Source organism: Sphaeramia orbicularis, chromosome 11, assembly GCF_902148855.1.
Source record: "Sphaeramia orbicularis chromosome 11, fSphaOr1.1, whole genome shotgun sequence".
Taxonomy (NCBI): Eukaryota; Metazoa; Chordata; class Actinopteri; order Kurtiformes; family Apogonidae; genus Sphaeramia; species Sphaeramia orbicularis.
In genome coordinates, this window is record NC_043967.1 from 47,122,950 (window position 1) to 47,181,993 (window position 59,044).

Sequence of the window (59,044 nt, forward strand, 5' to 3'; positions counted from 1 at the left end):
AACATTAAACATGGCTGAAATCCGGATGTTAATAACATATATACTGACTTAAACATCAGTCAGATGTTCACCTCTATGCGTCGACATTTTTCCTGTGGACGAGGCTGTGGAAACAGCGTCTGTCCGTGTGCATCTTTGTCCCTGAGACCCTTAACCTGTGATGATATGAAAGGTCACAGGTGAGGTCCTTGGGAACAAAGTCGCATGCAGCTGCATCTGGACGCTGACAGGAAACGTCTTCCAGCGCCGCAGCGTCGCAGTGACTCTGCAGAGTTCAATGAGCAAGAGGACGAACTCATGTGGAGAGAATTCACCGAACTTTCCAGACGCCTCGGTGAGTCCAGACAGAGACTGCAGTTCTCTGAAGGGGGCAGTGCCTTTTGGCCGGCTTTGTGACTGCAACACGGTTCATTAAAAAGACAGCCAAGGGTCGTGACCCCGATAAACAATTCACTCGGGACTTTTAAATGTGTTCACAGACACTGAAAATTACAACATTCAAAAGATTTAGTCAAGAGGTAGGGAGTACTTTGATGGTTAAATTTTTAAGAAGACGTGACCCTGTTATATCACACAGGAAGAGATGTGGATCCACTGTGATGTGGAGCAAATAAATAATTAAACAGAAACATTTTTACTTCTTTTATGTATTTAGGAACATCTGGCTTAAGTTGCACTTCACTCAGGATGTCATTGTACCTTCTGTTTTAAATGTATGTTCATGATGAAGCAAAAACATAAAATATCACAACAAAAAAATCAGTTTTTAAGGAAATGGTGAAAACATGAATCATGGTTTTGTGTTTTAAATCTTTCATCTCTCTGCTATGAAAGTCTGGATTACTGTAACTTTTAATCATTTTATTCTCTTTCATTCTGATTTTATGTACCTCTGCTCTGTCTTAGTTATATTTTTTTAATGTTTTGATCCGTTGTTTTTCCTCTGGATGCTCATTGTATTTATCTTCAGCACTTTGTGTAGGAAATGTGATTTATAAATAAACTCACCTTGTAAAACATGGAAATCGGTATCAGTTAAACACTGTTAAGGGTTTGTGATATAACCAACTGTATATGTCATTTTATATCATGATACAGGAAAGGTAATGGTTTAAAATAGCAACATTACATTTCATGACGTTTTAGGTCCTTATTTTATTTGAACCCTGAGAACCCCTGTTGAAACTAATGCTTCCGCCCCTGGTGAAACTCCTCATTTCTCACACTCTGGTTCTGTCTCCTCTGTGTTTGTTTTTCGCTCTTGATAATTTCCTGCCGAGTGGAAGAACGCAGACTGTCATCAAAATGAGGAGTATGATTTGTGACACAATGTATAAACAGTAGGACGTAATATGAGATGATATACGCCGCCATATCACACAGCCTTAAACAACGCTAAAACACAGCAGGATGTTTTCATTTAAAGCACCGTAGGGTCGGTTTGTTGCACTGAATCAGTGTAAAATATAGTTAAACTCATTGTGTCAGGATTTCATATGAGATGGATCAAATTAATGTCAAATCAACAAGTTACATGTTATTAAACTCCCACTGAATATTTCTATTTCTTTGTCATTGTGGGTTATCATCATGAAGGCGTCCTACACAGTGTTTCTGAAAATGATTCACTTTTTTAACTCAGCGTACACAGTGGACTCATCATGTAGTAGCCAAATACTATTGTATATGTTATAGAAGTCAGTGATTTGTTACTATAATGCACCCAGAGGAATATTTAAGGACTTTCTTTTAATTTAGCTTTAGAAATATTAATTTTAGTATATGAAAATAAATATTAGATAGTTTGAAGCAGACAGATTGTATTAAATCAGAGGCAATGCAGCTTTCACTTCTGTTTCTCCAATGCAGTTCTTTAATAACTGATTGAACTGTTTCCATTTTAAAGTGATGATGCGATAGATAGATAGATAGATAGATAGATAGATAGATAGATAGATAGATAGATAGATAGATAGATAGATAGATAGATAGATAGATAGATAGATAGATAGATAGATAGATAGATAGATAGATAGATAGATAGATAGATAGATACTTTATTAATCCTGAGAGAAATTCAAGTTTTCAGCAGCTTTGCATACAGCACAAGACAAAAAAACAGACCGACCAAAACAGGTGGGTTAGTAACCAGGTTGATGTTAGGGTTAGTATATATACTCTAAAAAAAAACTTGCTAAAAGAGCTTCCTGTACAATACTGTAAATTTGCATCAAAATATGTACATATTAATACATACTTTTCAACTGTTCACCAAATGTAAGTTGTGTTGATGAAAATATCCACTCCCTGTGCATAAAAATGTGCACATAGATTATAATTTCTAGCATTAGAGTATGTTTGATTTAATATGGTTGAGCTCTTTTGCTCTAAATGAGGATGTCAAATTCATTTTCATTCAAGGGCCACATACAGCCAGTATGATCTCAAGTGGGTCAGACCAGTAAAATACTAGAATAATAACATAAATAATGACAACTCCAAACTTTTCTCTAAGTTTTAGAGTGAAAAAAGTCAAATTACAAAATGGAAATATTTACATTTACAGACTATCCTTAAAAAAAGGTGAATAACCTTAACAACTATGGACAAACTGAAATTTCTTAAGACAAATAAGTACAATTTTAACACTATTATGCCTCAGTTTATCATTTACACATGTGCATTACAACTTACAGATCACAGTGGAGCTACAAAGACACAAAACCTTTAGTACAGTGATTCCCAACCTTTTTGTCTCGTGGCCCCATTTTAACATCACAAATTTCTGGTGACCCCAGACATTCAAAATGGAGACTTTTTTTTTGCTAAAATTAATTTGTTTTTGATCATGCAATAGTTTGCTATACTATGTTGCAAATAAACAAATTTTAGTCGAAATTTAGTCTATATAATGTATATTATGGTGGACAGAGGCAGAAAAGCCAGGTGTAGATTACTGCACAAAGTGAGAATTTTATTTTCCTTGGTCAGGATATGTACAGCCAGTCCAGCTTGGATTTACAAGGCTGACAATTAATACTGAACAAACAAGAACTCAAAGTATGAATTATGAAAGAGCTGCAGCATCTGAAACCGACCACAATGAACATTTGACAGATAAACAGAACCACAGTGCTTCAGTTTCACACTCACAGTTTGTCATGTCTTTTATAGATTGTGGTTGTCTCTCTCAACTCACCATATATTTGTTGTTAGTATGATTTTTTTTTTCTTTTTATCAACAACTAGAAATTTCAGCCGACCCCATTTGAATTCTAGGTGACACCATGTGGGATCCTGACCCCAAGGTTGAAAAACACTGCTTTAGTAACAGGCACCTGAACTGAAAAATACAGTATTTAACATAATAATCAATACAATTTGACTGTCAGTGTCCTCTGTGTACTTTTGTACTTTGCATATTCATCCTGTGGGTTGGATCCTTCGGAGGGCCGGTTTTGGCTCATGGGCCGTATATTTGACACCCCTGCTCTAAATTGTTCCATATTCCCGCGAGTCACCCTCACATATTTTGACTGTTGAACAAACGGCTGCTCACAGTTCACAGGTGGATAAAGGCGGTGACGTGGTGGTGGTGGTGTTTGAGCGGCTCAGCGTTCCCTGGCTCTCAGCCTCCCAGTGTTTGTGCATCCCAGGACAGTTGACACTGATTGTGCAGGAGACAGACTGAGACACATTAGTACCCAGCTCGCTCCTGCCGCTGAAAAACACATTAACTGGCTGCATTGGGAGCCCTGTCTGGTAACCATGGCAAAGCACAGAGGGAGGGGGGAGGACGGAGCGGCGGCTGAGACGGGGCAGCGGGTTCAGCTCTGTCTCTCAGGGGTTGTCTTTCTCAAACCCTGCTTTTCCTCTCCTCCAGCCACGTCTGTCATTTTCCCTCCGCCTCTGTCTCCCTCCTTTGAGCCGCCAGCGTCTTTCTCTCGCCTCCTCTCAAAGACGTACAAACACAATTTGCATATTTTTTCTTTCTTGTTGCATTCTTCTCATTGATGCTGACCTCATCACTCTGCCCTTACCTCATTCTCCACCCCCTTATCCAACCACCCTGTGCAACACAATCTCCTTCTCTCTAATTTGCCTTTTTTTTTTCTGGTCCTTTTTTCCACCACCGTGTGTTCTCTCTGATTGTCAATAAAGACGTGAATACACACTGAATAATGTGATGGGCAGAGGATGAGCTGATTTTTCCATGATTTTCTTTGACCACGTTGATGTTCAGAAGTTTTCTAAACATTTCACAGACACACAGGCCTAAACTGAGAGTCACTGCACAAAATGATGCACTATATAAATGTGAGGAAGGCTCTAATACACAGGTGTCAAACATGTGGCCCGGGGGCCAAAACCAGCCCGCCAAAGAGTCCAATCCGACCCGTAGGATGAATTTGTCAAATGCAAAAATTACACTCAAGATATTAACAGTCAATCCTTTTTATTTTAGGGCCCATATAAAGCCCTACTTTAGTCTCAAGTGGGTCAGATCAGTAAAATACTACCATAAAAACCTACAAATAATGATAATTCCAAATTCTTCCTCTGTTTTAGTGTAAAAAAGTGAAATTACACGAAAATGTGTAAATTTACAAACTAGCCTTTCACAAAAAAATATGAAAAACCAGAAATATGTTAAGAGAAGTAAGTGCAATTTTGCTAATATTCTGCCAGTTTCTAAAATATTTTGTGTATTTGCAAATCCATTGTGATCTGTAAGTTGTAATGCACATTTACAAATGATAAGCAGAGGCAAAATAGAGTTAAAATTGCTCTTATTTTTCTTAATAAATTTCAGTTTTTTCATGGTTGTTTATTCACATTTTTAAAAGGACAGTTTATAGATGTAAATGTTTACATAATGTAATTTTACTTTATTCACTATAAAACACATTGAAATGTTTGGAGTTAGCATTATTTATATATTATTATGTTATTAATTTACTGGTCCGGCCCACTTCAGATCATATTGGGAAGATATGGCCCCTGAACTAAAATGAGTGACACCCTTGCTCTAATAAAGCGGTGTCAAACATGCAGCTCATGGGCCAAAACCAGCCCGCTGAAGGGTCAAACCCGGCCCATGGGATGAATTTAAAAAATGCAAAAATTACATTGACGATATTCACAGTTAAGTGTGTCAGTATCATTTTAGTTCAGGGGTCACATACAGACTAATGTGATCTCAAATAAAAGTAAAATACTGTCATAATAACCCATAAATAATGAACACAATAATGAACAAGAAATTAACAAAATAATGAACCAAGTGAGCAAAACTCAACAAAAGTTACCAAAATTATCAAAATTTTGTTTAATCAACAAGAAAGAAATGAACAAGAACAAATTTGCAAACTGCGTTCTTTCTTCATCATAAGAACCAATAAATAAACTCCTCAGAAACATCGTCATTGTATGAGCTTTTTCCGTTTCATGTCTTTGTGGCCTCTTCGAGTTTATTTAATCAACAAGAAAGAAATGAACAAGAACAAACTAATCAACAAAAGTGATGGAAAAATGAAGGAAAAACAACAAATAATCAACAAAATGATCAAAATAATGACCAAATTAACCCTTTCATGCATGAATTATGAGAACCTTAGTCAAGATTTTTTTCTTGAGTGTTTTTATTCCTCCTCAGGAATAAAAAAAAAAAAAACAATGTGATTGAGTTTTTTTTTTTTCTATAGAGTTACAAAAATATCCATGCATTTAATTTTTGAACTAAAGAAACGTGTTTAAAACCCAATATCAGAAAGTGATATGAAAACAATGAAATAAAAACCTTTTTAATGCTGCTAATCTGATGTCTTCTCACATTTTAAGATATTCTAATGCTAGTTATTACTCACTTCATGGAGATAATATGCAAAAAAAAAACTTTTTGTCTAACAAATAACAATTGATTTACACTAAAACATGTCACTGCAGATCAGGTTTATCAAGAACAGCAAAATTACAGTAATGGTGTGAATGTCAGTGTATGAGATGGTGCGTAAGTGTCCACTGTGTTGGCTGATATGAAACTAAAACAACAAAACCCATTAATATACAAGAGAACAGCTGGAGAATAACTGTCCACTGGAGTGACTTATGCATGAAAGGGTTAATAAGAAATGAACAATATAATGAAGTAATTAACAAAAAAGCAATAGAATTGTCAACAAAACTAACAATTTAATCAACAAAATGGACAAGAAATGTTTAAATTAATGTCTAAAATAAACCAAATTCAGCAGGTGTGAACTTTTTTAGAGCTCAGTGTCTCATCATGACTCTGTTTTAACGTCTACATTTATTAACAAAACAAAATGATCAAAAATAATTACCAAAATTGATAAGAATTGAACAATATAACGAAGTAATGCACAAAAAAGCAATAGAATTGTCAACAAAACTAACAATTTAATCTACAAAATGAACAAGAAATATTTAAAAGAATCTATAAAATAAACCAGATTCAGCAGGTGTGAACTTTTTGAGAGCTCAGTGTCTCATCATGACTCTGTTCTAACATCTACATTTATTAATATGAAGCGGTTCAGTTTGTATCTGAGAGAATCAAGATGAGGATTTCCTTCATCGTTCATTTTATTGTTGTGTGCAGGTCTTAAAATGTGTCTGAGATCTACATTCAGACAGTCGTCCTTTGTGCTGCGTTCTTTCTTCATCATAAGAACCAATAAATAAACTCCACAGAAACATCTTCATTGTATGAGCTTTTTCCTTTTCATCTCTTTGTGGCCTCTTCGATTCATGCGACTCACGGACCTTTAATAGACGGATAAAGACGGACAAAGGACTTTCATACAGAGATTCATAATCAAATAACGTCTGTGGGCTGTGAATAGATGCTTTCCGCTTGTTTAACACGGTTAATGTGATAGAGTTTCAGGTCTTTCTCTGAGGTCTGTGTTAACCGTTTGGAAACAGGCTGCGATGAATGTGTGAAACCAATGAAAACGTGTTAACACATTTTCCAGGAGGAGACTTGTGCTGTGTTAAGAAGGTGATGATGAAGATCAAGTGGATCCCTGTTTCATTTCCTCACAATCCAGACAAACTGTTACAGACACAGTACATACTTACACCTGAACGGTCCACTACACTGCAGTACGGTATATGATTAGAAAGCAAATTACAGACCAAATCATTAAGAAAACATCTGAGTGTGGTTGTTTAACCCATACAGACCCACAGACTACTTTAAAAACAGTTCCCAAATGAATTTTTCTCTCTATTTTGACCTTTCTTTAATGATTTATCACCATTTATTATAATATCCACTGTATTTTATGTGCTTTGCAGTTAGCCCATAAAGACCCAAACATCCACCTGCGACCAAAACCATCTACTGATCTAAAATTTTTATTACCCATTAATCCACTTATCCTATCAATACATGTAAATAATTGGTGTAAAGTACAATTATTCATCTTTTCATAGTCATCAGATATACAGGGTGGGGAAGCAAAATTTACAATATTTTGAGGCAGGGATTGAAAGACAGTGTATGACCAATTAGTTTATTGAAAGTCATGAGAATTTATTTGCCGCAAGAAAATTGACATAATAGAAAATGTTTTTATTCTATGTGTCCTCCTTCTTTCTCAATAACTGTCTTCACACGCTTCCTGAAACTTGCGAAAGTGTTCCTCAAATATTCGGGTGACAACTTCTCCCATTTTTTTTTAACAGTATCTTTAAGAAAGTCGACATTGCTGTGTGATGTTCTATTGGTAGCATGTTCTAAAAATAGCATAATCCAGAGGGTTTAGATCTGGGCTAGAAGACGGCCATAAACATGATTCCCAAAAATTGCTAAAGTTGGATTTGTTGCCGTTGTCAACAAGTGTTTTGGTGTTCTTGTGTAAGATTTTAACTTCAAATCATATTTTACTGCATTTCTAACGGTCTTGTTGTCTACCTCAAGTTCAATTGCCATTTTTCTCATGGATTTGGTTGGATCCTTTAGGATTTTGGATTTGAGAGCTTTAATAAAAGCTTTGGTACATTTTTTGTTGCTTCCTCCACTTCCAGACTTTCTCGTAATAGTTTTGCTCATAGTCATTCTCTTCTTTCCATTATAAACGGTCTTTATGGACACTCCAACTATTTTTGAAATCTCCTTTGGTGTGACGAGTGCATTCAGCAAATCACACACTCTTTGACGTTTGCTTTCCTGATTACTCATATGGGCAAAAGTTTCTGAAAAGGTATGGATAATAGTGTTAGGTATGATTATGACATCAATATGTGTTTGGTTTCAAAACAATTGATGTAATGCCTGCTGAGAAAAAACAACTAAATGTTCATTGTAAATTTTGCTTCCCCACCCTGTAGATGTTCAGAAGCTCCGTAGTTACCATGGAAACACAGTCATCTTCTACAACATTGATTCACCAGTAAAACCCATTGAGTTTGACAAATAACAATGGTTGTAGACACTTGTTTTATGTTTAGTTAATGATATATTTTACTTAAAAAGTCGCTTTTTCTTGAGTTTTCTCTATTTTTGATGTAATAACCCTCAAGTTTAATGTGAGCTTTTATGAACATCTGCATGATCAGGAAATTTACTATTGGAAAACACCCGATTTTCACTGGAAAAATGCAAAATATAGAGGATTATTTCGTAGTAAATGGTGACAAATCACTTAAGAATTGTTAAATATATAGAAAAAAATCATTTGTGAACTAACACAGAAGTCACACTGGAACTTTATGGGTTAAGTGTAATTTTTGCATTTCACAAATTCATCCCACGAGCCAGATTGGAACCTTTAGCCGCATGTTTGACACCCCAGATGTAGATGTTCATTAAACCTCAAATAAAATTCAATGGTAATTATATCAAAACAATGAAAACTCAAGAAAAAGTTACTTCTTCAGCAAAATATATCATTAATTGTCCATCCACTGTCATTGATCTGACTCCGTGGGTTTTTACTGGTGAATCAGTGTTACAGAAGATGACAGTGTTTCCATGGTAACTACAGAGCCTCTGAATGTCCAAATGGGTCATATCTGATGACCATGAAAAGATGACAAACTGTATTTTACACCAATTATTCACATGTATTGATAGGATTAGTGGATGAACAGGTATGAAACAGTTCAGATCAGTGGATGGTTTTGGTCACTGGTGGTTGTTTGGGTCTTTATGGGTTCAGTTATCTGTGTTGTGTATCTGGTGTACTTCTGCTGCTGTGATGGTTCATTTCCAGGTGTCAGATCAATACAGTTCATCATATCTCATGAAACAACATCTTGGTTTAATTGAAAAAAAAAAAAAAAGGCTGAGAAAACACATTGTCAAAAACTCTACATTCACTTTTTTGCACAGAATGAATCATTTTCCTTTGTTTTGTTTTTTTTTGTTTTGTTTTTTTTTTTACAGTTTATAGACACTGAAAACTACTTTTGAAAGGAGGAATATCAAATAATAACTATAATAAAAATATAAATTACTAATAAACTATAATATATAAACATAATGTCCATTAAGGCTCAAAAGATAACATTTTTGAGGTTTGCTCTTAACTTTATTTTAGTCAACATGTAGAGTATAGATTATTTAAAGCAGTGATGTAACCCTTGAAGATCTATAACTGCTTTTATGGTGGCTTCCAAATTAATTTTTCTCTACATTTAATCTTTCCTAAATAATTGATCACAGTTAATTACTATATTATCTTCTGGATTTTGCATTTTTCAGTGATAATCAGATATTTTCCCATAATGTTCATAAAAGCTCAGAGTGAATTCACGGGTTATTACATCAAAACAGAGAAAACTGGGGGGGGGGATACAGTTTTTCAGCAAAATATATCATTAATTGAACATAAAACAACCTGTGATCACAACAGCTGTATAAGTGAATCAGTAATTTTCAATATAAATATAAATAAATGCAGGATTTGCAAAAAACTACATGTAAAACTCGATGTAGAAAGATTAAAATGCATTTCAAGTTTTGCCATATAATACAAAAAAGAAAATAAAAATTATGATGTCATACAAATTACCCTCAAATGGTAAAAGTTACAGTTACTTACAGCCAAACATAGAATTATAACCCACATCATAAGCCTCTTTGAACTGAAATTATTCTGCATATGTGGGATTTAACCTACATGGACTTAAATAAGTAAGGAAATCTGTCAGAGAATAAAACAGCTTCTAACTTCTTAACTAACAATGCCTCTCCCATAAAATATTCAAGACACACCTCACATTCTTTACACTCCTTAATGCAGCTGCTAATAAAAAGTCTATGACCAATAAAAGATATTGTGATCTTGATCTTTAGTCTCAGTTACATTAAATATTAAACAAAACTCCTGCACTTAAAGGGGTATGTACAGGTTCTGTTTCCACACATTCATATTCAGAATTATATAGGCATAGGACACAGGTGTCAAACATACGGCCCGGGGGCCAAATCCGGCCCGCCAAAGGGTCCAGTCTGGCCCTTGGGATGAATTTGTGAAATGCGAAAATTACACCAAGATATTAACAATCCTTTTAGTTCAGGTTCCACATTCAGAACAATTCAATCTCAAGTGGGTCAGACCAGTAAAATACTATCATAATAACATAGAAATAATGACAACTTCAAATGTTTCTCTTTGTAAATGTAAATATTTTCATGTATTTACACTAAAACAAAGTTTAATTTTGCAAAAAATGTGAATGACCTGAAATGTCTTAAGAGAAGTAAGTACAATTTTAACAATATTCTACCTGATATTAAATGTTTTGTGTATTTGTAGATACACTGTGATTTGTAAGTTATAATGTACATGTGTAAATGATAAACTGAGTCAGAATATTGTGAAAATTATACTTATTTTTTCAGTTTTTTCATGTTATTCACATCTTTTGAAAGGATAGTTTGTAGATGTAAACTTTTTCATAATGTAAATTTACTTTTTTCGCTCTAAAACATAGAGAAAAGTTTGGAGTTGGCATTATTTATATATTATTATGTTTTTATTTTATTGATCCGGCCCACTTCAGATCAAATTTGGCTTAATGGGGCTCCTGAACAAAAATGAGTTTGACACCCCTGGGATAGGATATGCACATGTAATTTATCATCCTTTCTTTCTTTTTTTTTTTTTTTTTCATGTGCGTTTAAAAACACAGACTTTCATACAACATTAGCCGTTTAGTTACTGCATGAGGTATTAAAGTGTGTATCCACTGCATCTCATAGGCAAATTTGTATTTTACAGCTGTAGCCAGTTACTTTGATATTACATTATAGATTGAGTTAAATCAACATTGACTTTATAAACTAAATACTTGTAAATACTTTTATAACTAACATAGATTTTGCATATACAACTTCTGCTTGTGGTTCATACTTTTACCTCCAATAAGTTGAAGCATTTGGGCATTTCCTTCACCACTGACATTAACCTTTTCATGCATGAATTATGAGAACCTTAGTCACAATTTTTTTCCTGAGTGTTTTTTTCCTTTGTAGGCCTGAAAAAAACAACGCAATTGAAATTTTTTTAACAAAGCTATTTTTCATAGTTACAAAAATGTCTACTTAGCCGGACACCATGTCTTTAATTTTTGAAGCAAAGAAACATGTATTTAAACACAATATCAGAAAGTGATACACTGTGTGAAAACTATTAAACAAAAAATATTTTTAATGCAGGTAATTTGATGTTTTGTCTCATTTTAGGCCTTAGGGGTCATACTCTAATACTAGCTATTACTCATTTCATGGAGATAAAAAAAAAAAAAAAAAAAAAAAATACTCAACCATGTTACTGCAGATCAGGTTTATCAAGAACAGCAAAGTTACAGTAATGGTATCAATTACAGTGTATGGGATGGTGCATAAGCATCCACTTTGTTGGCTGATATGGAACTAAAACAACAAAACCCATGAACATACAAGAGAACAGCTGGAGAATATCTGTCTACTGTAGTGACCACTATGCATGAAAGGGTTAAAATAGTTATCTTTTTTATTTATTTATTTTTATTTATTTGTGTTTCCATTTTTTCTTTTGAAATCCCCAAAATTCTGCTTAAATATATTAGTGTTTCTGTAGATTTACAAGATAAAACATGAGTAAGAGTGTATTATGTTTTTTGTTTTTTTGTTTTTAACTTGCTATTACTTGCACTTTACAAATTGGTCTGAAGGGGGCATCAATGTCCCAATTTTATTAATGTTGGGATCTCAAAGCATTCACTTATTTTCCTTTTCTACCTTGCACAATAGTACACTTTCTATATGAAACTACATCAGTATCAAAATCACCTTTATTTGTCAAGTACGTAAATACATACAAGAAATTATTTATTAGTACATGTGGTCTCTCTAGCAAATTATAAATCATTCATTCATTCATCTTCTGAACCTTCTTTATCCGAATTATAAATATAAGATATAATTAAAAAAAAAAAAGGAAGAAAAGTCTAAAAAGAAAAAATAACTTTATAACTTTATGTACATATAACCTCTCTCTGTATATATGTGTGTGTGTGTGTGTGTGTGTGTGTGTGTGTGTGTGTGTGTGTGTGTGTGTGTGTGTGTGTGTGTGTGTTATATGTAATTTAATTCATTTTTATATGGAGCTTTAAGTCGAGTTTGTCTTTTGCAGGTTTACTCTCATTCCTGCACATCCAATAATTCAGATGCTGAACATAGAAATCACCTCATTTCTCACTTTATCACATAGAACTCGTTCACTATAATATTAATGATGATAATTAGACATTCAAGGCCATTTCCTTATTAAGAAACTTGTGGTGTAAATCCATGACAAGAAATGAACTGGCTGCTCGGTAAGATAGGAGCCGGTAAAGTGTACGGAAATGTCCCCAAAAAGAAAACAGACAGAAAGTGGGCAGACGTGGCCGTGGGTGTAAAAAAAAAATGTAAATCTGTGAAAGGTGCAGCTCCGGTACAACAGACCGATGCGGAACTGTCCTGAGGTGGAACCAAAGCTCCACGCTGCTGTTTCAGCCCGAGCCCCGGAACATCACGGACAGCCAGAAGCGGTTGCAAATTTAAACAGCCATCATAGAAACAATAGATACGGATTTTCACTTTTTGGGCTGTCTGATGAAGCAGAATTTATGTCAAATTAGGCTAAAATATTACTGAGGATTTTCAGGTGGGATACGCAGTCTGTAAGTTGCACTATTTTTTGTTCTTTGTGCCGCTGGATACACTTCAGCGCCGTTGATTTTGAAGCAGACTATTACCTGGAAAACAATCTGCTCCATAGTCATAATAATTGTTTTAAGCTGCAGATATATGTAAAGACTCACTTATTTTCACCTAGGAATACTTGAAGTTTATATTATTTTTTAGATAGCTTACATTTGCGTTCAAATGTAAATATGGAGTCCAAATATATAAAACGGTTTGCATTTGCGTGCAGCAGTGTTAATGGTGCACATGTTGCTAGCTTCCTGAGTGTTTCACCTTCCCGCCGTTAGAGGTTTGTAACCCAGCAAATAGACGGTGCCGTAAACCACCCATCTTCTAAACAATAATTTTGAAACGGCGTTTCTTGCTTTTAGAATATTTATTTATATTTTAATATAATATTAAAACTCTCCATCCTATTACGCAGCATTAGATTTTATTAATAAATCATATTTTACCCCATGTTTAGAAAAAACGTAGTAACGTCAATGCGATTGTGAATAAATGTTCTATTTCAAATTAAAATATCCTGTATTAATAGAAGATTTTACATTTTTGCATTTTTATTTAAAATAAATATAATCGAAAAAGAAAACACTTTTGACTATGTTGTTAATATTTAACCACAACATGTTTTTGTTGTATGAGGTTTTCATACTATTGCCTGCAAACTCATCATATTAACAAAACATGTGTTTTATTAACCCCAAAAAACCCAAATATCCACTGGTGAACAAAGGCATCTACTGAGCTAAACTGTTTAATTCCTGTTGATCCACTCATCCTACGCGTAAATAATTGGTGTAAAATGCAGTTTGTCATCTTTTCATGGTCATCAGATATGACCCATTTGGATGTTCAGAGGCTCCAGAGTTACCATGGAAACGTTGCCATCTTCTACAACATTGATTCACCAGTAAAACCCATATAGTTTCATAGATGACTGTGGATGGACACACTGGGTTTATGTTCAGTTAATGATAGATTTGAGTGATAAAGTCACTTTTTATTCAGTATTTCTCTGTTTTGATATAAAAACCTTTGAATTTACTCTGAGTTTTCACAAACATCTAAATTAAATATAGGAAATGAAATATAGGAAAATTCATGATTCATAGTGAATCATGCAAAATATAGAGGAAAATTTTATTTTATTAAGTGGTAATAAATTACTTAAGAAATGTTACATAGAGAGAGAAATTCATCTGGGAACTGATATTAAAGTAATCCTGGGTCTTTATGGGTTAAAACCTAACTTAAAAAAATTTAGATATGCAAAACTTACACAATAAAAGTAACTTTGTAATATGAACATGTAAAAATAGATCGTTTTGTTTTTTATTAACATATGAAGTGGTTATTTATCAAATAGTAACTCTGCTTTTAATGTGTTATTTTACAGGTGTAAACCTAACTGAAGTCGTCCACATTGAAGAAAAGTATGGAAGAAGAAATGGTCATGGCTGCAGCAGAGCAAGAAGATGCTCCAAACAATGAAGGAGAGTCCAGTGCAGAAATGCCTGAGAACAGTCCCATGAAAAGGGGACGGGGGAGACCGAAAGGCTCGAAACAGCAGCAGGTTTCTGTTCCTGACGGTAACGATGGAGAGGAGGTCTCAGGCATATCCAACGGTGAGTCCACCACGCCTCAGAGAGGGAGAGGGCGCCCGAGACTCTCAGATAAGAGAAACGCAGAGCAACAAGTAGATGGTGAAAATTCTGTGCAAACTCCAAAAGCAGGGAGAGGAAGGCCTAAAGGGTCAGGGAAAAGTACCAGGAATGAAGACGGCACCCCGAAGAAAAGAGGCCGGCCCAAAGGGTCTCTAAACAAAAGCACCCTTGAGAAGGTTGCAGCAGGAGATTTACCAAATGGTGGATCTGATACACCGAAAAGAGGAAGAGGACGTCCGAAAGGGTCCACGAGCAAACGCAAGTCAGAGAGTATAAGTGATGATGATGATGATGATGAAGGCAGTTCTGTAACACCTCGCAAAAGGGGTCGACCAAAGGGCTCTCCCAATAAGAAACCCAGGCTGGACAAAGACGGCAGCAGCGAGGAGGATGTGGAATCGAATGGAAAACTAAACTCGGTAAAACGAGGGCGAGGCCGCCCGAAAAAGTCGAGTGTGTCAAATGGAATCTCAAAAGCAGGTCGGAGGGGGAGGCCAAAAAAAAGTGCTAAACTGGTGAGTGGAAAACGAGAGGCGGTTACCCATTCTGGGAAGAGGGGGAGGGGTCGACCTAAAGGCTCATTAAATAAGAAATCCCCTTCGGTTAAGGTGCACAGCGATAAGGGCGGCCGTCCACGGAGACCACATGTCCCACCTGCAAGACTGGAAGCAGTCATTCCAGCCAAAACTGGGAAGCGTGGTCGACCGAGGAAACAACCAGGCAAAAGGGGAAGGCCGAGGAAGTATCCTGTGCCGTCGGCGGAGGAGCTGAAGAAGCCCAGAGTGTGGAAGCCGCTGGGGAGGCCGAGGAAATACCCACGGGCCGACCCTCCAGAGGGAGCGCTCGAAGCCCCTCGCCGAAGCCGCGGCCGACCTCGAAAGTCCGACTCCAAGAAAGGGGCTCATTTCCGAAAGAGTCTGTCTCCATCCTCCCTGACCGCTGACGGAACCCCGAGGAAAAGGGGCCGTCCTCCAAGCGCTTCAAAAGTCCAGGATGGCGTCCCACGGAAAAGAGGCCGACCGAAAGGCTCCGTCAACAAAAACAAAACCAGCAATGAGATTCAACGCCTCCGGGAGTCGCCTGTAAAGAACGACTCCTCTGACGGTGACGAGGATGATAAAGCGGAGCAGGTGGAGGAGGAGCAAGCCTCAGACGGAGACAAAACAGAGGAAATGCTCATGGATCAAGACGACGGCTTCGACATCAGTAACCAGGCTTAACGGACTATCGGAGGCTGTGGCATGGAGTCTGTTTTCGACCAAAAGGGCACTGCAAAGTGAACTTTACACAGCACAAACCGGAAACGTCACCCTTCGAGATGCTGTTAAAACAGACGCTAGTGTCAAGGAAAAGACAAATTTTTAACATTTTATCAGTTCAGTAGGCTAGATATTCATCAGCTCCTCTTTTCCCAACTAACTCGTTTTAATGTGCTTGATTTTTGTTTCTACATTCTGTCACCTGAGTAAGCCAACATAATGTCTTTTACTAGAACTGGCATGTAGAGTTTATTACGGTTATAGACTAATGGTTCCAGTTTTTTAAAGGTTAGCGTTCACATTTAGTGTTTGTCAGTTTTACTGTAAATTAGGTCGAGTCCCAGGTTTCTGGGATTGAACTCGGAGGAGAAAAAAGTCCTGACAAATGTACGAAAAGACAAAATCATGTGTGTAGTATGGATTTGAACTCTGGGGACGTAAAATACTGTCTGATGTCATGGATTTTAATTTTGAATAATCTCTCAATGCCATGTCTTCATATTTGTTTTGCCTTAATTGCCAAAGCTTTGAATGTACCGTTCATCCGTTATTTTGTAGTTTCTCAGTCCCATAAACTCGTGTTAAATACATTCCTGGGTGAATCGAAAGCCGCTCGGCTCCAAATCATGAAAACTTCCTCCGCTACATACAGTATATCATTTACTTCTGCAGTAGTTTTCACTCTTTTTTTTTTTTCTAAATGTTTACATGTAGCTGTGAAGCTGTTTTGATTTGTTTTTTTTCTTTTTTTATAACCTGCAACTTTGATGAGATTAAATTTAAGTGATTTGGTTTTATTCCACAAAATCTGCTTAATTACTTGTGTGAAAACATATGTGACCTGATTGATTTGTTTTTTGTTTGTTTTTTTTTCCCCTTGTTGACTCTTCCTGCATCCATTGTACATTATTATCACTGATGTAAACCCCATAATGGTCGGGTCAAAAATTGAAGTTTCTTAATTGCCAAATTGTCTCTGTCACGTGTCCATTTTATCATGTGTAAAAGAATGTGAGATGATGCAGAGGACGCTGGGAGGTTTGGAAATCTGGCTTTGTGAAGTCAAATTATTTTAAGAATTTGGATTTTTTGTGTGTTTTAAACATCAAGCCAATAATTTGTGAGATTATAGTCTTGAAATAAAAATGTTGATCTTGTCATTTTATTTTTACGGCCCAGTGTAATGTTTGGATTTTTTCTATTTATTCTTTTCTTATTCCTGCTACTTTCATTTTCTAACACCACTAGAGTTGCAGATAACAATCACTTTCTTCATTAATTATTAATGTTTTAGTTTATAAACTGGTGAAAAAGCTGATATTCTCTAATGTCTTGTTTGGTCCAGATTCTAAATATATTAATTTTACTGTCACAGAAGGAAAACCAGAAAATAGTCACATTTAAGAAGTTGGAATCACATCATTTAGACTCAATTTATTATTAATAACCAAAATAATTGTGGATTAGTTTAATATTGATGTTTCTAAATGCAGCTATACTTGCAGATGGAAAACATAAGGGTGTCACAGATGGACAGTCCACTACTTTTTGATTCAGAATTTTGAACCAGACAAGTTTCAGACAAATATTACACATAATTATAAAGGTCTAAATGCCGTTTTAAACAGACTCAAAGGGCAAAATTTAGTGTCAAATATTTTTAAATGAAAATGATCAAAAACCACTGCGTCACAGATGGACAAAAAAATTATCGTGTAATTTTTGCAAGAATTACAAAGTTCTCCAAAGTGAAGTTCCTGACATTTTCATCCTAAAGTGTATTCAGTATATACCCTAAACCCTGTATTTTACAACCTAATAACTGGTTAGGGGAAGAAAATATTTGATCATACCTAAATAGCAAGAGTTTTGACAAATGGCAGCATCACAGATGGATAACAAAAGTAAATATCAAAGTTTTTATTTCATTATCAGTATCAAATACATTTTTTAACAATATTTACAACATGCAAATAATATTAAATATATTTAAATGTTTTTTTGCATAGAATTATCCATTTATTAATTTTAAACCCTGTGTATTAAAGTATGACATAAATAATATAATAGTGAAATATCAATGTATTTTGGAATAAATATAGTTTATTTTTCAGAGTTTATAAAATGAACCAGAATGACGACAGAAAACTATCACTTTCCAAACATTCACACTCATAAAACTCTTCATTTTTTTTTCCATTTCAAAATACATTTTCCTGAAAATATGATTACCAACCCAAAAATATAAGTTTGGTGTAGATTATTGTAATTTTTTTTCTTTTTTTTTTCTTTGACCAGATGTTAACCTTCCCTTAACTTTGCTCATATGTAAGCCCTCAGTTAAAATAAAATGATGTAATGTTACTGAACAAACCGAAACAGCTGCCTGAAATAAAATCCATAAAAGAATTATAAGTAGAATGTAGAAGGAATTTACTGCCATAGATGTTTAAAGTGGGGCCTTTTATTTACCTTAAGGTGGAGGTAAATCTACACTGATGCATCATATTCTATTAACCCTTTCATGTATACTGGTCACTACAGTGGACAGCTATTCTACAGCTGTTCTCTTGTATATTCATGAATTTTGTTGTCCTTTTTTTTTTTTGTTTTTTTTGTTTTTTACACATATCTTTATTAAAGTTTTAAGACACTACATATCTTTTCTGACATGAATTGGTAACATTATGTAGATCTCTCCTGAGCATAAACCCTCAGAATCACAAGCCTTACCCATAGTTTTCACACAATTTATCAGTAAATACATGTTTCTGTGCATCAAAAATTAAACATGTGGTGTCCAGCTGAGTGGACATTTTTGCAACTTCATGAAAAAATAGGTTCATAAGATTTTTTTTTTTTTTTTAATTTATATTTTTATGTATTTTTTAAATTTTTAAAATTATTTTTATTTTACTTTTATTTATTTATTTATTTATTTTTCAGAAGAAAATTTTCAATCGCTTTGGTTTTTTTTTTTTTTCATGCCTAAAGAGGAATAAAAACACTCAGGAAAAAATTTTGATTAAGTTTCTCATAATTTGTGCATGAAAGGGTTAAATGATCTGAATCTATATTTTTATTAGAACTATGTGTCTCTAAAAACAACTTTACATATGTTCAGGGATTCTCAGTCTTTTTCTTTGGGGCCCCCTTTGGAGGATGAAAAGCTCCAGTCCTCTCCTAAACCCCAACATTGTAACACTGGTGCAATTATAACTTTTATTGAAAGAAACATCAATATTGCAACAATACTTTTTGCTTTTCCTTGAATAATTTTTTGTTCAAATTAAAAAAAATAACTTAGATTTTCGCTTTATAAATATAATATAATATAAATAAACTCAACCAGACTGCCCCCTGAGACAATATTTTTCCAAATAAAAACAGGAAATGTGCAGTTATCTTACAAATATGACAATAAAGTTACTTTTTTTTTTTAGAACAAAAAAAATTTTTTTTGCTAACAAAGATGAATATTTGAACAGTATCAGTGGCTGCATCGAGCCTGTTTACATTGTACATTCATTCATTCATTTATTGTTTATTTTGAGCATTTACAGAATACATGAAAAGTCAAAATTCTAAAATCATTCATTTATGCTCAAAAAGGAGTGGGAAGAAGAAAAACCTATTAAATCCCACCCCTCTTCTCATCATCAAATAACTTCACATCATAGTGTGTTATACTCTTTCCTGTCTTTAGACTTGAAGCCAGAACAAAGAACAAAACAGGCCCACACCAAATTAGAATAAACTCATTCATCAGTATTTACATTTTTAACCACATGTCAGAACATTAACATAAACACAAACATGCCACATTTTTCTTTTCCAGTCCAGTCCTCGTCCATTCTCCAAACCTGAACTCTTTGTCTAGTTTACTGACAGATCACCATGGCAGTAGATTGAATGTTGTACGTCCCTAAAATGAGTCCAGGCTGCTCCAACGCTAAAACATTAGTTCCACCTGCTACATGTTCTAACCTGAAGGAAAAAAAACATCCAGGAGTTTATTCTTTATTCTTTATTGAGGATCCCCATTAGCCAAAACACAAACGCCAAGCTAGTCTTCCTGGGGTAAATAAAAAAATTAAAAAAGGTTCAGGATGCAAAATCACAATACACAGATCCAGTTACAATTAAGGATGTAACGATTACTGGTATAACGATAAAATTGCAGACGGTTAATATTACCGTTTAAATTCTAATTATCATGATAACCGTGTTTGATTACCGCACTTTTAGGGGAAAAACCCTGTGTAAAGATCTGCTTTTATGTCAAATGTTTGAGCATAGTTTGAATTTATTACAATTTTAATTATATATACCTAATATTTGGAACCAATATTCCCTTTTAAAGTCTTTGAAAAGGTCCATTAAGCATCTGTGTGTTATTTATGCAATAAATTATATACATTTATCAAATCGGATTTTATATATTTTTTGTGTTTTCTGGCCTTTTGTGTTGATATGGTAGGTTAGAGTGAAAAAATAATAGACAGATGATATAGATGATGTGCTGAAAAAAAAAAGGTACCAAACATGGGTATAGTAAACATTTGTTTATATACAGGGTGGGGAAGCAAAATTTACAATATTTTGAGGCAGGGATTGAAAGACAGTGTATGACCAGTTAGTTTATTGAAAGTCATGAGAATTTATTTGCCACAAGAAAATTGACATAATAGAAAATGTTTTTATTCTATGTGTCCTCCTTCTTTCTCAATAACTGCCTTCACACGCTTCCTGAAACTTGCGCAAGTGTTCCTCAAATATTCAGGTGACAACTTCTCCCATTCTTCTTTAATAGTATCTTCCAGACTTTCTCGTAATAGTTTTGCTCATAGTCATTCTCTTCTTTCCATTATAAACAGTCTTTATGGACACTCCAACTATTTTTGAAATCTCCTTTGGTGTGACGAGTGCATTCAGCAAATCACACACTCTTTGATGTTTACTTTCCTGATTACTCATATGGGCAAAAGTTTGTGAAAAGGTATGGATAATAGTGTTAGGTATGATTATGACATCAATATATGTTTGGTTTCAAAACAATTGACGTAGTGCCTGCTGAGAAAAAACAACTAAATGTAATTTACAATTACAAACTATCTTTTCACTAAAAAGATGTGAATAACCAGAAAAAAAATGTAATTTCTTAAGAAAAATAAGCTAAATTTTAACAATATTATGCCTAAACTTATCACTTGTACATGTGCAGTACACACAATGTTACACAAACATGATATTGTTGAAATTTTGAAGTTTGGAATGTGTAACTAAAATATGAATGTCTACAATATTACGTGTTAACTTATTAACACAACTTACAAATCAGATCTACAACTCCACAAAACATTTAGTAACAGACTGAATATTGTTAAAACTACTTAATTTTCAGGTTGTTCACATTTTATTGTAAGGGTTATTAGACTGTTATTTTACTTTACAGGATGGGGAAGCAAAATTTACAATGAACATTTAGTTGTTTTTTTCTCAGCAGGCACTACGTCAATTGTTTTGAAACCAAACATATATTGATGTCATAATCATACCTAACACTATTATCCATACCTTTTCACAAACTTTTGCCCATATGAGTAATCAGGAAAGCAAACGTCAAAGAGTGTGTGATTTGCTGAATGCACTCGTCACACCAAAGGAGATTTCAAAAATAGTTGGAGTGTCCATAAAGACTGTTTATAATGGAAAGAAGAGAATGACTATGAGCAAAACTATTACAAGAAAGTCTGGAAGATACTATTAAAGAAGAATGGGAGAAGTTGTCACCCCAATATTTGAGGAACACTTGCGCAAGTTTCAGGAAGCGTGTGAAGGCAGTTATTGAGAAAGAAGGAGGACACATAGAATAAAAACATTTTCTATTATGTACATTTTCTTGTGGCAAATAAATTCTCATGACTTTCAATAAACTAACTGGTCATACACTGTCTTTCAATCCCTGCCTCAAAATATTGTAAATTTTGCTTCCCCACCCTGTAGATCACACTGGGCTAAAACCAGTTCAACACCTTTGACTGTTCATATCTTCAGTGTCATTTTAACACTCCATAAAATCAAGTCGTGGGCCAGATTGGAACCTGTGGAGGGCCGGTTTTGGCCTACAGGCCGCATGTTTGACACCTGTGTATTAGAACCTTGCTAATAACACATTTAAAATACTCAATTCTTTAAAGTAACTAAAGTTGTCTGATAAATACTCTGGAGCAGAACATGGAGTCAGCTGAGGTCCAGGTGACTTCATGTGTACTTTTACTGGAACAGTCCCATTCCACCAGTGGACTGAACAACAGCACTGATTCTGAGGTGTGCTGTGTTTGCGGCCCCTCCCTCTGCGGTTCAGTCTGATAAGGTGAAGGGTGAGGGGGGGGGGGGGGGCGGTGTACTCTGTACCTGAGTCAAACTCAAACAAAGGTTGTCAGTGTTTAAAGATGACTCACTCTGAACTGTGAAACCACAACGAGTGTTGAAATCACCTGCACCTCAGGTTTAATATTTAACCCATAAAGACCCAGTACTGTGAGTGAGTGAGTGAGTGAGTGAGTGAGTGAGTGAGTGAGTGAGTGAGTGAATGCCTCATATCATATAAATGCAACACTGTGTAATTGAATTATATGGTATGACTGTTTTAAATGATGTGTATTTTATATTGTACTGCAGTGTTATAGAACCGGAGTAGAGAATTAACGCTAGCTATGAACTCTATATACATCACATCACCTGCAACTATGTTTGACTGCATTGTCCCTGTCAAACAAACAAACAAACAAACAAACAAACAAACAAACAAACAAATAAATAAATAAATACTTTTGTGGCAGTTCCCAAATGAATTTTTCCTCTATTTCTACCTTTCTTAACTGATTTCTCACCAGTTTTTTTTCAATAATATTATCCTTTGTATTTTGCATTTTTTTATGTAAATCCTGTATTTTCCTATATTTAATGGGGTGCTTCTATGAAACTGGTCCCTAAAAACAGGACACGGGGGCAAAAAATTCAAATCACACGTAGACTAATGTTATGAAGCAAGTTTGGAAGCACTTTGGGCCTATTTAAAATAAAATAAAAAATACTGAGATAAAAGAGAAACTATTTTTCAGATAAAACATATTTAAAGTTTTTTTTAAAAATATATATATATTTCTATACAAAAATCTGCATGTAAAAAAATCAAAAGGACACAAAAATTCTGTGCTACTATTTTTTCAAATGTCTTTTTATTCTGTCACAGGTACATTTTGGGAATTGAAGTAATTATGCAAGGCAGAGTGTTTCACAAAAATGACCACTGTTGCAAAACCACTCGCGATTTATATGTGTTTAAATGGGCAGGTTCTGTGTGTAACACTAGTGGACACGATGGGTTACACACGAAACCTGGAGTGAGACTTGAGATACATGAAAAACCCACATGTCTGGATTTTAAAAAAACACTAGAATAGACAAACTCAGCACAGTGTCTTGATTTTTGCGCTATATAAGACCATTTACAGCCATGTTTTCAGATCAAATGCACTGACACCTAGGTAGTTTTTCATGTCCCAATTTTGGTCCTATTTTTGGCCCCAATATTTTATTAAAAATTCATTAATTTTGGGTGGGCACAGAGGAAGAGTATTTATTTATTTTTTTTTTGCATTTATCTGAGGTCATCATTTGGTCCATCCTGGGGAGAAATATGTCTACATTTCTCTTTTATTATTGGGTCTAAAAAGCTGGTAAAGTGACACATACCAAAATGAACCCAGTTTCATAGAAGCACCCAATTCACAGATCGTGTAGATCTTCATGAAAACTCAGAGTAAACCCAAAGTTAATTATGTCAAAACAGAGAAAAAATGAAGAAAAAGTCAATTTTTCAGCAAATTTATTGCTAACTCAATGTAAAAACAAGTGTGTCCATCCACTGTCATTGATGCAACTCCATGGGTGAATCAATGTTGTAGAAGACAACGGTGTTTCCATGGTAACTACGGAGCATCTGGACGTCCAAATGGGTCATATCTGATTGTGATTTAAAGCTGAGAAACTGCATTTTACACCAATTATTTACATGTATGGATAGGATTAGTGGATCAACAGATGTTAAACACTGTACATTAGTAAATTCTTTAGGTCAGCGGTGGATGTTTGGGTGTTTATGCTTTAATATTTGACCACCTGTATAAAAGCAATGGATCAACAGGTATTAAACAGTTTAGATTAGTAAATGGTTTGGGTCTTTATGGGTTAACATTCAGTCACATATGTAGCTGGTACTACAGAGACTGGTTTTAAACCCAAAATAATAGAAAAAAAAAAGATTGTATCTACATTCAGATTTAGATAATTTCATCTATTTCACTAAACAATATAACACAGAAGATTTACACCCAATAATAAACATGTTATACGACCAAAAACAGTTCTAGAAGAATAAAACCTGGTACAGTTCTGGTCTTTTTCTGTCAGATCTCTACCAGAGGTGGTGTCTGTGACAGTGGAAGAGGACGCTGACGCTGTGGGATTAGAATATTGACTCCAGTCTGTTACTGTTAATCACTGTGTTGTGTTTGAACAGTGAAGCTCATTTCAGACTAATTAACTGAAAGTGTTTTCAGTGAACTCACCACATAATCCTTCGTCTGTGCTGCCATCAAACTGACTTCATATAGAAAACATCCATATGTCAGGGTTCGTACGGGTGCTTGAAATCCTTGAAAATGCTTGAATTTCAGTGTTGTGTTTACAAGGTCTGAAAAGTGCTAAAATTTTATTTTAAATGCTTGAAAGGAGTATATGTATTCCATTTTACCACAGTAACACCTCCATAAATCTAGTTTTTATTTGTATTTATTTCATCCTTACTGTGGGTTCTACTGTAATATTAGTCACATTTGTTCCACTGAGCACAAAATATGCTTTTTAATAGAGAACTCTACAAAAATATTGTACATTAATATTATATTCTACTTTCATTCTGACCTAATTATTGATATCAAATACTAATTAGGAATTTAACTTTTTAAATGCCAGGCTTTTTTCAACATGCTACCATGTTATTAGGTGGAACAAAAAAAAAAAAAAAAAAAAGTATTTCCAGTTTACTACATGCAAAGCAGATTTTTTGTATTTAATTATTAGTCTGGGACATGTCAATGAATAGCAGCAACGCTGACTTTTCTGAATTATTTTTTATTATAAAATAATATACATTGATTTGAATGGGTTTTATTGGCACATTTTTTGCGTTAAAACAGTATGTTTGTAATTTTTATTTGTGTACAGTGTATGTTAGAATTACTGCTGGAGCTGAAATTATAAGATAAAATAAAAATACACAATCTAGCCAAAATTTATTTCATATGCATGTGCATGATCAAAATTAACAAAAAAAAACAAAAAAAGAGAGAGAGAGAGAGAGTGAGAGAAAGAGAAAAGACAGAAAATGTTAAATACACTTGTCTTGTATATTCATAGGTTTTGTTGTTTAAGTTCCATATGAGCCAACACAGTGGACACTTATGCAACATCCCATAATACACTGCAATTCATACCATTACTATAACTTTGCTGTTCTTGATAAACCTGATCTGCAGTGACATGTTTAAGTGTAAATCAGTTATTTGTTTAGACAAAAAGAGTTGTTTTGTGCATATTATATGAGGTAATAACTAGCATTAGAGTATGTTAAAATGTGAGAAAACATCAAATTAGCACCCTTAAAAATGTTTTTATTTCATTGTTTTCATTTTACTCTCTGATACTGGGTTTTAAATACATATTTCTTTACTTAAAAAATTACATGCATTCACATTTTTGTAACTCCATGAAAAAAAAAACTCGATCACAGTTTTTTTTTTTTTTTTTTTTTTAATGCCTAAGGAGGTAAAAAAAAAAAAAAAAAAAAAAAAAAAAAAAAAAAAAAAAAAAAACAACACTCCAGAAAAAAAATCTTGACTAAGGTTCTCATAATTCACGCATGAAAGGGTTAAAGTTCTTCATAATAAACTAAAAACATATCACTTGGAGAGCGCAGACTTCCGCCAAGGCAGATCAGCCTTTTTTTTTTTTTTTTTAATTACATATTTTTGTTTTTATTTATTTATTTTATTGTTTTTATTTATTTATTTATTTATTTATTTTTTCTTTCCTAATGTTTTTACTTACATGTATTTCTCTATATAATGTAAAAGATTTTGTGAATTATGGAACTTTCCACCCTCGTTGTTGTATACTATTATGTATATTTACTATTCAATGTTAATTATTCAAATAAATAAATAAATTTAAAAAAAAATCCCGAAAATTTCATACAAATCCTTCCATAATTTTTGGAGTTATCTTGCTAACAGACAAACAAACATACAGACAAACCCTTATGAAAACATTACCTCCGCCGTTCCTTGGCGGAGGTAAAAAAAAAAAAAAAAAAAAAAAAAAAAAAAAAAAAAAAAAAAAAAAAAGCTCTCCACAGGTTTGGAAGTGGAAGAGGACGTAACCTTTGGACTACAACGGAATGACGTCACACACGACAAAAGGCGTGTTGTTTTGGTGCCTGTAAATATGATCAGAGTGGTACCTCTGTCCGTTTCCTCCTCTGTGCCTAAAGACCGGATTAAACACCTGGACGCGGACGCACCTGGACAGGATCAGCACCGAGCCGCGTGTTCTGGACCGGGTCACGAACTGGTTCTGTCATGAGTCGAGTTAAAGCGGGTGAGTGGTGTGTTTGTGTCCACTTTGGATCTTCTTTATGTTTTTTTTTTTTTTTTTTTTTTACAACGCGTTGACGATCTGTGCTGGAAGTTGTTGGACTAGTTTGAGTTTCAGGCCCAGACTACATTCCGGAGAAAAAGGCCTGTTTATGGACCTGACACTGAGCCCAGTCTGTCCCCCTGAGGAGTTAAAGGCCATTTAGTTTATTATGGTGGGTTTTATTATCATTATTATTATTATTATTATTATTATGGTGGTTTTTATTATTATCTATATATTTGGAAATGTCCTCATTGACGCCTAAAACCGTTCATCTCCTCCAAACAGACCCTCAAAACCCAAAACATCTCCAGATTTTCCATAACCTACAGTATATCCCTCCAACTCTATTTTATCTAGATTCTCTGACAATGAATAACTATATAACTGTTGTCATTCTTATCTTAAACCACTTATTCCTTCATTATGTGCATTCTTCTGACTTCTGGTCTAATATTGAAAACTATCTGTAGATCTAAATGTAATGAAAATATAACTATAACATCTCAAAATGTACTTACATATTTTAAATATGACGTGCAATTTTGAATTTATTGTTAATTTGACCATTTTATTTGGAAAATTTCACATACACAAAAGTAAATATGCCAAAACATGCCCAGATTTTAAAGTCTTTAGGATTGAATTTGAATAAATCGCTCTGTTTTTTTTTTTCTTAGATATTTATATGTTAATTTTGTATTATTATTATTATTATTATTATTATTATTATTATTATTACGGTGGTTTATATATTTGTAAATGTCCTCATTGACGCGTAAAACTGTTCATCTCCTCCATACATACCCTCAAAAACCATTTTATCTAGATTCTCTGACATTGAATAATTATTTAACTGTTGTCATTCTTATCTTAAACCACTTCACACTTATTCTTTAATTGTGTACATTCTTCTGACTTCTGGTCTAAAATTGAATACTATCTTATATCTAAATATAATGAAAATATAACTATAACATCTCAAAATGTACTTATATATTTTAAACATGAAGTGCAATTTTGAATTTATTGTTAATTTGATCATTTTATTTTGAAAATTTCACATACACAAAAGTAAATATGACAAAACATGCCCAGATTTTTAAGTCTTTAGAACTGAATTTGAATGAAACTCTCTGATGTTTTTTTTTCTAAGATATTTTTATGTTAATTTTGTATTATTATTATTATTATTATTATTATTATTATTATTATTATTATGGTTTATATTGTTATGTATATTTGTAAATGTCCTCATTGACGTGTAAAACTGTTCATCTCCTCCACACAGACCCTCAAAAACCATTTTATCCAGATTTTCTGACATTGAATAAATATATAACTGTTGTCATTCTTATCTTAAACCACTTATTCCTTCATTATGTGCATTCTTCTGACTTCTGGTCTAATATTGAAAACTATCTGTAGATCTAAATGTAATGAAAATATAACTATAACATCTCAAAATGTACTTACATATTTTAAATATGACGTGCAATTTTGAATTTATTGTTAATTTGACCATTTTATTTGGAAAATTTCACATACACAAAAGTAAATATGCCAAAACATGCCCAGATTTTAAAGTCTTTAGGATTGAATTTGAATAAATCGCTCTGTTTTTTTTTTCTTAGATATTTATATGTTAATTTTGTATTATTATTATTATTATTATTATTATTATTATTATTATTATTATTATTATTATTATTATGGTTTATATTGTTATGTATATTTGTAAATGTCCTCATTGACGTGTAATACTGTTCATCTCCTCCACACAGACCCTCAAAAACCATTTTATCCAGATTTTCTGACATTGAATAAATATATAATTGTTGTCATTCTCATCCTAAACCACTTCACACTTATTCTTTAATTGTGTGCATTCTTCTGACTTCTGGTCTAAAATTGAAAACTATCTTTAGATCTAAATGTAAGGAAAATAGAGCTATAACATCTCAAAATGTACTTACATATTTTAAACATGACATAAATAGTTTTGAATTTATTGTTAATTTGATCATTTTATTTTGAAAATTTCACATACACAAAAGTAAATATGCCAAAACATGCCCAGATTTTAAAGTCTTTAGGATTGAATTTGAATGAAACTCTCTGATGTTTTTTTTTTCTTAGATATTTATGTTAATTTTGTGTTATTATTATTATTATTATTATTATTATTATTATTATTATTATTATTATTATTATTATTACGGTGGTTTATATATTTGTAAATGTCCTCATTGACGCGTAAAACTGTTCATCTCCTCCACACAGACCCTCAAAAACCATTTTATCCAGATTCTCTGACATTGAATAATTATATAACTGTTGTCATTCTTATCTTAAACCACTTATTCCTTCATTATGTGCATTCTTCTGACTTCTGGTCTAATATTGAAAACTATCTGTAGATCTAAATGTAATGAAAATATAACTATAACATCTCAAAATGTACTTACATATTTTAAATATGACGTGCAATTTTGAATTTATTGTTAATTTGACCATTTTATTTGGAAAATTTCACATACACAAAAGTAAATATGCCAAAACATGCCCAGATTTTAAAGTCTTTAGGATTGAATTTGAATAAATCGCTCTGTTTTTTTTTTTCTTAGATATTTATATGTTAATTTTGTATTATTATTATTATTATTATTATTATTATTATTATTATTATTATTATTATTATTATTATTATGGTTTATATTGTTATGTATATTTGTAAATGTCCTCATTGACGTGTAATACTGTTCATCTCCTCCACACAGACCCTCAAAAACCATTTTATCCAGATTTTCTGACATTGAATAAATATATAATTGTTGTCATTCTCATCCTAAACCACTTCACACTTATTCTTTAATTGTGTGCATTCTTCTGACTTCTGGTCTAAAATTGAAAACTATCTTAGATCTAAATGTAAGGAAAATAGAGCTATAACATCTCAAAATGTACTTACATATTTTAAACATGACATAAGTAGTTTTGAATTTATTGTTAATTTGATCATTTTATTTTGAAAATTTCACATACACAAAAGTAAATATGCCAAAACATGCCCAGATTTTAAAGTCTTTAGGATTGAATTTGAATGAAACTCTCTGATGTTTTTTTTTTCTTAGATATTTATGTTAATTTTGTGTTATTATTATTATTATTATTATTATTATTATTATTATTATTATTATTATTATTATTATTATTATTACGGTGGTTTATATATTTGTAAATGTCCTCATTGACGCGTAAAACTGTTCATCTCCTCCACACAGACCCTCAAAAACCATTTTATCCAGATTCTCTGACATTGAATAATTATATAACTGTTGTCATTCTTATCTTAAACCACTTTACACTTATTCCTTCATTATGTGCATTCTTCTGACTTCTGGTCTAAAATAGAATACTATCTTATATCTAAATATAATGAAAATATAACTATAACATCTCAAAATGTACTTACATATTTTAAACATGAAGTGCAATTTTGAATTTATTGTTAATTTGATCATTTTATTTGGAAAATTTCACATACACAAAAGTAAATGTGACAAAACATGCCCAGATTTTAAAGTCTTTAGAACTGAATTTGAATGAAACTCTCTGATGTTTTTTTTTTTCTAAGATATTTTTATGTTAATTTTGTATTATTATTATTATTATTATTATTATTATTATTATTATTATTATTATTATTATTATTATGGTTTATATTGTTATGTATATTTGTAAATGTCCTCATTGACGTGTAAAACTGTTCATCTCCTCCACACAGACCCTCAAAAACCATTTTATCCAGATTCTCTGACATTGAATAATTATATAATTGTTGTCATTCTTATCTTAAACCACTTTACACTTATTCTTTAATTGTGTGCATTCTTCTGACTTCTGGTCTAAAATTGAATACTATCTTATATCTAAATGTAATGAAAATATAACTATAACATCTCAAAATGTACTTACATATTTTAAACATGAAGTGCAATTTTGAATTTATTGTTAATTTGATCATTTTATTTTGAAAATTTCACATACACAAAAGTAAATATGACAAAACATGCCCAGATTTTTAAGTCTTTAGAACTGAATTTGAATGAAACTCTCTGATGTTTTTTTTTCTAAGATATTTTTATGTTAATTTTGTATTATTATTATTATTATTATTATTATTATTATTATTATTATTATTATGGTTTATATTGTTATGTATATTTGTAAATGTCCTCATTGACGTGTAATACTGTTCATCTCCTCCACACAGACCCTCAAAAACCATTTTATCCAGATTTTCTGACATTGAATAATATATAATTGTTGTCATTCTCATCCTAAACCACTTCACACTTATTCTTTAATTGTGTGCATTCTTCTGACTTCTGGTCTAAAATTGAAAACTATCTTTAGATCTAAATGTAAGGAAAATAGAGCTATAACATCTCAAAATGTACTTACATATTTTAAACATGACATAAATAGTTTTGAATTTATTGTTAATTTGATCATTTTATTTTGAAAATTTCACATACACAAAAGTAAATATGCCAAAACATGCCCAGATTTTAAAGTCTTTAGGATTGAATTTGAATGAAACTCTCTGATGTTTTTTTTCTTAGATATTTATGTTAATTTTGTGTTATTATTATTATTATTATTATTATTATTATTATTATTATTATTATTATTATTATTATTATTATTATTACGGTGGTTTATATATTTGTAAATGTCCTCATTGACGCGTAAAACTGTTCATCTCCTCCACACAGACCCTCAAAAACCATTTTATCTAGATTCTCTGACATTGAATAATTATATAACTGTTGTCATTCTTATCTTAAACCACTTTACACTTATTCCTTCATTATGTGCATTCTTCTGACTTCTGGTCTAAAATAGAATACTATCTTATATCTAAATATAATGAAAATATAACTATAACATCTCAAAATGTACTTACATATTTTAAACATGAAGTGCAAATTTGAATTTATTGTTAATTTGATCATTTTATTTGGAAAATTTCACATACACAAAAGTAAATGTGACAAAACATGCCCAGATTTTAAAGTCTTTAGAACTGAATTTGAATGAAACTCCCCGATGTTTTTTTTTTCTAAGATATTTTTATGTTAATTTTGTATTATTATTATTATTATTATTATTATTATTATTATTATTATTATTATTATTATTATTATTATTATTATTATTATGGTTTATATTGTTATGTATATTTGTAAATGTCCTCATTGACGTGTAAAACTGTTCATCTCCTCCACACAGACCCTCAAAAACCATTTTATCCAGATTCTCTGACATTGAATAATTATATAACTGTTGTCATTCTTATCTTAAACCACTTTACACTTATTCTTTAATTGTGTACATTCTTCTGACTTCTGGTCTAAAATTGAATACTATCTTATATCTAAATGTAATGAAAATATAACTATAACATCTCAAAATGTACTTACATATTTTAAACATGAAGTGCAATTTTGAATTTATTGTTAATTTGATCATTTTATTTTGAAAATTTCACATACACAAAAGTAAATATGACAAAACATGCCCAGATTTTTAAGTTTTTAGAACTGAATTTGAATGAAACTCTCTGATGTTTTTTTTTCTAAGATATTTTTATGTTAATTTTGTATTATTATTATTATTATTATTATTATTATTATTAGTATTATTAGTATTATTATGGTTTATATTGTTATGTATATTTGTAAATGTCCTCATTGACGTGTAATACTGTTCATCTCCTCCACACAGACCCTCAAAAACCATTTTATCCAGATTTTCTGACATTGAATAAATATATAATTGTTGTCATTCTCATCCTAAACCACTTCACACTTATTCTTTAATTGTGTGCATTCTTCTGACTTCTGGTCTAAAATTGAAAACTATCTTTAGATCTAAATGTAAGGAAAATAGAGCTATAACATCTCAAAATGTACTTACATATTTTAAACATGACATAAATAGTTTTGAATTTATTGTTAATTTGATCATTTTATTTTGAAAATTTCACATACACAAAAGTAAATATGCCAAAACATGCCCAGATTTTAAAGTCTTTAGGATTGAATTTGAATGAAACTCTCTGATGTTTTTTTTTTTCTTAGATATTTATGTTAATTTTGTGTTATTATTATTATTATTATTATTATTATTATTATTATTATTATTATTATTATTATTATTATTACGGTGGTTTATATATTTGTAAATGTCCTCATTGACGCGTAAAACTGTTCATCTCCTCCATACATACCCTCAAAAACCATTTTATCTAGATTCTCTGACATTGAATAATTATATAACTGTTGTCATTCTTATCTTAAACCACTTTACACTTATTCTTTAATTGTGTACATTCTTCTGACTTCTGGTCTAAAATAGAATACTATCTTATATCTAAATATAATGAAAATATAACTATAACATCTCAAAATGTACTTACATATTTTAAACATGAAGTGCAATTTTGAATTTATTGTTAATTTGATCATTTTATTTGGAAAATTTCACATACACAAAAGTAAATGTGACAAAACATGCCCAGATTTTAAAGTCTTTAGAACTGAATTTGAATGAAACTCCCCGATGTTTTTTTTTCTAAGATATTTTTATGTTAATTTTGTATTATTATTATTATTATTATTATTATTATTATTATTATTATTATTATTATTACGGTGGTTTATATATTTGTAAATGTCCTCATTGACGCGTAAAACTGTTCATCTCCTCCATACATACCCTCAAAAACCATTTTATCCAGATTCTCTGACATTGAATAATTATATAACTGTTGTCATTCTTATCTTAAACCATTTACACTTATTCTTTAATTGTGTACATTCTTCTGACTTCTGGTCTAAAATTGAATACTATCTTATATCTAAATATAATGAAAATATAACTATAACATCTCAAAATGTACTTACATATTTTAAACATGAAGTGCAATTTTGAATTTATTGTTAATTTGATCATTTTATTTTGAAAATTTCACATACACAAAAGTAAATATGACAAAACATGCCCAGATTTTTAAGTCTTTAGAACTGAATTTGAATGAAACTCTCTGATGTTTTTTTTTCTAAGATATTTTTATGTTCATTTTGTATTATTATTATTATTATTATTATTATTATTATTATTATTATTATTATTATTATTGTTTATATTGTTATGTATATTTCTAAATGTCCTCATTGACGTGTAATACTGTTCATCTCCTCCACACAGACCCTCAAAAACCATTTTATCCAGATTTTCTGACATTGAATAAATATATAATTGTTGTCATTCTCATCCTAAACCACTTCACACTTATTCTTTAATTGTGTGCATTCTTCTGACTTCTGGTCTAAAATTGAAAACTACCTTTAGATCTAAATGTAAGGAAAATAGAGCTATAACATCTCAAAATGTACTTACATATTTTAAACATGACATAAGTAGTTGTGAATTTATTGTTAATTTGATCATTTTATTTAGAAAATTTCACATACACAAAAGTAAATATGACAAAACACGCCCAGATTTTAAAGTCTTTAGGATTGAATTTGAAAAATATATTAAATCACTGGAATTTATCTTTAATAAGAAAAGCACAAGCACTCTGATAATTTATAAAGAATTCTTTAAAAATGGATGGAATTTACTCTGATGTATTTTTTGTTTTCTTTCTTAGATATTCATATTTTAATTTATTATTATTATTATTATTATTATTATTATTATTATTACTTGTCTTCTTTGTGTCTGTCAGCCTTAGCATTATGTTCATTTATTTGTTTGGATGATTTTTCCTTTTGACATCTTGATGTTTGTTCAAAATTTCTCAATGTTTTGCATACACATATATTTTCAATAAAGTTGGAAAAAAAACCTCAAAAACCCACCACATCAGGTCTAATGATAGTGGATCTGGTCTGTAACACATAAAGACCCTGTGCTACTTTTGTGGTAGTTCCCAAATTCTCTCTATTTTAACCTTTATCTTAAGTCATTTATCAGCATTTATCATAATATTATCCTCTTTATTTTGCCTTTTTTTCGGTATTTTCCTATATTTATTCTAGTGACCATATACTTTAATCATCATGCTGAGATTAAATTTGAGGGTTATCGTACCATAAGCAGAAAAAAACCTTGAGGAAAAGTGACTTTTTCAGTAAAATCTCTCATTAACTGAACATAAACCCAGTGTGTCCATCCACTGTCATTGATCCAACTCCATGAGTTTTACTGGTGAATCAATGTTGTAGAAGATGCCGGTGTTTCCATGGTAACTACGGAGCCTCTGAACGTCCAAATGGGTCATATCTGATGACCATGAAAAGATGAATAACTGTATTTTACACCAATTATTGACATGTACTGATAGGATTAGTGGGTCAACAGGTATTAAACAGTTTAGGTCAGTAGGTGCTTTTGGACACTGGTGGATGTTTGGGTTTTTAAAGGTTTAGTCTGACTCGGAGCTTAAGTAAACTTTTATAGGATCTTATTTTCACATGAGAGAACCTGGGAATTCACCACAAACCCAACTTAAATGATTCATCCTTCAGGGTCTGATCACATCCAGGTTGAATAATAATAATAATAATAATAATAATAATAATAATAATAATAATAATAATAATATCATTTTCAGCTGTGAGTCCATGAAAATGTAACTTTTACCTGGAATATCACAGACACAGTGAGTTTCAGTGTTTCTTTTCCCCGTATGGGTTTAAACAGGAGCACATGGAACTATTTGTACAGTTCATCGAATTATAATCAGAAAAAAAGGCCTGAAACAGTTCATATTTCAGTGGATATTAGATTACATTATTTATTGTCACTGTCATAAAAACTACCAATAGCAGGTTAGTGTCTCTGTTTGACTGTGCAAATAAAATATTCACCTAAAAATAATCAAAGAAATAAATGAAAACAATGAAAAGGTCAACACAGGCTGTGATTGAACCCATGTGTCCACAGGTCTGACGGTGATTTAATGTCAGTAAATGTCAGTTTAAGGTCTGACTTTACAAATATACTTCTGTAGATGAAGAATTGCATTTTTGTGGAAAACAAAACCAGTAGATTTGTAACATGAGCCACAGTGTGAGCTCCACAGTGTTCAGATCTGTTCACCAGCAAAGAAAGTGATGTTCAACTGACAAAACCACAGAAAAGGGTCAGACATGGAGACACTTTGACCAAATACAGTGGTGGAACCATAACCCTAACCCCAGCCCTAACCCTAACCCCAGCCCCAGCCCTAACCCCAGCCCCAGCCCTAACCCTAACCCTGACCCGAGCCCTAACCCTAACCCCAGCCCTAACCCTAACCCCAGCCCCAGCCCTAACCCTAACCCCAGCCCTAACCCTAACCCCAGCCCTAACCCTAACCCCAGCCCTAACCATAACCCCAGCCCTAACCCTAACCCCAGCCCTAACCATAACCCCAGCCCTAACCCTAACCCCGGCCCTAACCCCAGTCCTAACCCTAACCCCAGCCCTAACCATAACCCCAGCCCTAACCCTAACCCCAGCCCTAACCATAACCCCAGCCCTAACCCTAACCCCAGCCCTAACCCTAACCCCAGCCCTAACCATAACCCCAGCCCTAACCCTAACCCCAGCCCTAACCATAACCCCAGCCCTAACCCTAACCCCAGCCCTAACCATAACCCCAGCCCTAACCCTAACCTTAGCTCTAACCCCAACCCCAACCCTATCCCTAGCCCTAACCCTAGCTCTAATTCTAACCCTAGCTCTAATCCTAACCCTAACCCTAGTCCTAGCCCTAGCCCTAGCCCTAGCCCTAGCTCTAATCCTAACCCTAGCCCTAGCTCTAGCCCTAACTACCAAAAATAATCACTTGCCCATTAAAGGGTTAAAAAATAATAAAAGTGATCAAACATTAAACTAGTCCATGATCTTTACTCTGTTGTTGTTTTATGATCCAAACACAGAAACACAGTCATGGTGAACAGGGAACTGTGGGTATTTTTTTCTTACATGTTTTAATCATTGTGTTTTTTTGTTTGTTTCTTCACAGGGAATTCAACCAATGTATTAAAGAGCAGATAGAGGAAACAGTAACAGTCATACTTTTGGCTGAGAAAAGAAAAAACAACAGTGAAGCAGTAAAAGTGAAGAAGAATGTCTGAACCAAGTGAATTAAAGTCAGAGTTAAATGAAGATGCAGCTGAACGTCAGACTGTGAAGAAAGACCTTCAGGACCAGGACATGATACATGAGGAAGAGGAGGAAGAAGAGGAAGAGGAGGAGGAGATGTCCAGGTCTGCTCATCTGGAACCCTCTACTCTGCCCTGGCCCGGAGACAAAGACAAGAAGCCTCAGACGGACGACGATGACGGGACGTGGTCTGAAAAAAGCGTGTCTGAGGCGGAGGAACGGGACACGGGGGTCAGCGGAGGAAGTCAGGACCTGTCGGAGGAACACAGTCACACAGAGAGCCAGGGACAAAAGGCCAACAAGTGGAGAGAGAGCATGCCCGAAGGAGAGAGGTGGAGGGACGACGACACCCACATACAGCCCCACCACAAGGGCAGCGGCTCCATGGCTGACGACGAGGCCGAGGAGGAGGAGGAGGAGGAGGAGGATGAAGAGGATGGAGGGATGAAGTGGATGGACGAGAAACCAGCTCCAGTCTTCAGTCCACGGGTGACCATCGTACGGCCGTCCAGTAAAGAGCTGCACGAGGAGAGGCAGCACTTCATCGACAGAGACGCCAAGAAGGAGGCGGAGCCAGAGTCCACCCTCCAGTTTTATGACGAGTATCCAGAACCAGACGACAAGTACTGTGAGTACTTTTACTACTATGTACTCCATACAGGTAGTAATAGAGGTGGATAATTAAGGATTCAGATTCAGAAAACTTTATTTATCCCTTACGGGCAGTTCATTTGCAGCTTACCACAGACATCAGCCCAGACAGCGGCCCACATCCAAAGTGCAATGTGTCAAACAGAAATAAATCAGTGCACAAATACAGGACTGCTGAACACAACTACGAATAAATGCATTTAAATAATCAACAATAAATAATCAATAAATACCAATGCAGACTAAAAGACTCTATTGGTTCTGCTAACATTAAAAACAACAAAAAATCATAAGGATATTTAAAGACAATTTAGTTACCATCAATTAATGAATCATCAACACCTGATAAAAAATACTACTACTAATACTACTAGTACTACTACTACCATTACTATCACTATTGTTACTACTACCACTAAAACTACCACTACGACTACTACTACTACTACTGCTACTACCATATTATTACCACTACTACTACCACTATTACCACTGCTACTACCACTGCTATTACTACCACTATTATAACTACAACTACTACTCATACTACTACCACTACTAGTACTACTACCACTACTACTACTACCACCACTACTAGTACTACTATTACCACTACTACTACCACTACTACTACTGCTATTACTACCACTATTACAACTACTACTACTACCACTACTAGTACTACTATTACCACTACTACTACTGCTATTACTACCACTATTACAACTACTACTACTACCACTACTAGTACTACTATTACCACTACTACTACTGCTGTTACTACCACTATTATTATTATTATTACCACTACTACTACTACTACTATTACTGCTATTACCACTACTACTACACTATTATTACTGCTATTACTACCACTATTATTACTACTACTATTAAACTACAACTACTACTACTGCTACTACCATATTATTACCACTACCACTACTACTGCTACTACTACTACTACTACTATTACTACCACTATTATTACTAATACTACTACAACTAACACTATTATTACTACTACTACTACTACTACTACTACTACTATTATTACTACCATTACTACTACTACTACTACGACTACTACTACTACTACCACTATTACTAATACTACCACTCATACTACTGCAATTACTACCACTACTATAACTACTACTACTACTACCACTACTAGTACTACTATTACCACTACTACTACTACTACTACTACTACTGCTACTGCTACTACCATATTATTACCACTACCACTACTACTACTACTACTACTACTACTATTACTACCACTATCATTACTAATACTACTACAACTAACACCATTATTACTACTACCACTACTACTACTACTATTATTACTACCACTATTACTACTACTGCCACTCGTACTACTGCAATTACTACCACTACTATAACTACTACTACTACCACTTCTAGTACTACTATTACCACTACTACTACTACTACTACTGCTATTACTACCACTATTATTATTATTACTACTACTACTACAACTACCACCACTACTACTACAACTACCACTACTACTACTACTACCACTCTCATTACTTTGCCTTAGTGTGGACACAGTCTTAGTCTGACTGCGTGTTGTTGTCAGTCCACTTGTCCCACAGTCACATCGTTCCATAATTCTCAGTTTTCTGACACATCACTCACATGAGGCAGTGGTTGTGTCTGTTCAAACCAATGCGTCCTTCAGTTCATTTGTCACATTAGGCCCAAACTATGGATTAAAACAGAACAGTGACACCACTTTTTATCTCTGAACTGTAGTAGGTTGAAGAGCACTTCATGGCTTCAGTTTCATGTGGGAAAAGATGATATGATAGGAAAAAAAAAACAAACACAACAAGAATATAGTAAATACAGCACACACATATAAATGGATGTTAATTTTAAAACAGACTTTTCTCATGTGACAAAACCAGGAGGAAACCTCAAACGAACCCTTTCAGATCCTCACATGGTTCTGTATATAAGCGTCCTATGATTCTCTGTTATACGGATGTCCTTGAACTACTCCTGTCCCTCATCCAGACACTGATCATAACAATCTGCTTCTTTTTTACTTTAAAGGTGGGGTCCGAGTTATTTATTTATTTTCTTTATTTTTTTATTTGCACAAAATAAAAACAGCAATGATAGATAGATAGATAGATAGATAGATAGATAGATAGATAGATAGATAGATAGATAGATAGATAGATAGATAGATAGATAGATAGATAGATAGATAGATAGATAGATAGATAGATAGATAGATAGATAGATAGATAGATAGATAGATAGATACTTTATTGATCCTTTGCAGGAAATTGCTTTGTTACAACAGCAGCAGTACAAGAAGAAAAACACTCTGACCCATCGCATGAACATCCCACAAACAGTCATCAATGGAACAAATAAATAATAAACAGAATAAAAGATATATCTATATCTATACATATATCTATATCTATCTATATCTATATCTATATCTATCTATCTATCTATCTATCTATCTATCTATCTATCTATCTATCTATCTATCTATCTATCTATCTATCTATCTATCTATCTATCTATCTATCTATCTATCTATCTATCTATCTATCTATCTATCTATCTATCTATCTATATATATATATATATATATATATATATATATATATATATATATATATGTACAATACAAGTAATGTATATAATACAATAACCTAAAAACACCTAACACACCTAAGTATGCACAGCATACAATAATAATTTATCGCACAGCGATATTAAAAAGTCTAATAGCAGCCGGCAGGAAGGACCTCCTACTGCGTTCAGTCTTGGACCGAGGGGGGATCAGTCTGTGGCTGAAGGTGCTCTCTCTGAACACCTCAAGATGGTGCAGTGGGTGAGATGCGTTCTTCAGAATAGAGTCCAGTTTCCTGAGCATTCTCACCCCAGCCACTTGCTGAACTGTTTCCAGTCCAGTCCCAATGATGGAGCTCGCTTTCTTAATGAGTTTGTTCAGTCTGTTTCTGTCAGAAATGCGAGCTCCCTCTCCCCAACACACCACACCAAAAAAAAGGGCACCAGCCACCACAGTCTGGTAGAAGCTGCACAGAAGAGTCTTGGAGATCTTGAAAGACTTTAATCTCCGTAGGAAATAAAGTCTACTTTGCCCCTTCTTGTGCAGAGTCTCCATATGACCAATGGAAAAAACAACAACATTCAAACAAGTAACAAAATTGTGCAGGAGAGGTTAGAAGCCAAAAAAAAGAAGGCTTATATGAATACCTCCCCCCGAAATGAACAATACACAAAAAAAGAATTAAAAAATACAATATAACTGAAATAATAAACTGAAGTAAAAACAATAAAAATGTAATCCACATTACAAATCATCAAATACAAATCAAGTGATATACAGCCTTACATTTTTTCATGAATTAAAGTCCTTTTCAGATGCTTTTTAAACAATGATAAAGTAGATATTGATTGAAGTTCAGGTCTTAGATTATTCCACAGATTTGGTCCACGATATTTCAGAGAATACTTAGAAAAACTGTTCAAGCAAGCTACATTTTGAAAATACTCAGCTCAAAAGTCCAAACCCCTTTCTTCAGACATCCCTCTGAAGCCACGCCTCCACAGTACTGGCACGTGCAATGCTTGTTCCCGAGGGTTCACGAGCGCCGCACAGCAACAGTTCGCCAGCTGAGGCTCCGGCTTCGTCCCCGTACAGACCCAACCCCGGCTGAGGCTCTGTCCCCAGCTCGGGCTCCGACGCCGGCTACGGCCTCAGCCCTGGCTCCGACCCCGGCTGAGGCTCCGGCTCAGATCCATACATACCTAATTCAGTCTCCTCCAACCCCCCCGCTCTTCCAGAACAGCCCCACTTCATACCATGTGACTAGTGTTACATTTCCTACTGATTTATGTTAGTGACAAAACAGTTTGCCGGTGAACTTTCCATCCTAATAGAACTAATATAGCCAAGCTCTGGCTCTGGCTGCGTTTCTTGTACAAGTGCTTCCAGCCTCTGAGAACGCACGATTCATGCACGAAGAGGGGGGAGGGGCGAATGGCAGTTGTGTTTGATAGACGTGACACCGTTCAATAAATTCAAGTGGGCACTCAAAATGATTGGATGGTGTTTTTTTAGTCCGGTCCATTCCACAGGTGACTACATTTTTTAATTTTTGTGTTAGAGCATTTAATTACAGGTTGGGGAAGCAAAATTTACAATATTTTGAGGCAGGGATTGAAAGACAGTGTATGACCAATTAGTTTATTGAAAGTCATGAGAATTTATTTGCCACAAGAAAATGTACATAATAGAAAATGTTTTTATTCTATGTGTCCTCCTTCTTTCTCAATAACTGCCTTCACACGCTTCCTGAAACTTGCGCAAGTGTTCCTCAAATATTCGGGTGACGACTTCTCCCATTCTTCTTTAATAGTATCTTTAAGAAAGTCGACATTGCTGTGTGATGTTCTTTTGGTAGCATGTTCTAAAACTCCCCAAATAGCAGAATCCAGAGGGTTTAGATCTGGGCTAGAAGGCATGATTCCCAAAAATTGCTAAAGTTGGATTTGTTGCAGTTGTCAACAAGTGTTTTGGTGTTCTTGTGTAAGATTTTAACCTCAAATCATATTTTACTGCATTTCTAACGGTCTTGTTGTCTACCTCAAGTTCAATTGCCATTTTTCTCATGGATTTGTTTGGATCCTTTAGGATTTTGGATTTGAGAGCTTTAATAAAAGCTTTGGTACGTTTTTTGTTGCTTCCTCCGCTTCCAGACTTTCTTGTAATAGTTTTGCTCATAGTCATTCTCTTCTTTCCATTATAAACGGTCTTTATGGACACTCCAACTATTTTTGAAATCTCCTTTGGTGTGATGAGTGCATTCAGCAAATCACACACTCTTTGACGTTTGCTTTCCTGATTACTCATATGGGCAAAAGTTTCTGAAAAGGTATGGATAATAGTGTTAGGTATGATTATGACATCAATATATGTTTGGTTTCAAAACAATTGACGTAGTGCCTGCTGAGAAAAAACAACTAAATGTTCATTGTAAATTTTGCTTCCCCACCCTGTAATTAGTTGTAATCGGGGTGTGAAGGGGATTTTAAGCAATATAGTAAAAAATGCTTCAGGAAAACATCTCAGACCCCACCTTTAATGTTATTGTTTAATCGCTTGTTTTTGGAAGATTCCCTTGGTTTCAGCTTCCAGTATATTCAATAAATATGTGGAGTTCCTGGAAATGGATGTGTGGATATGGAATATTTCAGAGAGAATAGTAAGTTAATTATTATATCATCATTATTATATCATTTTCTCACTGTTATCTTTACTGAAACTAAACAATACATTTTCTAAACACACTCAGATCAGAGTCAATACTATCGATTCCCATCCTTCCACATACTTTTGGACGTGTCGCAGTGTCAGAATAAATGAATAAATGCGTTGGAGTTCAGTTTATGTGGATGTGATTTACTGAATAGAACTGTATCTCCGTCTGCCTGGAAATTAGGTTTTTCTTATCTCAGATTTATCTAATAGGGTCGAGGTTAAATATGCTCAGAATTAAGATCTTCAGTAAAGTTCTTTCAGTAACTAATCACACAGAAAGAGATGTGAGGAAAAGACGCTGAATATGTGATCTGAAGGTCAGACCAGGCCAAATAACTGAACCTGATGCTTAGTTTCATTTATAAGGTCACTGCTAATGTTCTCAACGTTTCTAAGATGTTTCATTTTCTGGTTTGTATCACAGAAGGGCCTTGAATAATTGCAGATTACTGTGTATTAATTCATTAAATCACTAGATATTTGCTCTATCTTTACTTAGTGGGACTGTGTAATTCTGTTAGTGCAATGTTGTTTTGGTTGTTTATTACTTTTTCTAGTGTGCAATGATTGTTTCCTTGTTGCTGGTAATTTAGTTTTCTTACCACTGCTGCTTATTATTATTATTATTATTATTATTATTATTATTATTATTATTATTATTATTATTATTATTGTAAGTAGTAGTAGTAGTAGTAGTATTTCATTTTGACTATTACTGTTACCACCTTATTATAACTTTTATGTTGTCACTATTAAACTATACATGCGTACATACATATATAATATACATGCATACATACAACATAATTATCTATTATTAATATTATTATTATTATTATTATTGTTATTATTATTATTATTATTAATATTATCATCATTACAGTATTATTATTATTATTATTATTATTATTATTATTATTATTATTATTATTATTATTATTATTATTATTATGATGATGACTATTACTTTTCCACCTTATTATAACTTTTATGCTGTCATTATTAAACTATATACGTACATACATATATAATATACATACATACATACATACAACATAATTACCTATTTATTATTATTATTATTGTTATTATTATTATTATTAGTTGTAGTAGTAGTATTTCATTTTGACTATTACTGTTACCACCTTATTGCAACTTTTATGTTGTCATTATTAAACTCTACATATGTATATACATATATATATATATACTATACATACATACAACATAGTTATCTATTTATTATTATTATGATTATTATTAGTATTGTTTGCCACCTTGCTACTTGTTGTTTCTGCTAGTACTTTACAATGGGCAATTGCCTGTTTTTTTTTTTTAATACTGTTTTCTTTTTTTAGAGTTATTGTTTTGCTATTTTCTTGTAGTACTTGTGTGTGTATATAGTGTGTACATAAGGTAAGATAAGTCTTTATTTATCTCACCATGGGGATATTTCACAGTTAACAGCAGTAACATACTACAAGCAATCGCTGACAGAGACCGGTAGAAAAAAACCACATGAGTGAAAATGGAAAAAATACAAAGAGAAAATTAAAAAATTTGGTATTTATATAAATAAAGAATTTGAATTCATTGATTATTCAGTGTTGTGTTGCTATTGGAACCTCAATTTCCTGATGGCTCTGTCCAGAGGATCAATAAAGGATCAATAAAGTCCTATCTGATCTAATCTAAATCACAACATTTACGGCTCTGGAGGAAATGAACACAGACATCTGTGTTTATTCTAGATCAGGGGTCTCAAACATGTGGCCCAGGGGCCAAATGTGGCCCGCCAAAGGTTCCGATCTGGCCCGTGGGATGTTTTTACCAAGTGGAAAAATTCCAGTCTTGAATTGAATTAAGCAAAAAATTGCCTGAATTAAGGAAAAAATCTTGAATTAAGCAAAAAAAAAAAAAAATCTTCAATTAAGTAAAAAAAATCTTGAATTAAGCAAAAAAAAATCTCAAATTTAGCAAAAAATCTTGAATTAAGCAAAAAAAATCTTGAATTAACAACTTCAAATTTTTTCTTGGTTTTAGTGCAAAAAACAACATTGAATTATGAAAATATTTACATTTACAAACTATCCTGTAACAATAAAATGTGAATAACCCGAACAAATATAAACAACCTGAAATCTCTAAAGAAAATTAAGCACAATTTTAACAATTTTCTGACTGTTGCAAAGTATTTAGTATCTTTGTAGATCCGATCAGTAATGCACATGTAGAAATGATAAGTTGAGGCAGAATATTGTTAAAATTACACTTTTTTTTTCATAAGAAATTTCAGTTTTTTCAGGTTGTTCACATAGTTTATAAAAGTAAGTATTTTCATAATTTAATGGTGTGTTTTTTGGCACTAAAATAAAGACAAAAATTTGGAGTTGTCATTATTTATAGGTTATTATGTTATTATTTTACTGGTCCGGCCCACTTGATATCAAATCGGGCTGAATGTGGCCCTGAAAGAAAATGAGTTTGAGACCCCTGTTCTAGATTTTACTGATGACATTTACCCCCCCTCAAAAAAACCAGATTTATTTGCATTTATTGACAGAAAATGACAAAATAACATAAGAGCTTTAGTACTATGAAGAAAACCAGTCCATGCTTTTTATTTTGAAGTACTGTGATGCTACTATTTTAAGTTTTTAACCAGTCATTTCTATTACTGTTGACGCTTTATGCAAAACATTCAAACAAATTGAGTTTGTTTGCTGGTTTGTGAACATCCATCTTTCTCTTGGTCATGTTTATAACTTTATCATCATTTGGTTTGACTTTACTATCATATGCAAGGATTCATAAGTGTCGCAGGCTGTTTCTCACCAATGTCATGGCTGAAAAGGCTGGATATACATTACAGTTACACATACATACATTGCAAGGACAATACCTCAAATAAGGATATATATTTAACATATATCCTTAGTGTCCAGCCAGGGTCAAAGTGCAATATATATATTTATCTCTACTGTTTCTTGCTTGGTGACATGCTTGTTTTTATTCTGTATCGGCTAAGATTTACTTAGGGGGTCAAATGAGTGGCCATTTTTGTCCAAAAAAAAAAGTTGTAAGAAATGCTTAGAACTGTGTTGAAATAATGCTAATCCATTTGTGCACAGACTACTGATATTATTTGACAGCGGAAGCTCTATTTTCAGAAATATTGGATTTTGAATAGCACGTGTATGTGAAAACTTTTGCTGGTGGACGGACGTGACATTACCCATGATGCTCTGGTCAGTGCCAGTACTTTATTAGTAATAAACTTATATACTTACTATTGCTAATTCTCCTCTTATTCATAAATGTTAGTATTGTGGATCTAAAACAATAACAGCTGACACAAAAACACAAAATGTGGCAGTGGACGGATGTGACATGGTTGTTACAGATCCCATCATACTGATGCTCGGCAGCCATGTCACCGTTTACACAAATGATACCTGTGCAAAAACTAGGATCAGAATTATTTATTGTACAGTTTATCATCATACTAAAGAGTAAATAACAATATAGAATTGTTATTTCTTTATAAAAAATGCTTATTATTAGAAAACAGTTGATTTAAAAAGTGACATGTGACATTCTTCATGTATGTATTGGCGTAACATAAGCAGGATGGATCAGCACCATACTCCATATTGAACCTGTAAAAATAAAACATGTGATATGTAGGATAGAATCTAGTAAGAAAAACTGGGGAATCTAAAAGAATAGAATATTTGTTTTTCAGGTAAATTCAGTTCAAATATAACTTGGCCATTTGTGACATGAAAATATAGCATTAATTGTGATGAAATTGGACATTTTTGAGCTGAAAACATACTTCATATGAGCATCAACATGTTGCAACAGAACTGAAATCCTGTAAATTTGCATCACTTGCATTTACCAACACAAAGTTCCTTTGGGGATTCACTTATATTGATTTCTTATGCACAAAGACAGAAATAAGACCTCTAAGCACATTTTAGCTGGTATATATGTTTACACCTTTCTTTTCTTTCTTTTAAACTGTTCTGCACTACACACCACTAGACAGTTGTCTCTTTTAATTTTGTTGTACATATGTATAATGACAATAAAGGCATTCTATTTTATTCTGTTCCATTCTGTTCTGTTCCGTTCTGTTCTGTTCTGTTCTGTTCTCTTCTCTTCTCTTCTCTTCTCTTCTCTTCTCTTCTCTTCTCTTCTCTTCTCTTCTCTTCTCTTCTCTTCTCTTCTCTTCTCTTCTCTTCTCTTCTCTTCTCTTCTCTTCTCTTCTCTTCTAATCTATTCCATTCCATTCCATTCCATTCTATATGAGTGACCAGGAGGGGCAGAGGTGGGCTACTGGTGAACTCTCCTCATGTTTTCACTTCTTACTTTTGTAAACACAGCGCAGTCGGGTCAGCTTCAGGACTGTCGACTGTTCACCTGAGTCAGACGGCTTCACATTTACAGTTTAATATGAACAACCATGAGAAAAAAAATGGATTTGAGCAAAAACTGTGAATAGAGCGTTAAGACCTGCAGTGTGGATGTAGTGTAAGACAAACCACGAGGCCGCTGAGGACCTGAGGATCCTGGTTATGTCGAAATTTACAGATGAGTAGTAGATTAGAAAAATGAATGAACTGCTCCGAACCGAACATATTAAATATTAACAGTGATGTAACAGCGACGCTCTGACTGATTCATTTTCTAAATTAGACGATGAGCAAACTCGTGCTATCTAGTATTCTGCAGAAATTAGCGTCAGGATTGTCATTTTTCTTCGTCCTCGTATCTGCTTTGTCAAAGAACAATGTGTGAGTTGCAGCTACTCCCTCTGTGTGGCAGGTTTTGACATATCTCTTTATGTGCCGTTTTCTTTTGTAGGAGTCCTTTTATATTAATGCACAATTCTTCTTCGTGTGCACGTTCCAACAAAACAACTTCTCTGATACTATTTGGCAAATGTATTGTTTGCAGCGTCTTGTGCTTTAGCGGTGCCCGAGAACAAACCAAATCACCAGATAAGAGTTAATGAAGTGTGGAGAGAAATACTATATGGACAAAGTATTGGGACACGTTGAATTCAGGTGTTTCTTTTCCAACAGGGATATAAAACAGTAATAACAAATGATATAATATAGTTTTATATTGTGATAAATTGCATTGCATCAGTTAGTTTTGTTTAAACTGGAGGAATAGGAGGAAAAATCTTGTATTGAACTTTAAGGTAATATTGATTTTTATAATTGTTTATAACTGTTTTTTGCAAAATTGTACTTTGTAAATATAAATATTTTCATGTATTTACACTAAAACAAAGAGAAACATTTGGAGTTGTTATTTATATGTCATTATGATAGTATTTTACTGCTCCTGCCCACTTGAGATTGAATTGGTCTGAATGTGGAAACTGAACCAAAAGAACTGTTAATATCTTTCACAAATCCATCCCAAGGGCCAGATTGGACCCTTTGGCGGGCCGGATTTGGCCCCCGGGCTGCATGTTTGACACCTGTGCTTTATATGATCCTTTATATGACCAAAGAAAAATTGGACATTTAGTTACTTATCCATATTACAACACATTTACCAACACATTGGGAAATTAATATCCAAATAACAAACAAGTACCTTATGGAGTTTATTTATCAGTGTACCTCTGGAAAATAATTTCTTTATGCCTCTTTTTAAACACAGTCATAATCATTAGATAATCTTATAATTCACACTTGTGACATGACTACAGTGTGTATAAGAGTGAAGAACATCATTTAGATTAGACTAGTTTAACACCAGTTTTGTTTATGTTTACAATAGGACAGTGTTTTTCAACCTTGAGGTCGGGACCCCACGTGAGGTCACCCGGAATTCAAATGGGGTAATCTAGTAATTGATAAAAAAAATGTAAAAATGTAGTCCTTTTTTAAAAAATCCTATTACCTGAAAGCTCAGCATGATGCAATCGAATCTACACTGTTACACATAAAGTTAGAATCAAGGTTATAATGCAGTGTTTTTCATCCATGGGGTCACCTAAAATTTCTAGTAATCGATTAAAAATAAATAAATAAATAAAACATACTAATAAAAAATATATGGTGAGTTGACAGAGACCATATATTTTTTATTAGTATGTTTTATTATTTATTTATTTTTAATCAATTACTAGAAATTTTTAAAAATATATATATATATATGGTGAGTTGACAGAGACGGGGCGACACGGTGGTGCAGTGGTTAGCACTCGTGCCTCACAGCAAGAAGGTCCTGGGTTCGATTCCAACACCAGTCGACGGGGGGTGGGACCTTTCTGTGTGGAGTTTGCATGTTCTCCCCGTGTCTGCGTGGGTTCTCTCTGGGTACTCCGGCTTCCTCCCACAATCCAAAAACATGCACTAATAGGTTAATCGGTTAATCTAAATTGCCCATAGGTGTGAATGTGAGAGTGACTGTTTGTCTCTATATGTTCAGCCCTGCGATGAACTGGCGACTTGTCCAGAGTGTACCCCGCCTTCGCCCCTATGTAGCTGGGATAGGCTCCAAGCGACCCCCGTGACCCTAGTGAGGATAAAGCGGGTTCAGAAAATGAATGAATGAATTGACAGAGACAATCCCAATCCATAAAAGACATGACAAACTGAAGCTGAAACTGAAACACTGTGGTTCTGTTTATCTGTCAAATGTTCATTGTGGTCGGTTTCAGATGCTGCAGCTCTTTCATAATTCATAGTCTGAGTTCTTGTTTGTTCAGTATTAATTGTCAGCCTTGTAAATCCAAGCTGGACTGACTGTACATATCGATGGCCAAAAAACAAAACCTCCTATCTGCAAATTTTTAGATTTTGGGTTTTCACATTAAATGGTGAGAACAAGGATGACTCCACATTTTCAGTCTATCTGCAAGATAATCCCACCCTTTCTTATGACATGAAGGTCACCTGACAACAACGACAAAGACCATACTATAATAAAACTAAACCATCAATCAATCAAATTTTATTGATATAGCGCCAAATCATAACAAAAGTTATCTCATGACACTTTACATATAGAGTTGGTCAAAACCAGAGTCTAAGCCAATTTACAGAAACCCAAGAATCCTCCAGGATCCATGTTTTTTTTTTTTTTGTTTCCTGAAAAAAGTGATTTTTTTCGGATAGGAGGTTTTGTATTTTGGCCGTCGACTGACCAAGGGAAATAAAATTCTCACTTTGTGCAGTAATCTACACCTGGCTTTTCTGCCTCCGTCCATAATAATATACATTATATAGACTAGATGTCATCTAAAATTAACATTTATTTGCAACATAGTATAGCAAACTATTACAAGATCAAAAACAAATTAATTTTACCCCCAAAAAAGTCTCCGTTTTGAATGTCTGGGGTCGCCAAAAATTTGTGATGTTCAAATGGGGTCATGAGCCAAAAAAGGTTGGGGACCACTGCAGTAGGACGTTTGTGTGTGAACTGTGGAAAAACTCCTCTTCTGTTTCCGTCCTCAGATCTGTGTGAGGACAGCTGTGGTGAGAAGCTGAAGGTGGTTCTTGGGACGGTGGCCGGTGCGATCCTCTTCCCGTTCCTGGTTTGGGCGGGTTACGCCTTCCTCCCCTTTGACTCTCCGCTCCTGGACAGCGCCCCCCTCAGGGTGGTGTACACACTACGCTGCTCCTTGTTTGCCATGGTCCCCATCCTGCTCGGTGAGGAAGCTCCCGTCGTCTTTTGAGCGTCCCTAAAATCCTCTGAAAGCGAACAGGTTGTGACGCCGCCGCCGCTGCTGTTTCTGTTTCCGCAGGTGTGCTGGTGCAGGGCGTGGCCCGGCTGCGCCACAGTTCGCTAAAGCCTCTGTATCAGGGTCAGCAGGTCCACAGAGAGGTGGCCGTGCACTGGCACTTTGTCAATGAATCGCTGGCCCTTTTCCTCTTCTACTTCCTCCAGCTCGCTGTCATGGCAACCTACGTCACCCAGGACCTGATTAAGATGGTTCCGCTGCTCACCATCATCTTCGCTTTTGGCAGGTTTGTGATGTCTGTAGTGATGTGTCTCTGTAATTGAATGGATTTGGAAGAATATATTTTAGGTACTTGAATATTCCCATTTTATTCAGTTTTAGTTTTCCGTCTCTTTCTCTCATCCTTTGCGTGTCCTCATTCGATGTTGTTTTGGACGTTTTGTGATCATCTGAATGATGAAGCGTTGGTTTACGAGTTGAGTGTAAAATCCTCCTCCCTCTTGTGCTAAATAAACTCTTAAATAACCCTCTTCAATTTACAGGACAAAGCTGAAAATAGGCCTGTTTTTCTGAGCTCATGACATGTTACGTTAAACCACTCAACATGACGTAAACCAGTTCAAATGAGCTGAATATTAAACATCTACAGCAGAAAAACATCATGTATAATAGTAAAAACACTGACAGAACACTTTTAATACTTAGTACATTCAGCTGATAACACTTCAATAAGGTTTTGAATGTGGAACTTCTACAGGTGGGATTTTTCAGTTGTGTTTTTTTGTCAAATATTCAACATTCAAAGACTGAAAGATATTTATTATTATTGTTATTATTGTGAATTCACAAGATGCACAGGATATACAAAGAATTAAGATTCTGTCTCCCTCTCACCTTGCAATGTAATAAAAAAAACGAAAACAGGATAATAATAAATAAGTGGTAGAAAAGGACAACTATAAAGTATAATAGAATATAAAAGGTATAAATCATTTACATTTACATTAAATTTACATTTATGCATTTGGCAGATGCTTTTTCCAAAGCGACTTACAGGGGAAAACCAAAAATTAAAAATAAGTAGGTAAATAAGTAAGTAAGTAATAAGCAAGTAAGTAAGTAAATAAGTAAGTAATAAGTAAGTAATAAATAAGTAAATAAGTAAGTAATAAGTAAGTAAATAAGTAAGTAAGTAAATAAGTAAGCAAATAAGTAAGTAAGTAAGTAAGTAATAAGTAAGTAAATAAGTAAGTAAGTACATAAGTAATTAAATAAGTAAGTAATAAGTAAGTAAGTAAATAAATAAATAAGTAAGTACTTAGGTAAGTAAATAATAAGTAAGTACATAAGTAAGTAAATAATAAGTAAGTAAGTAAATAAATAAGTAAATAAGTAAATAAATAAATAAATAAATGGGAAAAAAAAATACAAGAATAGATTAATGACATAAAGCAGCTGTACAATTAAAAACAGTGTTGTACAGAAGATTCAAAAGCAAAATTATAGACTAAAAATACAATAGATTTAGAAGACAAAAACAGCTGTGCAATTTAAAACAGTGAAATAAAAATCCCAAGTAAAACAACAGAATAACCCTAATAATACATTTAAAATCTGCTCAAAGGTATTTACAATAGTAGTGTGTAGTGTGATACAGTAATGGTTCTGAGGTGAGGAGGTGCATAATGGAATAAAACAGACGTAGATATAACAATACCCTTTAATGTGTTATTGGGGGGAAAAATTACATGTAGGACAAAAACATAAAGATCTTTTAGCAAAACAAGAAAATACAAGAACTAAAACCAATATGACATGTAAACAAATGGGCTCTAAACTCTCATTCTGCTCATGTAACTAGTATATGATAAAAATTGTGATGAAACTAATGCAAACAGGACAAAATTAACATAGAAGGAGTCCACTTTACTTTGTTCTTTAGGTAACAAATGAGTGACGACTAAATTGGATTAAATTGTGACTGTTCTTCAAAAAGAACCTTATTCTTTCAGATAAAGTTTCACCTAATTATAATTCTATCAGCCCTGATATAAAGTAGGACCTGTCATCTTTTTCCAGTCAGTGGAGTATATTCAGTGTAGTATAGGAGTTTTAATTAACCCTTTAACCCCTGAAACATTATTCCAGGTAAATGTGCTGTGGTGAATGTGCGTCTGTTTCAGTTTCATCAAAGCTGCTGTATGTGTACGTGTTCTTTTCTTCAGTGGTTTGATTTTACTGTGTGTTTTAGGGTCAAAACAGGGTGAAATACCAGAAAAAGACAAAGAGAGGAACTGGAGTTTGACAGGTTTTTACTAAATAAGGCATTCAGAATGTACATCAGGAAGAGATTTAGGATGTTGAACATGAACTGTGAACTGAACACGCTGAACAACAACAAGGATTTGAATTTTAGCCCAGGAGATTTACAGGGTGACACAAAAAAATGAGAACTTTTTAACAATCCAATAAAACCAAGAGTGATGGAAGAAAAATATTTTATTCATAGTAACTGAAACCTTAAAACATGCCATTTAAGAAACAATGATGGAATTTTCATTTTTTAAAAATTACACGGTGACCCAAAAAAACGGGAATTTTTGAAGTGCGTATTGGCAGACATAAGCAAGTGGCAGCACTGCGAGACAGTGACCTTGTGCAAGTAAACACACCCCCATTTTAGTAACCATTGGCGGCTGTGCGAGAATTGTTCGGTAACCATGTGATCTCAAGATTCGGTAACGTTCCCTGGCCCCCTAGATCGCCAGATTTGTCCGTTTGTGATTTTTTTCTTGTGGGGCTATCTCAAGAGCAAAGTGTACTCGACTCAACCAAGAACTCTGGAGTTAAAACAGAGAATTCAGGATGCTATTCACAGTATCCCAGCTGAGATGTTGCAGCAATCAATGAGGAATCTCAACAGCAGATTTCAAGAATGCATTCATACAGGAGGACGCCATCTACAGGAAGTAATTTTAAAAAATGAAAATTCCGTCATTGTTTCTTAAATGGCATGTTTTAAGGTTTCAGTTACTATGAATAAAATATTTTTCTTCCATCACTCTTGGTTTTATTGGATTGTTAAAAAGTTCCCGTTTTTTTGTGTCACCCTGTAGTTTTGGGACTCTTTTTTTTTTTTTTAATCAGTCCAGCTGCCTTTTGACACCTGGTTGAACTCCAAAAAGCAGTTATATGGTCAGAAGTCGGTAAAAACACAGTGAAACAAGTGGTGCCAGGCACAACAAGCCCCGCCCCTCGCACGTATTGTAGCTTATTTTGGCATCGATCCAGCTGATGTCATCCTGTCTATACGTGTGTTAATGTCAGCACAGACGGACAGAATAAACACATTTCACCCATTAGAAGTAAATAGAAAAAAAAAAGATTGAAAAAATTCAACAAGAATATGAACTTTGACCTACTTTTCCCAAAATGTAATGACATCTATTCAGGGTCACTGGCAATCTATAAACCCAATTTGTACGAATTCAACCAATTTGTGTTTGTGTGTGTGTGTGGGGGGGGTTATGCTGCGTTCCAGGCAACCCGTAACTCGTGTTTTCCCAACCTTCTACCAGTGAAAATGCACTGGAATGTCAGTCAAACCTGTGACTTCCCACCTGTGAACTCGTACTAGATCGATGTACTCCCAGTTCCGAGTTCTGACGTCACGTAGCAGTGCCAGCCCCCATGGACGCGGTGTTTATGCAGATTGTTTATTAAAACTAGGTATTGCTCTGACATTATTTATCTGCAAATGTTCTGTATAATCAGCAGCGACTCTAGCGTTAGCTAGTTTTCAGTCCAATGAGTGCAAGAATAAATTAATACCAAATACATATGTTACATGTGTTTATGTTATAATATACAAATAACATTACATAAAAGTTAGAACGGCTTCTCTTGCCTTATGCGCTGTTTTTCCTCCTCTGTTTCCCTCAAATAAGCAAAGAACAAACACCTTTGGCGATAAAAATGATTGTAAATGTGCATATTGTACAGTCCACCGTGCTGGTTTGTTTGCATCTAGCTCCCACAATTCCTTGCGCTCAGGCAGTTTGGCGTGACTTGCCTGGAACGTTACAAAGTCGTGAGTCATGGTTTGAAGTCATGACTTACAGGCTCAAAAACCGGCCAGCAACGCACCATTAACAACAAAGCAAAATCACGACAACACTGCAAACACCACTAAAAACTAAAAACGACACGGAAAACTGTAAAAAAAAAAAAAAAAAAAAAAAAGCTGAAACCATTTATTTTTATAGCGAGTTGGTTTCACTTACTGCTCTGTGTTTTGCCCCTCATTCCACAAATGGTGGTGGTGGGGGGGTGAACTGAGCATGCTCAGATGACTATGGAAAGTGCAAGGGCTATTCTCTCAGCACGTTTGGAAATTTTTCTAATTTTTATGAATGTTTAAAATAAATCATACATTCAGAACACTCACCACAGACATGTCAGGGGTTAAAGCAGCGTTTTTCAACCTTGGGGTCGGGACCCCACGTGGGGTCACCTGGAATTCAAATGGGGTCACCTGGAAGTTTTACTAATTGATAAAAATAAAAACGTTCTAATAACAAATATATGTTGAGTTGACAAAGACAACCACAATCCATAAAAGACATGACAAACTGTGAAGCTGAAACTGAAGCACTGTGGTTCTGTTTATCTGTCAAACGTTCATTGTGGTCGGTTTCAGATGCTGCAGCTCTTTCATAATTCATACTTTGAGTTCTTGTTGTTCAGTATTAATTGTCGGCCTTGTAAATCCAAGCTGGACTGACTGTACATATCCTGACCAAGGAAAATAAAACTCTCCCTTTGTGCAGTAATCTACACCTGGCTTTTCTGCCTCCGTCCATAAAAATATACATTATATAGACTAAATGTCCTCTAAAATTAACATTTATTTGCAACATAGTATAGCAAACTATTACATGATCAAAAAAAAATATTTTAGCAAAAAAAAGTCTCCATTTTGAATGTCTTGGGTCACCAGAAATTTGTGATGTTAAAATGGGGTCACGAGCCAAAAAAGGTTGAAACCACTGGGTTAAAGGCTTAAATCCAGACTGTGTTCCTTCTACCGCTGCCTGTCTGTTCACTTTGTGCAGCTGTAGTCACACACAGTCTTTGTGCTGTTGTTTGTAACGTTGTGTTTTTTTGCGTTGCAGACTCATCTACTGGCTCTGCCTCTCGCTGTGCAGCAGCTTCAGGGGCTTCGGCTTCAGCTTCTCCTTCTTCCCCATGCTGGTGATGCTGGGGGTGAACCTCTACTATGTCTGCACATCCACGGGACAAGCGGCGGTCTTCGACGTTGAGCCGCCTACGACCGCCCCCCCGCCCCGGATGAGGTGGTTCGGGTAAAACGTGACGTTCCAAAGAATGCGGTGAGGAAAAAAAAAAACTGTCAACTTAAACAAGACAAGAACATGCACTACTCAGCTTTGTGTCATTTGAGACGTTTAACATTCATTTCTTTGGGTGTATTTGGGGATGGAAGTCCTTCGTTTTCAGCAGGTTTAGGTGCATCTGACGCTAAAATCTCTAGCAAAAGGACATAAAATAAACAATATTCACTCTGCAGGGAAAATATGAGCTGCAAAAGTCACAGGTTTACATGTAGTAAAAGTTTATGTCTTTGTTAAATTTGTGACATTTTATCCTCGTTAAACAAACTTCCATCTAATGTTCGGTGGGTTGTAGCAAAACGCAAAAATAAAAGCATGAATTTACAAAAGCAAAAAACTAAAAACATTGCAATCTGAATGCACAAGACAGTATCTAACAATAATATAGGGATGGCATTGTTCACAGTAAATTTTATCGTACATTTTTCACAAAAAATTGCACAGAATTTTAATATAATGTTGATTTTTCTGTTTATTTGTATTTTGTTAAATTGTAAAAAGCATCTTTTGAAGGATTTTCCTTGTTTACAGCAGCACAAACTGCTATTTTTAGGGAATGCTTTTCCTTTTTTGGAGGATTTTCTTTGTATGAATGAATAAAGGTAGTTTACTAAAAAGTAGTCAAAAGTCAAAATATTATTGCTATTTGGGACTTTGAATATGAATTCAATAAAGTTTTATTTCCTAAACAAGAGACTCAGAGTGTGTAATTATATATAGTAAATATATACATTATAATCAAGGTTATGTGGAAGTATCTGTAGTATTTTTACTTTAAAATGTTCCAAAATGACCTAAAAGTATCACTGGAAGGTTTAGAAGAAATATTCTCACAATTATACCACGGGCTGATGCGTTATTATGAATGTGTGTGGCCACTAGAGGGAGTAGTGAGTCATTCTATCGGCAAGGAAAACTTACGCAACGGTTGAGTTTGAGCTTCTAGGGTCGAAGAAAGTAACTTGATTAAATGTAGACGCACTGTTGTTTTTTTCTCCACTGGACTCAGATCTGAATGAAAAGAATGGAGTCTGATGCTGAAATGTTAGTGTTTCCTCAACACAAGTGAGTTTGATTCAGAGGCTTATTAACCCTTTCATGCATACTGGTCACTACAGTGGACAGTTATCCTCCTGCTGTTCTCTTATACTTTCATGGATTTTGTTGTTTTAGTTCCATATCAGCCAACACAGTGGACGCCTGTACATCATCCCATACACTGGAATTCATACCATTACTGTAACTTAGCTGTTCTAGATAAACGTGCTCTGCACTAACATGTTTGAGTGTAAAAAAAAAAAAAAGGTAATTGTGATTAGACTCTAATTAACTTTTTTCTTTTTTCTTTTTTTTTTTTTTTTAAGTTTTGGGTTTTTTTGCATATCATCTCTATGAAGTGAGAAATAACTAGTGTTAGTGTGTTAAAATGTGAGAAAACATCAGATTAGCAACATTAAAAATGTTTTTATTTCATAGTTCTCACACAGTATATCAATAAATTCATGTTTCTTTGCTTCTAACATTAAATGCATGATGTCCAGCTGAGTGTACATTTTTGTAACTCCATGAAAAATAAGTTAATGAAAAAATCACTTTTTTTATGCTTAAAGAGGAATAAAAACACTCAGGAAAAAAATCTTGATTATGGTTCTCATAATTCATGCATGAAAGGGTAAAAGTATAAAGTTATTATGGGATGTTGTTATCTTCAGTTATTGGGTGTTACGGTCACTCTATTTAAGTAGAATAAAAAGTAGCAGGAAAGAAATTATCAATCCAACAGAAAACGAATAAAATAAATAAATAAATAAATAAAGCTCTAAATATACAAACACATATATGTATATTAAAACACTCTATTAAGACACAAAATTAGAACGCAATTTGTACAATATGTACTAGATAATATATTATTAGTATGATAATTAAAATAATATACATAAGTGTGCAAATATATTGTATGTAATTCTAATGATGTGGTAATAGGGTGGAGTTAAACAGTTTACTGTGGTTGTTTTCTGTCTAAAACCAGAGCTAAGCTAACAGCTATAATGTACTGAGTTTTTGTCTGAAGGAGAAAACTTGACAATATTATGCACATAAATATTAGGCTTCATATTTTATTCAGTCTTTGGTGCCATAGTGTTTATTTGTTGATGGTTTTAGTTGTTGTGAGGTCATTCTGCTTCATGACTTCTGCTGTTAATAATTTGGAATGTTAATAGAAAACAATGTGTCCAGAATGTGACTAGAAAAACAAACCAACTCAACCCCAACACATTGTTTTTGGTCAGATTTGATTAACTTTTGACAGCAGTTTAAGAAAAAAAAATAACCACCCTAAATTCAGCTAAAACAAATGTGTGCAAATGTTCCTATTTGTCATGTTTTAGGAGAAATAAAATGTGCACAGATCACTGAAAACATATCGTCACAGTAATTTTACCACATTAAAAAAAGAATGAGATCAATCCTTTATTTACAGACTTTAAACACTGAATGATATTGGAGGGAAAAGTGTTTGATGGATAAAAAACCCCACAGTTCTAAAATGTTAACATTTTTAATTTTAGTAAAAAATCATCATAGGTTTTTGTCTATGTCCCTGTCTGTCTGTCTGTCTGTCTGTCTGTCTGTCTGTCTGTCTGTCTGTCTGTCTGTCTGTCTGTCTGTCTGTCTGTCTGTCTGTCTGTCTGTCCGTCCGTGTGCAAGATAACTCAAAAAGGTATGGACAGATTTGGATGAAAATTTCAGGAAATGTTGATACTGGCACAAGGAACAAATGATT

At 33.8% G+C, this 59,044-nt stretch overlaps 2 protein-coding genes across 3 annotated transcripts; both read left to right on the plus strand.

Annotated features, from left to right (window-relative positions):
• Positions 1-13,022: 13,022 nt before the first annotated feature.
• LOC115428581 (basic salivary proline-rich protein 3) lies at positions 13,023-17,304 on the plus strand. 2 transcript variants are annotated; one of them, XM_030147704.1, is made up of 2 exons: positions 13,023-13,182; positions 14,607-17,304. In XM_030147704.1, exon 2 carries the CDS (start codon positions 14,646-14,648, stop codon positions 16,092-16,094), a length of 1,449 nt encoding a protein of 482 aa, XP_030003564.1. In that variant the 5' UTR covers positions 13,023-13,182; positions 14,607-14,645; the 3' UTR covers positions 16,095-17,304. The 2 variants fall into 2 exon arrangements, with proteins under 2 accessions (XP_030003564.1, XP_030003565.1); XM_030147705.1 differs by having other exon boundaries at positions 13,023-13,166.
• Positions 17,305-26,734: 9,430 nt separating this feature from the next.
• LOC115427864 (transmembrane protein 79-like) lies at positions 26,735-56,361 on the plus strand. The gene is made up of 5 exons (XM_030146574.1): positions 26,735-26,858; positions 36,988-37,755; positions 50,619-50,813; positions 50,909-51,131; positions 56,020-56,361. The coding sequence occupies exons 2-5, from the start codon at positions 37,092-37,094 to the stop codon at positions 56,210-56,212; spliced, it is 1,275 nt and encodes a 424-aa protein (XP_030002434.1). The 5' UTR covers positions 26,735-26,858; positions 36,988-37,091; the 3' UTR covers positions 56,213-56,361.
• Positions 56,362-59,044: the final 2,683 nt, after the last annotated feature.

Excerpts from the sequence above, each read along its gene's own strand:
- LOC115428581 (XM_030147704.1), top strand. The coding sequence starts at position 14,646 with ATGGAAGAAGAAATGGTCATGGCTGCAGCAGAGCAAGAAGATGCTCCA.
- LOC115427864 (XM_030146574.1), top strand. The coding sequence starts at position 37,092 with ATGTCTGAACCAAGTGAATTAAAGTCAGAGTTAAATGAAGATGCAGCT. Across the intron at positions 37,756-50,618 it reads AGAACCAGACGACAAGTACT|ATCTGTGTGAGGACAGCTGT; the intron begins GTGAGTACTTTT and ends TTCCGTCCTCAG. Across the intron at positions 51,132-56,019 it reads ATCATCTTCGCTTTTGGCAG|ACTCATCTACTGGCTCTGCC; the intron begins GTTTGTGATGTC and ends TTTGCGTTGCAG.